At 39.3% G+C, this 72,089-nt stretch overlaps 1 protein-coding gene across 1 annotated transcript; it reads right to left on the bottom strand.

Moving 5' to 3' along the window:
* Positions 1–21,598: 21,598 nt before the first annotated feature.
* CDHR3 (cadherin related family member 3) lies at positions 21,599–68,937 on the bottom strand. The gene is given in 19 exon segments (XM_075205275.1): positions 21,599–22,034; positions 26,888–26,936; positions 29,303–29,334; positions 29,790–29,809; positions 33,634–33,809; positions 39,042–39,292; positions 41,011–41,182; positions 43,153–43,382; positions 44,316–44,414; positions 44,529–44,631; positions 47,546–47,717; positions 48,080–48,269; positions 48,716–48,864; positions 52,323–52,427; positions 52,517–52,611; positions 55,937–56,028; positions 56,910–57,078; positions 59,064–59,251; positions 68,889–68,937. Coding segments are annotated over 19 exon segments (2,700 nt in total). The 3' UTR covers positions 21,599–21,675.
* Between the last annotated feature and the right edge of the window lie 3,152 nt (positions 68,938–72,089).

Raw genomic sequence — 72,089 nt, 5'->3', positions numbered from 1 at the left:
CAGTGTGAATGCAAAACTTTTATTGCTGGTAAAAGAAATAGAAACGTACAACTTCTCCAGTACAATTTGAAAAGTGAAAAAAAAGTAGCATTACAGTGAAATGGTGGTACTGGTTTGTGGCACAACAGTTGCAAACAGCATATACATATCATCGAAAGTATTATCAAGGATTTTGATTTTTCTCTTAATGTTCGCAATATTGTCTTTCACTTTTTGCAAATGATCGTAGAGCTCGGCGACATTTTTTCCCTCTTCCGAACTTTCGTCTGATATGACGATGGTATCTATGAAGTAAGAAAATACAAAGGTTTTACCATTTCGCTTCTGTCTGTACTAAAGTTAATACAAGTTTTAATCCAAGACCTGACATGTGCTCACCGTGCACACTGCTCGAGATCACTTTGTGTTGTGGTCCCTCGGACACATTTATTTCTTTGCTTTTTATCACAGGTGTAATTACATCACTGGTATGTACAGTGGCCTTGTCAGCGTTAATTCTTGCTTCTGACAAAACAATAATCATACGTTTGCATTGGTTCTAGCGACAGTAGAATTCAAACAGGTACATTACACGACTACACGTGCTACTCACTTTTTTTATGTTTTTACGTATTCGCTCCAGTCTCCTAGCTTCTTTATTTTTAAGGTCCGACCACCTCTTCTGGACTTGGAATTTATTTCTTTTCTTTCCAAGTTTTTCCTTCAGTAATCGCAGTAGTTTTTGCATTATCAATTCCTTTCTATTATTCACTTTTCTGTACTTTCGCTTTTGACAGTTGTAGTCGTACTGGTCCAGTATTTTGATCATCATCTCCATCTCTCTAGGGCTCATTGACTTTGCTCTTATACCTGCAGTACATTCTTCTTGATCATCTCCATCCCCCTCTGTAACTTTTCTACATTTGTTGGCCCTTCTGGCACCATTGGGCCCTGCGTCTCCGTCTCCATTGCTTCCACCCCCACTAACACCTTCTCTTTATTCTCCATCTTCTCACGTTCCTCGGCGCCAGACAGGCTCCTCTATAATTTTATACACTCTGACATGGGCGTTTGTTTACAGAATGGAGCATTGTGGTTGCAGACTATTCGTGTATAAAAACCTCGTGTATCTTTTTTTTTTTAAATAACTGTAACCCATTCATGACCATTACATACGAAGGGATTTAACGATTCTTCGAAACTGTACATTCGTTCACATATACGGTAAGTTCTTTCTGATTGATACATACATGTGTACTTGCATTGTTGATATTTACAGCACCGATGGGACTTATGTTTCTTTTTATTATACCAAAACAGATCATCATAATGACATATGAAAGAAATGCTGACCTAATATAGTATTTCATTGAGACCTACAGGGCTCACCCATGTTTGTGGAAAGCCAAATCCAAGGAGTATTCTAACAGAATGATGCAAAACATAGTGATGCAAGAGCTTGTAAAAGCATGTCTGCCATATCACCCTGGAGCAACTGTTGAATGGGCAAAAAGCAAGATCCAGAACCTTAGGACTGTGTATAAAAAAGAATTAAATAGAGTTGAAGCATCCAAAAAATCAGGAACTGCAGCTAAAGTCGTGTATGTGCCAAAGCTATGGTATTTTGATATGTTACACTTTGTGAAGGACCAAGAAACACCACGTACGTCCATTAGCAACTTGCCCACAGACAGCAGTTCATCCCCAGAGGTAGAGCAAGCATATGATATACCTGCAAGCGGCACAGTAAGTACAGTACATCATTATGCTGTTATGTAACAGATTTATTAATGTTCAAACAATCAACAACACGATAACAATGCATAACATGTTTATAAATATTCATATACAATCATTTTGCCATGACACGGCACCATCTCCATTGAAATATGAAAGGTAGGCCTCCCGATTTAATTTTGCCACAGAACAACTGTTTTTAGAGTGGGCACACTCTAATGGTGTTAAGCCCACTACCTCCATGTTCTCACCATAACTTTCCACATTGGCCTGGGTGGTACGGCCACTAATGCTTTTACGCCGCAGAAAATTATGCAGAACACAACAGGCCATCACAACTTTGTCTATTTTGTCCAAACGCAAGTTGATTGTAGAGTGAAAAACTCTGAACCTGTTGCTTAAAATCCCAAAGGCATTTTCTACGACACGCCTAGCACGTGACAGTCTGTAATTAAATATACGCCTTTCATGGGTTATATTTCTTTGCGGGTATGGTTTTAATACATTCCCATGCAATGCAAAGGCGTCATCTGCCACAAAGACAAAATTTAATACGTATTTAGTGCTGCTCCGCAATGGAAGGTTTAGGGCCTTGTTTTTTAGTTTGTTATGGAAGGCGCTATGCTCCAATGCACTACCATCTGAGACTCTACCATTTTTCCCAATGTCTACAACTAGGAATTCATACTTCGCATCCACGATGGCCATTAAAATAATGCTGAAAAACCCTTTGTAGTTGTAGTAGAAAGATCCACTGTTTGATGGTGGCATAATTCGGACATGTTTGCCGTCAATAGCACCACCGCAATTTGGGAAATTCCACAGTCTCTCAAAGTCCTCCGCTATCACTTGCCAGTCAGCTTCACTCGATGGGAACTGAAACATAAAGATATGTACATAGTTAACATTTGAACATACATGCAATTGCATCCCCTCACTCGTTTACTCTTTTGCAGCCTGCACTACTGTCTGATGCTCTCCTGCTGGAAGTTGAAGACCCGGATGCTACAACTATTTATCCCACTCCACGTGAAAGCCAGCTAACTGCAGTCAGGCAAGATGCGACCCAAGGTGATACATCAGCAAAAATAAATCAGAAGCGAAAGAGACGCAGAATACATGAAATACCAGAAAGTGATGCACTAGCAGAAAGGATGCTTGATTGCGCTAACACTCTGCTAAAACCAAGAAAGGAACAGGACACATTTGATTTACTCGCAGCAACACTAGCTAGCAAAATGAGAAGTAGTAGCAAGCGCATACAAACTAAAATGGAGTGGCTGCTGTGGGACGTCATATGTAGGGCTTCCACTGAAGATTTGTGGCCAGACACATGCCTTTCCTCAACTAACCATAGACACCAGCAAGCATACACATTTCAGACCATGGGTGGACAAAGCGGCATGTCTCAACCTTGTATGACATCCACGCCATTACCATCAGTAAGGATGCCACATTACGTTAGGGACACACCTGGTGTGGACACAAGCGAAATTTTGCACTACCAACATTTATAAACTGTTGCGCTGGTCCTAACAATCGTTGATTTGAACATTCCAAGTTAAATGTATTTTTACTACGTTAAATATGTAAATTTGTAAAACAATATTTTTAAAATAAATAAATAAATACTGTTGCTTTGTACAAACCTTCATATACCGGTCACTGAGAACTTCATTGATAGCATCACAGGTGTCAGGAATTATCATGCCAAGAGCTTGAGGTGAAATAGCCGTACTGTATTTCAGATCTGCCAGTGTTCTCCTTGTTGCCAAAAAACGTAGGGTTGCCACCAGTCTTTGCTCTGGCTGTATGGGTCTCCTTAAATGGGTGTTCTCCCTCTGGATGAGAGGGGTTACAAGTTGGAGCAGTTCCTGAAAAGTTGAATCATTCATATGGAGAAAATTCTTGAAATCATCGGGGTTGTTGTCCCGTATCTCCTGTAGCAGGGGCATATGGCAGAACGTGTCTCTCCTCTTGAACCACTCTTTGCTCCAACAAGATCTATTCTTTCTCCTTCTTTCTCGTCGGTTCCGTACCATCATTCTTCTTGCCACAGTAAGCATGAGAAGTGCGGCTGCTTGTTCTTGTTCTGTAGCTATTGTACGTTTACAAATGGGAATGAATGAAGTGACAGTGTAGCCTTCTGTTTTTAAGCTGTTTCGGGAGTTAACTATCATGCAGGGTCCGCCCCTTTATGATAATGTCTCCGGTTTCTCGTACATTTCCCCGCAAATGTTGCTGCAGTGTGTACGAAATTAAAATCATTGCCCACGACAACATGGCTGTAAAAAGTCGCTAAAGGGATGTCCGCTCTTCCCTTTCTCATCCTAAACAAGGCTAGTGTGTATGCAGTCCATGGACCGAGCGATCGGACCATCGATCACATGTAAAATTGCTCGGCATAAAAAGTTGGTCGAAATTTCCGTAGTGTGTACCCGGCCGATTTTGACAGTGTGCCGGGTGCCGATTTTTAAAGTGTGCCTGAAGGGGAGGGTGGGGGCAGCATGGCACAGAGTGATGAAAGGGGAGCAGCATGGAACAAAGTGATGAAGGGGGGCCAGATGAAGGAAGGAAAAGCAGCATGGAGGGCGCAGTGTGATCATAAGGGGGCACAGCGTGGTTGTGATAAAGGGACACAGTAATGTGTGTGTGATGGCACAGGGGGCTTGTGGTAGTGTGTGTGTGTGTGTGTGTGTGTGTGTGTGTGTGAGATGGCACAGGGGGCTTGTGGTAGTGTGTGTGTGTGTGTCATGGCACAGGGGGCTTGTGGTAGTGTGTGTGTGTGATGGCACAGGGGGCTTGTGGTAGTGTGTGTGTATGTGTGTATGTGTGTGTGTGTGTGTGTGTGTGTGTGTGTGTGTGTGTGTGTGTGTGTGTGTGTGTGTGATGACACGGGGGCTTGTGGCAATGTAGTGTGTGTGATGTAGGTGGTGTCTAATTAATGGGTGCTATTTTGTTTGTGGGGTGACGGTTGGGCAATTTAATAGTGGGGACTATTAATTTAAGATGGGGTGGTATTGGGGCTATTGAATGTGGGAGTGAGTTTGATAGTTTTACAATAAACGCAATAAGAGAAGTGGCTGTGTGGTATACCCCCATATAAACCTCCACCTCGAGCACTGGGTATAAGCATATACCAAATAAAGATAAGTTAACCCTCCATTTAACATTTTCCAAGGGACAATGAAAAGTCGTGTAAAGTCTGGTAAAGTGAAGATAAAGTTTACATACTCCGAGTTTCTAGTAAAATAAGGGAAACTGCAAAAGGCAATATGTCCATAGTGTTAAACAGTTTCTTTCAGGTTGTTAAATGGCGACCCACTTTCATTACAATAAAACAAAACACATCTGCACAGTAAAATAGAGTTAACATTAGGTAAAGAATCAAATGTGTACTAATCTGAGTAAATATATCCAGTACTATTTTCAAGAATTACTAGTTAAGTTATCAGAACCTGTTGTAGATGAAAGCTTCACCTTTAGCAACTCCCTTTCCCATGGAACCAGATATGTTTGTCGTTACTTTGTTGTCCCCAGGACTTAATCTCGAGTTGAGGTGACTTAAATCAGGTAGATGGGCACCACAGAGGAATAGGTAGTGGGATGCTGAGCAGAGATTACTATGGCAACAGGGATGCAGGATGCATCTGTACCAGAATAATCAGATATACAGAATTGCAATAAGATGTAGCATCAACCTATAACAGGTTAGCAGTGTAGAGTTGAGGATGGGTGTAATACCACCAGCTGTGAACCTGACAGGGATTTAAAGCAGTGGTAGCCAATCAGAGCAGGTGTCAGATTGATCTGCAGGTGAGTGGAGTTCATGTGATCACACCCAGACTGACAACAACACTGCAGCAGAAAAGCATTAACTTCTGTACTTTGCACTTTCAGTAATACACAACATACTTCAGAACTGTCCTGATTTTGTTGGTGACAGAGGCAGAACTAGCGAGCCATGGACCCCAATGTAGGGAAGCGAGGAGGAACGAATCAGGGCCCAGAGCTCGCTAGTTCCTAATACAGCACCGCACCTGCTGCACCAGTGATAGTTCCGACACTGGTTGGGGACTATCCTGCATTCTGAATGAAGGCAAGTCATGTGGTATGTCCAATGAAATATATAGGGGAAGGAGAGGGGAATGAAGAAAAGCGTAAATCCTAAGAAAGTGTACAGTCAGGGGAAGGGATATGGGGGTCTTACTGCATTTAAATTGTTGTACAAGTACAATTCATTTACATGCACATAACAATCACGCACCTATCAGTAGATCAATAACGGATTATTAGGGGCTCTACATATAGGGTGTTATGTGCGTTTTATCGCTAACCAATAACGATTGTCGAACCTCGATTTGTGTTTCCAAAGCACAAAGATTTATTCGCAATAAGTGGAAAAATATGCTCAAGCGAAGTAATAGTAAATACAGCCGTTACTTATCGCAGGCGCTCTGGATCCAGTGCAGTCATTCAATCCTGAAGTCTGGGGACAAGATGTCTGCACTCTGGATCACAAGCTGCTGCTTATATACACAATCAAATACAGTAATACAATGAAGATGGTATAGCTTGCATCTATTGGTCCGGGTCTCAGGAATGTCCAAGGGGTCGTCAATCATTGGCTGGTTCATCCTAAGGAATCCAAAGGAGGGGGTCATCTCTGCAGGGGGTATGCTCTGCTCTTCCCGCCCGGATTCCTTAGTCTTAAGTAGTTCATAATTTCCTATCATTCATAACTTGCGTATGCACTCTGCGATTCCCTCGCAGAGTGAATCAAACAGTAGGATATGTAATAAGGTTCATTATGATACCACTCATGATGTTATTCCTTTAACCCATTCCGTGTATTTCACTAATATGCATGTAACTCTGATATATCATATAAATACTACTATATTTCGACATAACTGACTATGTGTTGCAACTACCATTAATGTGTACTATTTTATAAGTATGCGTGTTTGTGCGAATGTACGGTAAAAGACCGATTACTGTTGCTGCCACGTGTAGTGGATGCGTACGCCCTTTCACGCCGTAGCGTGCCCTTGTACGTCATAGGGTACCGTACGCATCTTTTCAGACAAAGACAACCAAGTTTGCTAGACTTTAATTGAAATGACTTTATCCAATTTGCTGACTTCGACAGTTCCACCCTTTGATAGTGTAATAAACTATCACCCAATCACCGTTTCAAGTCCAGGATTATACAATACTTTTTCACAGACCATGATCTCAGTATCTGGTACCACCCTTTCAGTCTCTTTCTCAGTGTTACTCCCATGAGACCGTTTTCCACACTTCAACACAGTAGGAACACATTTGACAACTAAACCAATTGCTAAGATGACACCCAGTATAAGGAGAAGGAGCTTACCTATACTCGCAATCATTTCCTGTACCCACTCCCCCAGACCGGAGAACCATTTTGCTGGGTTCAACCATGAGAACCAACCCGCCACCTTTTCCCCGACCTCATATAACGAAGAATTATGGCTCTTTCGAAATTCCCATTTCAGCTGCAAAATTTCATCCATCTTCCGGTCTATAACCTCTTTAGGGTCTTCAGTATTATTAGTAATGTACGTGCAACATTTGACACCGAACTGGGTGGCCAGTGTCACACAGTACCCACCAGTAATAGAGGTGAGATAATTTAGTACCAGTCTATGTTGCACCAACTCCTTTTTGTACGCTTGTAGCTCCCTTCCAGTATACCTGAAAGTGTCATCATACATCTCGGTGATATTATCTATTAATTTAGCTAGGTCTTGGATATATTTAAAGTTTAATGTTCCCCGAGCGGTCCTGGTGAGATCTAGAGCAACCATAACTTGGAAACCAGCAGTTTCACTAATCAATTTTGTAGCTATGGGTTCCTCACCAGGAATCATATTTCTCTTGCCACGGTGTTCATACTGTGTGTGTATGTATGGTGGTGATGTAGTCTTGTGAATATCTACCATTTCTTTATGAGTAATAGTCATGATTTCAGGAACCAGTTTAGCTAGGAAACACAAGCCCTTGGAACTCGGAGTCACCCAGGAATAAGCTTTCCTTCCACAAACAAAATACACATCATCAGGGAGAACATAAGGAACAGTATGCCCATGAATTATATCCCACAGAGTTTTGATAAAACTACCCATGCCTAGTGTCTCCATCTGCTCTAGACACGTGTCGGCATTAATGATATTTTCACATTTATCTGTAGAGACTTTACCAATAGATACCTTCTTATGTTTGGTTATACGCCCTAACTTGTGACTTCCATCAGCATTCCTGCCTAGTAGTGACCTTGTGAGTCTCTCTCTAAAATGAGTGTGGCGAGCCATTGTCTGATCTGATAGGTCAGCCTCCCAATTCTCCAGGCGCTTTGCATGAGATATGTTTAGGCACAGCAAAGATCTGCCTATGGAGTATTGTCGAAGCGTCAGACTAGGGGACCTAGTGTTATTGTACCTCCCTTCTATGGGCCTCCCACCACTTAATTCGAGTACTTCGGATATGTTTAAAGGGAATGGCACTAGTCCTATGTTATGCTGCCCTTGAGGCACGTGAGAGCACACCCAACACTCAGTTTGGTTTAGCACCTTACCCACCAGGGAGTGATAATCCTCCAAAGGATGCCCGCCTATATTCAGAGTACTGGGGGACTGGCATCGTTGGATGCATCTCTCGTCAACTAGGGAGTTGCAGAACTTGCAGATACAATACTCATCAGACAATAGCCCCTCACACTGCCTCCGAGTTCCTGAGCTAGCAGACCTTTTCATAACCCCTGGACCAAGTTTGATAATGGGCTGCTCAGGATATCCTATTAACTTTTCTTCGGCCTCCATTTCATCCGTATCACTCCCAGAACTCTCCTCCATCCTCCATTCTCCTTCACAAAAATAGAATGTCCTAGAAAAAGTAAAAACAAGGAAAATCCTGGAACAAAAGAAAAACAACAACCGCCACTCCATCGCTGGAAAGATAGTTCTGAGGCAACGTCTCTGGTTCAGGTGTCTCAACTGCAGGCTTTAGGTCTCCCGGAACAGGCTCACAAGGGACAGCTCTATGTCGTCGGTCTGAGTCTTGTCTTGCACTTTCTCCGGATTATGGACTCTCCTGCAATGGGTGGAATGGACCCAAGTGTCTCTCTCTGCAACCTTCAGTGATGTAGTACTGGTCAGCAGCACTTGGTACGGGCCTTCCCAACGGTCTGTTAAACAACCTGAACGTAAGAAATTGCGGATCATAACATAGTCTCCAGGTTCAACATCATGACAGTTCGTCTCTGGCATACCAGGTGACAGCATTTTTAGTTTTTGTTGTTGTTGTTTCAGCTGTCTACTCATTCTTATAAGATATTGTACAGTCACTTCATTATTACACTTTAAGTCGTCTTGTGGACTCACGATCAAATGAGGTTGTCGTCCGAACAGTATCTCAAAGGGGGACAGATTAAGAGGAGGTCTAGGAGTGGTTCGAATGCTGTGGAGGACCAACGGCAAAGCCTCAGGCCATGCCAACCCAGTTTCAGCCATTATCTTACCTAGTTTGTTTTTTATAGTACCGTTTACTCTCTCCACCTTACCACTGGCTTGTGGTCGGTAAGGGGTGTGAAGTCTGCTACTGATTCCCATGAGTTTACACATATTTTGGAAGACCTCACCAGTAAAATGGGTACCCCTATCACTTTCAATGATTCTAGGGATACCGAACCTACACACAAAGTCTTGTACAATTCTCTTTGCAGTGAACACAGCAGTATTAGTGGCTGCCAGATATGCTTCTACCCAACCGGAAAACACATCAATACACACTAACACATACTTTAGATTCCTGCACGGTGGTAATTGGATATAGTCAATTTGTATTACCTGAAAAGGTCCGTCTGTAGGAGGGATGTGGGATGGCTCAGTTGGAATAGTTTTCCCAACATTTTTCCTCAAACAAGTAAGACATGACATTGCTTTCTTACCAGCTTGAGAGGAAAATCCGGGAGCACACCAGTATGCTCTCACCAGTTTGCACATACCTTCTTTACCCAGGTGAGTCAGGCCGTGTGCTGCTTCAGCCAGGCTTGGATAGTATGTTCGGGGAGCTACAGGCTTACCTTGTCCATCCCTCCAGAGTCCTGAGGACTCTTGACCACATCCCTTCGCCTTCCAGACCGCCTTCTCCTGCAGGGAACACAAATCTTGCATTTCAATTAATTTCTGCGTGTCTAATGTCTGAAAAACCATCATAGTCTCGGTCGATACAGTCATAGGTTGCCCTGCTGCCCATTTAGCAGCTTCGTCTGCCCTGTTGTTGCCCAATGACACTGGGTCTTCTTCAAAGGTATGGGCTTTGCACTTTATGACGGCTACTGTTCTGGGTAACTGTATCGCTGTCAGAAGTCCTTTTATGTGTTGTGAGTGTGCCACTGGTGTACCTGCTGCTGTCGTAAAGTTTCTAAGACGCCAAAGGGCCCCAAAATCGTGCACTACCCCGAAGGCGTACCTAGAGTCAGTATATATATTGGCTGATTTACCCTCTGCCAGTTCACACGCTCTCTTTAGTGCTACTAGTTCCGCCACCTGGGCTGAGTGAGGTGGACCAAGGGGTTCAGCTTCTACCACATCCTGATCGTCTACAACAGCGTAACCAGTACATAGCTCTCCTGTCTCTGTCTGTCTATGGCAACTTCCGTCTGTATAAAACGTAAAATCTACATTTTCTAAGGGGGTGTCACGTATGTCGGGCCTTGCAGTAAAGGTCTGATTCAGGTGTTCCATACAGTCATGCGTGTCAGTATTCTTGCCTAACTCATCATCAACCAGGGTCTCCTCACCTCCCACCCTTTGTGTCTCTTGAGACACATACGGAAGGTATGTAGCTGGATTTAGGGTGCTACATCGTTTGATGGTGATGTTTGAGGGTGCCATCAGGGCTAGTTCCCACTTTGTGAATCTAGCTGAAGAAACATGTCTGGTTTGGGCTGAATTTAACAGAGCTGATACAGCATGGGGTGTATAGATGGTTGAATTATGTCCTAATACTACATCCTCGCTCTTACTTACTAGAAGGGCCGTTGCTGCTACACTTCTGAGACATGTTGGGAGTGATCTTGCCACATTGTCTAATTGTGCACTGTAGTATGCTACCGGTCTGCTAGCGTCACCATGTTTCTGTGCGAGGACACCTGCTGCACAGCCATCAGCTTCTGTACAATATAGCTCAAAAGGCCTTTCATAATCAGGTATTCCCAATGCAGGTGCTCTTGTCAGACTATCTTTAAGATTAAAGAACGCTTGCTCTGACTCTTCTGTGTGTACGACACGTTCTGGTTTTGAGGAAGAGACTAGCTTCTGCAATGGTAATGCCAGAATAGAAAAACCTGGGATCCATGACCTACAGTATCCACACATCCCCAAGAAAGTACGAATCTGCTTCTGGCTCTGTGGCAGGGTCATGTGTTGTATGGCCTCAATTCTGTCGGTTGTCAGGTGTCTTAGCCCCTTAGTGAGGCAGTGCCTTAAGTATTTGACCTTAGTCTGACATGGCTGTAATTGATCCTTTGCCACCTTGTGCCCTGTTTGTGAAAGATGAAGCAACAACAATTTAGTATCATGTAAACATGACATAAAAGAATCAGAGCACAACAACAAATCGTCCACATATTGAATTAGAACAGACCCATTGTGGGGTTGAAAGGATTGCAAACAGTCATGTAAGGCTTGGGAGAAAATACTGGGGCTGTCAATGAACCCCTGGGGTAGTCTGGTCCATGTGTATTGCACTCCCCTGTAGGAGAATGCAAAAAGGTATTGGCAGTCAGGGTGAAGAGGGACTGAGAAGAAAGCAGAACATAGATCAATGACAGTAAAATGACTGGCAGACGGTGGAATCTGCATGAGGATGACAGCTGGATTCGGCACTACGGGGAATTGGCTCTCAACAACTTTGTTAATTCCCCTTAAGTCCTGGACTAATCTATAGCCCCTCCCCCCACTCTTCTTCACAGGGAAAATGGGACTATTTGCTGTACTGGCTGTACGAATTAAAATCCCTTGTTGTAACAGCCTCTCAATAACAGGATATACCCCTAGTTCCACCTCCGGTTTTAATGGATACTGTGGGATTTTTGGAGCTATCCTACCACTTTTTAGATTGACCATGACAGGGGCTACGTTTGCCATCAGTCCAGTGTCCTGTCCATCTCTGGTCCATAGGGAACCTGGTATTTCCAGCAACATCCCCTTTACTTGAGATGGACTTTGTTCTATAACAGGAGAGTGTAACATTAACCTTTGAGGGGTGTCCAATATGTCCTGTACCTCATGTGCAACCTTCTCGGGTATATCTAGGAACACACCATCTGAAGTACAGTATATGACACATCCCATTTTACATAACAAGTCTCTCCCTAGCAAGTTAGTAGGAGCCGCTGCAGCCAAGAGAAACGAATGCTTAGTATGCAGAGGCCCGATAGTAACTTCGGCGGGTTTAGTTAGAGGATAATGTAACACTTTTCCCGTCACCCCCATAGCTGGAATAGTTTTGCTGGTCACCTGTAGGTTGAAAGGAGAGGTTATCACAGATCGGGCCGCCCCTGTATCTACAAGAAAAGTTTGTTTCCTACCAGCTATGTCAACTATCATTGTTGATTCTTCACTCTGACTCTCAGTTAACCTCACTGGCTGTAGACTACAGGTATGACCTGACCCCTACCGCTGACTATTGATTTCCCGCGCAGCATTTGCTGCCGTAATATGCGCGGGTAGATGTGAGTCTTCTAGTCTATGTGAATCCCTCCTTGGAGGATATCTATGTGACCCATCTCTCTGTGTATTGAGTCTTTCCTTTTTACACTCTCTAGCGTAATGTCCTTCCTCGTTACAGTTAAAACACCTGATCACTTTAGGTTTCCGGTTATATGGGTTGTATGCTGGTGGTCGTGTATGCACCTTTTCTAGAGCCTGTATACTTACCATCATTAACCTATCACTTTTCTCCTCCCTTTTTCTAAAAAGGTTTTTGTCATGCTCCACAGCAGACTCCCTAAGAGAGTCTACCGTGACGCCTCTCCAATTAGGTAATGTGGTTTGTACTCTCGTCTTTAAATTTTCTCTAAGGCCATCCATCAGTACTCCTACAGCTACCTCTCTGTGATGTGGGTCCTCACTTATGTTGGATATCCCAGTAAATCGTGCGATCGCTGTTATAGCTCTAGCAAAGTAATCTGAGGCAGTTTCACTATCCTTTTGTTTAATGGTGAAAATCTTACTCCAATTTACTACTACTGGAAAACAGATGGCTAAGTGTTTGACAATTTGTTCTATATTCCGTTGGTTAATCTCATCAGTCAAGGTTTCATCTTCCTCCAACAAACAATCTTCAATAAATTTTTGTATGTTAGTATTGGGAGGAAGACACGCCCTCAACACTACCCGCCAATCCTTACTGGTTGGTTCGTGAGCATTTCCTAAATCTTTAACAAATTTCTGACATTTAGCTAACTCTTTTCTAGGATCTGGGAATTCAGTCATAATGGAACGTAATTCTGATCTAGTCCAGGGACAATGCATTGTAACATTTCTTAAAGGAACTACACCATCCTTATCCGGTTTCCCATTGGGAACTGATATTGTGCGGACCGGGAACGCACCCTCTGGTACACTGACTTCAGGAGACACTACAGGATTTACTGGTCCTAGATTTAGAACGCTTTCACTCCTAGTGATCACGCTACTCTCACCTATCTCAGCCATTTTCTCATACTTGCGCTGAGCCTCTAGTACACTAACGGCATGGGCAATGGCCGAAATCACAGTGGGTTCATCTTCACTTTCAGATACACTTGATTTAAACTGGTTTAAAACAGGATACAACTTAGCAATTTTTCTATTTTCAGTTTTAACAACGGCTGTACTTACCCCTCCCGCCACATAAGGTGGCGGGGGCGCGCTTGCGCTGAGTTCGCCACGCTTCTCAACGGTTACATCTGCCTTGCGCGCGCTTTTCGCCACGCCTATTTCCGGTTTGCATTCGCTGCTCTGCCACGTGTTACCTTCCATTTGCCACAATTTTAAACAATCATTATGTCTATTTCTCTTTTTCGTTGACTTGATCAACCATATTTTATCTTTTACAGTATTCAGTACCTCTGCATTAAAACTCCCTATTGTTGGGAAAGGCCTATCACAGTCTTTGGTCATCCCGACCCACGTGTCACAATACACAGTTGCATATGCACCATATTTCTTACACATGAGAAACCTCGCTGAACCAATAGGGCCTTCCTTAGGCAGTACACTGACCATCTCTAGCGTATGCTTAGCACCCATGTTGAACAATATACCTTCTACCCGGAACACAGACACACCGCAATGCTCTGTTCCTTCCGGGCAAATGTGAAATACAGACACACCTCAATGCTCTGTTCTTTCCACCTAATAATTTCAACTCTGTTGCTATACTCACCGCTAGAGATCTATAATACTCGGTGAACGTATTTCCTTTAGCCGCGTTCACTCGCTTTTCTCGCCCCTGGCGAGGATCCCTAATACAGAAATATCACTGTGGGCCCCAAGGGCTATCAGCTCCTCGATACCCTGGCTCAACCACAAAAATCTGCTGAGTTTATTATCGCTGGGAGCGCAAGTTAATACAATCAACCTGCCTTTCCAGTATAATTCCTCCTAGCTGCTTCACCAATTCGCACTAACGGTGCGATCGGATCGCACTGCCTACCAATACTAATTATTAGCAAACCTTGCGATCTATTGGTAGCGCTTTGCGAAAACCCGGTTTTCGCATTCGGTATACCTGCCCTGTATACCGTCCTTCAGTTGGGCAATCCGCCTCGTCAGACAGCAACTGAGCACAATCCACAACAAAACAGTGTATCTACGTTACAACATCACACACTATACACCTTTTCTGCGCAGAAAATCAAAAGTTCCCAACAACAGTAATAATACCTCAGAGGCTTTCACAAGTAATTATACTATACACGTACAATAACTATCAAAACGATTGTTTAACCACGTGGCAAGTCTACCGGAAGTTCGCGTACGCACAGCAGGAAATACACATACGCTAAGCAATGCAATACAGTTAAAACGCACAATGACAGAAAAAAGAAACAGTTTTCTCTTTTGTCCCTAGGTTCTAGTTAGCGTGCCCTAGATAATGCAAAACGGACATTCGGTTTCACAACACAGAGTAAAATTCAGGTTTTGAACACAATGCGTTCTTACCCGTTTATGACGCGTCTCCACCCTTTGTTGAGGAACCGAAATCCGTTGGTCTTGCGTATCATCGGCAATGAAACCTCCAAAGCTCACGAGCCCCCAAATTGTTATGTGCGTTTTATCGCTAACCAATAACGATTGTCGAACCTCGATTTGTGTTTCCAAAGCACAAAGATTTATTCGCAATAAGTGGAAAAATATGCTCAAGCGAAGTAATAGTAAATACAGCCGTTACTTATCGCAGGCGCTCTGGATCCAGTGCAGTCATTCAATCCTGAAGTCTGGGGACAAGATGTCTGCACTCTGGATCACAAGCTGCTGCTTATATACACAATCAAATACAGTAATACAATGAAGATGGTATAGCTTGCATCTATTGGTCCGGGTCTCAGGAATGTCCAAGGGGTCGTCAATCATTGGCTGGTTCATCCTAAGGAATCCAAAGGAGGGGGTCATCTCTGCAGGGGGTATGCTCTGCTCTTCCCGCCCGGATTCCTTAGTCTTAAGTAGTTCATAATTTCCTATCATTTATAACTTGCGTATGCACTCTGCGATTCCCTCGTAGAGTGAATCAAACAGTAGGATATGTAATAAGGTTCATTATGATACCACTCATGATGTTATTCCTTTAACCCATTCCGTGTATTTCACTAATATGCATGTAACTCTGATATATCATATAAATACTACTATATTTCGACATAACTGACTATGTGTTGCAACTACCATTAATGTGTACTATTTTATAAGTATGCGTGTTTGTGCGAATGTACGGTAAAAGACCGATTACTGTTGCTGCCACGTGTAGTGGATGCGTACGCCCTTTCACGCCGTAGCGTGCCCTTGTACGTCATAGCGTACCGTACGCATCTTTTCAGACAAAGACAACCAAGTTTGCTAGACTTTAATTGAAATGACTTTATCCAATTTGCTGACTTCGACATAGGGCCTGATTCATTAAAGCAAAAAAAAAATGAGTAACTTTGCGCCTTCGCAAAACCATGTTGCATCGGAGTGGGGATGTAAATTTAAAATGTGATGGCAGATTTATAGTTGGTGTAACGCATGTCCTAGATCAGCTTTAAATTTCAGTGTACAAATAAGCTATCAAGTATTTGTGTGCTACATGAAAAAATAGACAGTATTTAACTTATGTGCAAAAATAAAAAACTAATTTGCATCCCTTGCATTGTAACATTTTTGTGTCCAGGAGAAAACTTGCTCATTTGCCTTACTCTCATTAATGTATCAGGCCCATAATATCATAGTTCCTGTTTTGGGACCCTCATCACCTTATAATGCAGCTAACAAAATAATTTGGAACGGTAACTAGTGAAATATGAAATATAAACATAAAAAGCTTGTTCAAACAAGCACACTTGAGCTTTCTCCAATCATTGATTTCTGTGCAAAAGTACAAGCTCTGTTTACACAAACCACCGGATAAGTAAGGGTCAAAGAGAAAATTCAGAATCGAGCATGCGCTGGTTACTCATTTTTTCCTCTGACCGGGATTTAGTGTTTGCATGAACAGCTCTTTCATTGTAGTGTAGGGATAAATTATCCAGGCCGTGAGCATTTTACCAGTGGTTTTCCCACTATACTATTTGCAATGTTGTCCTCGAAAATCCAGAGTTTGTAGTACCATGTGTGGATCCACATCAGGACCACTGCCACTCTTGGAAGCATGCCGGATGGTTCAAAATATACAGAAAGGTCTAACTTGTCCTTACAAATCACAATGCCACCCTAATTGTTGATTAATTTTAATTAATCACAGTGCACACCAACTAGCATTTTATTTCTATTCTGTACTATGAATTTATTGTACAATACATAATTTAACCTGCCCTCCCAAGTGTCACACCAGCTGAATATTCCTCGCTTATTATCAGTTTTGCATTTCAGTTGACTGGAAGATCTCCTTCTAGATCCTTCACGACATCATGTGTGCAAAAAAGGGTAATGTGAGAGAAAAAGATGGTGCAGGCCGTGCAAGATGCACTTGCACAGCCTGCAAGTCACTTTCCTCCCTACACGCTGTCTGCTCTAAAATGGTAGATGAGAACAGGGGGGAGGGAGATATATATATATATACTGTATATATATATATATATATATATATATATACACACACACACACACACACACACACACACACATTTTGGAATTTTACCCCCCGGAAACTTTGATCTCACAGTGGCTTAGTGGCTAGCAAATTTTGCCTCACAAAATTGGGATTGTTATGTCCTCTCCGTGTTGTATGGGTTTCCTCCAGGCGCTCTGGTTTCCTCCCACACTCCACAAACATACTAGTAGGTTAATTGGCTGCTATAAAAATTGACCCTAGTCTCTCTGTCTGTGTGTGTTACGGAATTTAGAATGTAAGCTCCAATGGGGCAGAGACTGATGTGAGTAAGTTCTCTGTACAGCGCTGCGGAATTAGTGGCGCTATATAAATAGCTGATGATTATGATTTCTCCAATTCTGAATTGCTAATCTCTGTTGGAAATATTTGGTCCTGAATGATCACTTCTACAAAAGAATCACTTAACTGCTTAGATTACTTATAATGTATCTATTGGCTCCTCTTCCATTTCAGTTTACAAAGAGCTTCCCATGGACAAACAACCATTTGCCTAATTTTCCTGATATATCTGGGAATTCAATTACCCAAAACTAGTGAAGTTAGCATTTAAAAAAAAACAAGGGTAAAATAAGAAAAGATTATATGTGACCTTTATCTTTTGTTTTCAATGTTTAGGCATACTTGCCTACTCTCCCGGAATGTCTGGGAGGCTCCCGAATTTCGGGGAATCCTCTCAGACTTCCGGAAGAGTAGACAGCCCTCCCAAATCCTAAAAAATGCCAAAATTCACGGCATTAAATATCTGGGACGGGGCTTAATTGTGTCATTAAGCCCCGCCCCTGCCCTTCAATACAGTGACTTTAGGCATTTTCTAATGGGGGCATAGCTATGATGATGCAACTACGTCACCGCGCCCCCTCCTACCCATGTCCTCCCAGAGGACAGGACAGAGTCACAAAGTCGGCAACTATGTGTTTAGGCCTTGCCTCTGACTTCCTCTGCTCATTTATTCACATGTCACAGGAACAATAAAATTAGTGCTAAATCTCCAGTGTATCAAATATACCTGCCTGTCTTTAAAGCCTAGGAGAGAAAAAACTGTATATGCCTGTCCTTGGTGGTAACCTGATCGTATTATTACTAGTTGTCTCCTCTCTTGTAGAAAGCTTGCATCACTCCAATTTGATTGACATCCTTTATTTAATTAATCCTTTCAAGTAGCAAGGAACAAGCTTACAACATGCCAAGATTATATACTTAAGATTATAATAGAATAAATTAAAGGTCAGTAAACAGATACTATTATTTACTAGTGACGCACAAGTCATTTTAAAAGCTACTCTATATCCTAATTATTAAATCATTATGAAGACATGCCATTAAAGTATATACACAAACAAATACTGTGGCAAAATAACTATCAATAACCTTGTAACTTTATTCAAATATCAACAAAGAAGGGATTTAGGGTGGAAGCCTGAAAATTTATGTTAGATATATGAAATTAGCAATCTCCAACACTGACACCTAATAAAGCAGTATAGACTATAGACCTTATGTCTTATATAAAAACGACTTTACATTTTTTATTATATATAGAGACATGTTTTAACTTCAAACTATCTATATGATGCGTTTGTAATCTTTTAAATTAGGTTACTTTTTTCACTCTGATAATTCAAAACACAAACCTGGTTTTGCAGAAGTCAAAAAGTGTGAATCAGCCATTCCTAGTACATTTAAACATGGAGTATTCTTTAGTTTTTTAATGAATGTTTACTAAAATATAGCATGTGTTTTTATATATTAACACGAGGGTGGGACAGTGGCAGGCTCCCAGTGTGGGCTACCTTGGGCTGGGACACTTGGCCACCTGCATTTTTTTTTCCCTTTAAAATTTTCCTAATAGGCTGCTGAGTCTGGTCTTGCCCTCTGAGCTAAAACTTGGGGGGGGGGGGGGGGGGAAGTGTTGCCTTATTATTGAGTCCAAAGCCAAAAAGGAAACTAAATGACCATATAAATCATTAACTTCATTCTTCAGATTTTGTAAGAAAATGTCTGTATTTCCACATTTCCCTATATTATTCTGAAATATTCTTCTTGCCTAATCCAAAAAAACTATTCTTTGTTTTGGCACACCGTTTTGAGAAACACTTCCTTCATGTTTCACCTCACATTCCACAATGAAATGTCGATAAAATCACCAGAGTATAATTCCGCACCGTTAATGATTCAGTACATTCAACCAATTGCACATAGAGGCTGGTCCTGATTTCCATCTGGTAATCTGATTTATTATACATTATCTCATTTACAACATTTGATCTTTAACGGCACTTGTGTACACACTCCCTAATGGAAATCTTGGCACAAGGTTTTGACAGTCTCATAGTAGAGGTATTTGGTCTTTGCTGGTTCTCTTTCACATTCTCCTGTGAAATACTTTCCAACCAAAGCATGTCATCAAACTGCACGTTGGAGAGTAGATTAGTGGATTATATTCAGACAGTAAAGGAAAATAATAAAGAATATTACACATATTTATCTTTTTTAAGAACTGGTTCTCAAACACATAAAACATGGACTTTACGCATTGGGCCACCAGAAACAAGACACATATATCACAGAGCAATACCATTTGATATACATCCCTGTATTTACACCTTTGCTACTTTTCCACACTGTTTCATGGTTCAAACCACCAACTAATCCAATCTGTAAGAAAGTAATTACATTTTGATGTGCAACAGAGGGCCAACCCTGCCACCCTATGCACAACTCCACGCCCTTTAATATGCCATTTTTAAATGACATCCTTGTAATGCATGTAAAACCTTATACAATCTCAGAGGCTCAGCAATTCCTTCCAAATAATTTTTTTTGATTTCTTTAATTTAGTGGCACAGAGAAGCAATAAAAGTTTCAGGAGCAGCAGGCTATAGAATAGTAATACTAAAACCCTTCATAGGATTATGCATCTACGTATTGCTGTGCTGATAAAATGAAACATATGGGCGGATTCAATTCAGCAGGAGGTCCCGTAGGTGCTTTACACAATAACATTCCACATTGTAGTTTGGAATTAAATCTCCCCTCATTTTTGGGGTGCGATTAAAAATTAGCAGAGCTTTCTCTACCTTAATAATGGGGAGTGTGCAGAGCCTCACCTCATGCCAGGCTCCTATGGGACTTTGTGCTGAATTGAATCCCCAGAGTAGAGTTTTGGGAAATTAACCTGATAATAAGGCAGAATTAGGGAAAAAAAGGGACCAATCATATTAATACAAGCTATAAAAGTAGTGCATGTGAGTCGTGTGACTGTATATACAGCAGCTTCACTAGTGATCTGATACCCAAGTAAGAAGAGCTATAACAGGAAGCCTGACTTAAGGTGACTATGCACAGACAGATCCCAGTGTTTGGCACTTGGGTTGAGTGGAAGAATCCTGTGGCAAATCCATGTGTACATACTGACATCTGATATACCCTGATTAGATGTAGGTCAGGATTGGTGGTTGCCTTGAATCATGGCATCTATGGGCAGCTTTCACCTGAGCAGCTCCTGGGTAGAGGGACTGTCCTGAGCAGAGCCTGATTTTATGAAAATCCACATGGCTATATGGACCAAATGGTGGCGCCAGCAGGGTACTATAGTTTTCCCTTAATGATGGCATGAGGTGAGCCGCTCTGGACGTGCCTTGCTGAGTACGGATTAGGTTACAAGGACCTGATTATTCAAGAGTAAACCATACTTTTTAATGGGATGTATTTTGCATCTTCCAGTTATATTTTGCCTAGAAATGTGCTCTTCTGCCACATTTAAAACCCCAAAAAGTGACACATGTAAAATAGACAGTCCTAGTTTCCTCTCATTCTAATAATTAATTTAAGACACAAATGGTTCTAAACCATGCAATATATTATATGAAAATTATAAAGTAGAAGGAACGCAAATGAGGATGCATTCACTGTTATGATGGTTTTTCCACAGACTGGGAAATGGACATGCATCAAATATTGGGTGCATTTGCACAATAAAAGAAATGGTAACTAACAAATGGCAAACAAGGTTGATTGTTGTTTGTTAGTTAGTAGATACAAAATCTCCCCTGAGCTATGAGCGTAATGTAAATCCCACAATCTTACCCAGGTTGTGCCGAGACATATTGTATATTAAATAAGCCTTTTATATTGTGTTTTACATATCTAGAAAAGTCATGTCCTTTGTGATGTGTGATTGGTTGGATGAGAAAAGTAAATTCAGCTACTGGACAAATTGCTCATTTCTTGTACTGCTTTATTATTTCATTATCTTGATACCACAAACAAAATTAACACAAAATTAATGCCATTCATATTAATTATAATATATTCAGAAATATGTATATGTAAATATATAAAAATTGTACTGTGACACATTAGAGTGCTGGACAGAGATTAAATAATTCATATACAGGCGGGTAGCAGAAAACTGGCATGTACGACCTACAGTACTCCAGTTGTTGATGACATACGTCTCATTCATTGCTCAGTCGGCTAACTAAGTTTAGCAGCAGCTGGAGTGCTAACGGATGTCAATGACAGCATTCACAATGCAGATTAATGCATTGAGGTATATTGCTTCATGCCATGATCATTTCACTCAATTGGAGTTCTTGGCATTTTAGGAGATACCTTTGGAGTGAGTCTTGGTAAAAGGGGAGATCTGCTGGGAGGATTTTTATTTTCAGGCTCTATCTTGACTGTTTGTTCAGGTGTTTGAAGTTTGTTTGGGGTTACAGGCTTTGTAGGATTTATCACTTCTTCTGCTTTGACTGCACTATTGGGAATTTTGTCCTTCTTGCTTGGGGTACCACTTGATGTTATTGGAGGGGATGGTTGTTCAGTTAGATTCACAGCCATTTTCTGTGATGTATGTTCTGGGTTTATTGGGTTCTTTGTGTCCTTCCATCTTCTTGCCCCAGACTTTGAATTATATTCATAGATACTACCTGTAACTATAAAAAAAAAATCATATATTTTAGTTATAGTACACAGTAAAGTGGAAGTGGCTGTAGATGCTTTGCATAGTGTGGCTGTGGCTGTTTTTCATCATCTACAAGATGACTGACTTAGAATCATTATACATACATGCCAACTTTTAAGATTTCTTCCCCGGAAGATCCGGGGGAGAAGTCACTATAGCCCCGCCCCCACTATAAAAAGCCGACATTCACGGCATTGAGTGGAGGGGGTGGAGCTTAATGACATGGTTAAGCCCCGCCCCCTCCATTCACTGCCGTGAATTTTTGCAAATGCGGGAGCTTTGCCTACTCTTCCGGGAGTCCGTGAGGACTCCCCGAAATTCGGGAGCCTCCCATGAATGCCGGGAGAGTAGGCAAGTATGTCATTATATGATGTATTTAATAAGTCTTGGCGTAGGTAGACAGTCTATGACAATTAAATCCCACATACAATGAAACAGGATGTGATCATAGTAATTCTGTAGTCTGGTATTGTTGCTATTTTAGCACAAATGACTCCTATCTCTGCCATAACAATCTGTCTTGTTATATGGACTCATACCCACTGACTTTATTTTTTAACTGTTTATTTTAAAATGACGATAAACACATGAAAAACAAAGGAACACAGTGTTCTTTAATGCAACATAAACACAACAGGAAATGAAAATAACACAGAGTAGAACAACACATTGGCAGCATGTCATTGCAAATATTTTGCATAAAGGCAAATTGAAAACAAGAAAGAGACTAGAAAGAGAGCAGAGCGCCTGTTAGGAGGTAGTCAAAAGCATGAAAAGAGCAAATATAAAGTAGAAAACAGCAACAGACAAATAGGTAGTGGGTAGAAACATATCAACCGTAGTGTATTGTATAGGGCCAGACAGATCAGGACCATGGAATTGTTACTGAGTAGGAGTAAGAGGAGAAGAGATAGAATGAAACCACAAGCTTTTTTTTTAATGCATTTGACATTAATTAATTATTTAGACCAATTATTCATGACATTATAAAGGATGAGGTCATAAGCAGTGCCTTTATATAAACACCATGAAATTATCTTAATTAGCTAGGTTAGGTGAATGAAGTGGAAAAAACATGGGAAACTCAGTTTTGACTTCTCCTTCTGTCCAGTAATAGTTAAGAAAAAGCCTGATCACATGAGTAAATATGTTGAAATAGGTTGTGTGTTATTACAAAAGTTGTTTTCAATGTTATGTTGTAACAAATTTATTTTAGGAACAAAGTGCACAGTGGGGGGAGGAGGAACACTGGGAATATGGATGGAGATGGTTCCTGTTAATAAAAGTTGTTTTGTTTTTTTTGTAAAGATTATTGTTGTATTAATCAAAATGGAGCACATTTAAGGAAACTGATACTCGAGAATGGTAACTTTCAAATTAAATTGAGTTGTGCCAAATAATCATCAAAAGGTGAGGTGAACAGCATGACAAAAATGTAAGTTCTTCTGTTAATCACAGTGACATAGACCTTATTTCTTAATTCTAGGAAAATAGGTTTTTATTGTGATTACCATTGTGATTTCCATTATTCTGGTACAAATTCAGCAGGAAAAGTGGGATTAGAGACTTTTTACATTTTTATTTGTCAAGTTGCATTTTATCATGTTAACAATTTATAACTAACACGCTAGTTTTAGGAGTGATTTATCAGACCTGAGAGTACTTGAAGATTACTGCGATGGATGACCCCAGGTCATATTTGCTAGCAAAGTAAAGCAGGTAAAAAGAATACTCATCAACTAGGATCTGGTGTATTGACATTATGTTATGACAATTAATGCCAGACACATTAAAGAAACCCTAGGTGGGGGCATGGCCTGGCATCAGATGATGGAAGATGAGTCTTCTGCTCGCTTCTGAATCGAGGTGTTTAAATCTTACTTCATCGGGTAATCCCATTTGTCAGAAGAACTTCAACTTTTAAAACAGTTGGTTTACATCTGGATGTGCTCTTTAAAATTACTATTGGAGGGCCCAATGTTATTTAACATGGACTCCACAGCTTGATGTGGGTTGACAGCTAATGCCCGCCAAAAGACCTGTAAGCCATATTGCTATTTCCACACCACCTAACATTTTTTTTTAACAGTAGTAAGCACACCCAAGACAGCTTGTTTATATGGGAAGCAGTGGCACCTGGTAACCATCACTTGTCCTGTTTGTGAAATACTGTGTTTCTGGACTCTTAATCCTGACTACCATACTTGATGCAAAACATGTCCCCTCTAGCCTGAACTACATACCAGGCTCCTACTCCTTAGATGATGACTCCAACCAGAAATTACCTGCTTATCTCCAGGGAGGAGGCCCAAATCCTTCAGTGTGTGCCACATGGCTTCCCTCTCCAGCCACTCCATCAGGCATTGGGTCTCCTTCGGTGCAGGCCTTTTCACCTCTCCAGTGCACCACAATGTCTGTCTACTCTTCCCAATCAGACCTGGACTCCCAAATAGCTCTACCCATCAACCACCACAGTGGTCTTCTTCAGCCACCACTGCACCTGGACTAGCTGCGCCTTTAGAGGACTTCTCAGCACCTACTAGCAACACCAGCAGCTCTTCAGCATCTACCGCCCTGCACCAGCTTCACTCCCTGACTTTCACAATCACCTGCTGATCCTCTCCTCAGCTGACTTCCAGAAACAAAAAAACTCACCAGCTTGACTCCTTTGCCTTTTCACAAACTGATGCCTCACTAGCCTTTGAATATAACCTCCTACCCTCTCTAAGTGTGGGTACCTTTTATTCTTTCTGTGTTCATTGAGTACCGGCCACACCATGTACCCCACCAGTCCTCTCTAGATTCCAATGGCTAACTTCACTCCTAAAATACGCCTACGGTAGGAGTCCTACCAGTTGTTGCATTGTGTTTACTTGGTTTATCAATGTATTAACATTTTGGCACTTTGTTCCACAAGTGCCTTATGTATTGGACCCTTAAGATCCTCCCTTTCTAGTGTCCCCTACTTCTCTTTGCCCCCAGGACCCCTGTTTTTGCCAGGACCCCTGTCTCCATTCCTGAATCTAACACTTACCTATATGGACATTCTCCTATGTATCATTCTCAGTCTTTTAACTTATATGATCCACCATAAGCATCAAAGTTCTTTTTCTCAATGTTAATAAATGCCCTTGGAAGAGAACACTGGTGCTGCAAGCCCTGAGAAGGGGAAGTGCACATACAGATCTTTCCCAAGAGATTCACTTCCACACACCAGATCCTTCCCCCCAGGGCAAGCAGTACATGCAAACCTTTCATGTCACAGTTAGTAGCAATCCCAGGGATTATTTCCAATCCTGATGTACAATTCTCATAGTTTTTGCTGTATATATGCACCAGACTTTCAGCCTTGCATCAATTTATTCTCCAAATACATACCAGGACTTGCTTTTTTTGACTGCCTTGGAACAGTTAAGGAAGCAGTGTGATCCTGAGGGGTGACTTCAGTATCACTTTAGATCTACGTTAGACAAATCTGTGCAAAGTTTTCTGACTAAAGGATTTCAAGGATTCCAAAAAACCTGCAGAACTTCTTAGGGTTCAAGACTTGCATGATTTGTGGAGGATTATGCACGGCTCTTCTAAGCCATTTACCCACTAATCAAGCCTACATGCTCTATAATCATCGATATTCTTTATCTATACAGACTATTATTTGACTAGGAAACTTTCTGATTCAGGGACCACCTCCATTTCCTGAATCTCACTGAATTTGTGACTCTGTCAATGATCTAGGAAGCCAATAAGGCATTGATTGGGGGCAGGTTGATTAGTATCACCATAAACAAAAATAAAATGGCTACGTAGAGAATAGCAGACCTAAATCCCAGATTAATACTATTACTATGAAATATTAATGACATTCAAACAAGAAATTAGCACATCGCTTAGCCTCCCTTTGAAGTAACTAAATGCCATACTCTCAGAAAATGCGGGCAATTCTCTAAAATGGCTCCATCAGCAGTTCTACAATAACGGCAACAAAGCTGACTCCATCATCACATCCAAACTACATACTGAGTGCGTTCATAACAGAATTACCATGATAAAGAACTGTCAAGGCCAACCCTTTTAAGATCCATGAACAATGGTGGAAGAATTCTGCTTCTTCTCCTCTCATCTACACAACTTAGATGTGGTGCACCCAGACCCGCGTAAGGCTACAGCTGCCATTGATCAATATCTAAACTTATGTCACTTACCATGCTTATTTCATAGCCAACAAACTGTTCTAAATGCTAACATCCTGCCTAAGGAGGTCTCTCAAGCCATCAAATCTTTGAAGGCCACCTTGACCCCTGTTCCAGATGAACTTACAGCACATTATTAAAAAAGATGTATCAATATTCTGGCTCTGATTTTAACACAAAGATGTATTGAGAAAGGGTATTCAGAAAGATAGTTCATTATGCTTCACTAGATCTAAATAAAAAGGACCTCTGCAACAACATCCAAATCTACCTGTTTTCCTCTGACCTCTCCCATTCTGAACTATCTTGTGGTTCCAACTATCTCTCTGCTATCTTCACATTGATGTCTCATCACTACCTAAAGCTCAGTATCTCCAAAACAGCCCTTATTATCTTCCCTCTTCCCAGAGTCAGCAACTCCTCTCAAATTTACCTCACTGTCAACAATACCACAGTTTTCTCAGTCTCCCAAGCATGCCGCCATGTTGTCACATTTGACTCCACCCTTTGCTTTATTCCTCACTTCCAGCTTCTCTTCCAGTCCAGTCATTCCCACCTTTGAAATATTGCTAGAATACATGCATTTTCACCCAGGATGCATATATATATAATTTAGTATATAATAAAATCTTACTTGGGTCTAGTGCTTCTCCATCAAAAACAGTGTTAACCTTGGTCATTTCCTGTGGAGTAAGCAAAATATCTGCTGTGATAATTCTATTATATAGTTAGAAAACCATTGAAGCATATTTCTAGAATTTACACAAACAGATTAGTGTGATGTTAAATACCTTCATGTCAAAAAAGACAAAAGTATTATAGGAGTGATACCTTTATTGGCTAACCAAAAAAAATATTATTATATTTGCTAGCTTTCAGAGCACAGAGGTCTGAAAGCTAGCAAATATAATAATATTTTTTTTGGCTAGCCAATAAAGGTATCACTCCTATAATACTTTTGTCTTTTTAAACAAGAAAGTATTTAACATCACATAGAATTTTTTTGCTACACAAACAGATTAGGACATGTAATGGACATACAGTATGTAGGACACCTGTAAAAGTGAAGGAATGTCACCAATTACCAAAATCTATTTTGAATTACTGTGTACTACTGTGTCATATTGCCCTTCTTTTATTAATAACAAATGCTATGTCTCCAATACTAGGAAGTATTAGTATTATTAAGCATTATGCATAAAGTGCCAACATATTACACAGCTCTTTAGAGAGGATGTGTAATCATTCACATCAGTGCCGGTCCCAGTGGCACTTACATTCTAAATTATCTACCACACAAATATTAAACTACCAGTATCTGTAGTGTGGAAGGAAACCCACACAATCAGCGAGAAGCTAAAATTCCACACAGATAGTGCTCTGATTGTAATAGAGATCGTCGCCCAATGCTAACTAATTGTATGGTTATAATAATATAGTTTGAACTGCAAAATGGAGTTTGCATCTGATAATAATGTGCTGGATTTAAAGCCCCAATAGTAGTAGGTTAATAAGCCATAGTGGTCCCTAAGGTTAAATACATTATTTAGGTCACTGACCAACAGAAACTATTTTTAGCTATAAAATAAATAGTCCTGTCTACTGTACACTTCTTGTTGAAATAGTGCTCCCATTTTTTTTTAAATATACAAAAATTTATGATTAAATTTACTCAGTCCAATTCTTCTCTTTTATGCAAAATACAGCAAAACAATTATAACAACCAAGAATACAAATGCTATTTCCCCTTTCCATAAAAATACAATATTCAGTCTACACCAGTGGTTCCCAAACTTTTGCAGTTTGCGGCACCCTTAGAGTCTCCAAATTTTTTCAAGGCACCCCTCCAAAATAATTATTGAGCAGTCCTGTTTTAGAAGTAGTTGGGTCAAAAAATTGTAATAAGTATTTAGGTCAGGACAGAAATACTTATTTAGTTGTATGCAAAAATGCCCCCTCTGCATCCAGACACTCTGCCCTCAGGCACTCTGTCCCCTCTGCATCCAGACACACTGCCCTCAGGCACTCTGTCCCCTCTGCATCCAGACACACTGCCCCCTCTGCATCCAGACACACTGCCCCTCTGCATCCAGACACACTGCCCTCAGGCACTCTGTCCCCTCTGCATCCAGACACTCTGCACTCAGGCACTCTGTCCCCTCTGCATCCAGACACACTGCCCTCTCTCACACAGCTCCCTCTGCCCTCTGTCACGCTGTCCCCCCTCCACTGCCCCTCTCACGCTGTGTCCCCCTCCACTGCCCCCTCACTCTGTGTCCCCCTCCACTGCCCCTCTCACGCTGTGTCCCCCTCCACTGCCCCTCTCCTGCTGTGTCCCCCTCCACTGCCCCTCTCACGCTGTGTCCCCCTCCACTGCCCCTCTCACTCTGTGTCCCCCTCCACTGCCCCTCTGACGCTGTCACTCTCACTCTGCCCCTGCTGTCACTCTCACTCTGCCCCTGCTGTCACTCTCACTCTGCCCCTGCTGTCACACTCACTCTGCCCCGCTGTCACACTCACTCTGCCCCTACTGTCACACTCACTCTGCTCCTGTCACACTCACTCTGCCCCTGCTGTCACACTCACTCTGCCCCTGCTGTCACACTCACTCTGCCCCGCTGTCACCCTCCGCTGCCACGATCCCTGTCACTCCTGTGCCGCGGGCCAGACATGGAAAAAAAAAAAAAAGAACACATAAACTTACCAATCCGCGGGGCGCTAGGACCCAGCAGCCTCCTCTCTCCGCAGCAGCTGTCACTGAATATCGACGTCAGTAACAAGCTGCGGGGAGAGGAGGCTGCTGGGTCCCGGCGCCCGGCGGATTGGTAAGTTTATGTGTTCTTTTTTTTTTTCTATGTCTGGCCCATGGCACCCCAGTGACATTGACACGGCACCCCTGGGAGCCGCGGCGCACACTTTGGGAACCGCCGGTCTACACTGAATCCTTAAACTTAATGTTGCACTGTCATGGAGGACTCCCACTTCATACTATGATAATGAAGCATTTCAGTTCACTGACAATGTTATGTACAATAAGGACAAATCTTACCCAGAAAATATCTTTTTTAACCTTTTTCTTTTCTGCAAAAAAATATATATATTAAAAATACCTTTATATATGCATGTTTATTTTAAGATAAATATCAATTAAAAACATAGGCACTATTTATAAAATTTGCAAAGAAATCTCACAAACATTTAGCTGTACATGGACAAATAACTCTCACTTCCTAACTAAACCTACATCTTCCCCCATGTCCCGGTTTTCTTCCCTATTACCTATTATATTACCTATTTTTCCTTATTACCACACTGGTTTTTGGCATCACCATATCATGCCTTTGTTCTGTTGGGAGAAAGCATTTGTGTAATAAGCTGGCTATTTGTTTTGCTGAAAGACAAATACACATAGTTGTGTTTACAGAAAGACAAATACGCATAGTTTTGTTTACATTAGTCTTAAAGGGAGTGTTCAACCAAAATGACACAACGAACTGGCCATTGTTGCACCCTGGTTTGCAAATTCCTATCACTACAGTCTGGATATGGTTTTATTCTGTAATTCAGTGCCACATAGAGAAATGGGTTCATCAACATTTATAGGCTCATCTAGAACAGGGAAAAGTTTTTCGGTTTAGAGTTTTTTTTATGGTAATTGCTAAGTGGCATAAAATATACCATAATTAGACTCACCCATTAATGAAAACAGCTCTCCTCTTAAAACTCAATGGGGGGTATTCAATTGTTAGTGTTAACGGAAAAAAACGAGTGCTCAAAAAATCTTAGCGTTATTCCGCGAGTAAACTACCATATTATCGCTTTTCTCGCGCAATATTACCATATAAACGGTAATATTTTTTGAGTGCTGGTTTTTTTCCGTTAACGCTAACAATTGAATACCCCCCAATGGGTCTGATTTATTAAGGAAAGTAAAGGGGAAAAAAAATTAACCTTGGCAAAACCATGTTGAATTGGAGGGGGATGTAAATTTAAAATGTGAGTACAGATTTATAAATGAGGTAGAGTATGTCCTTGATCAACATTTAATGTCAGTGTAAAATTAAAGCTATCAAGTATTTGCGTCCTACAATGAAAAACAGCCAGTATTTTCCTTATGGGCAAAATAATAAACTAATATGCACCCCTTGCATTGTAACATGGTTTTGCCCAAGTTCAAAGTTACTAATCTTTTTGCTCTACTTTCCTTAATGAATCGGACCCAATGTGTTATACAATTTTGATTATAACTTGATATCCAGTTTAAATGTTCCCCATCTGTGTAATTTTAATAGAATATAAATATCCCCAGGTCAAAAATTTCAATTTCAAATTATTACTACAATATGCATGAACAAAATCTGGTTTACAAAAGCTATTTTGTACATACCTGCAGGATTTATTCTGAAAAAAAAAGTTACATGTGTTAATGAAAAATGTATTACATCAAATAATGTTTCAATCTTATAAACACTGATCAAAACATTTCATATAGAAATACACTGTCATGTAACAATTTATAGCTTTAGGTTTAATAAAAGTTTATCTCTCCAAATGACCGGGCGTAGAACTAAATATTGACACCACATAATAGCTATACATACCATAAAAACACTGCATCCATCTTTAAACATTATTGTGGGCTGTGGTGAGTTTGAAAAATAACAAATCAGACACATGAAATGTCCTTGTAACCATTGTTTCTACACTATATATATATATATTATCAGTCTCTCAGTATTATATCCAGTGCTTGTAGTAAGGTTCATCCTGGCTGATGGCCTAGCTATTATAGTGTGTTAGATACACTGTCTAGCCGATCATTTTTAATTACTACATTATTTTACAGTTCTTCCTCTGTTTCCTCTTAACAGTGTAATCAATCTGCATACAGCCTTACCCAGTGGTCGAAGTGGAAATTAGAAGTGACCGGAAGTGACGTCCCGGTCGTCATGATGACGGCCAGGACGCTGGGCCAGAGAAGAGAGCGAGTCGCGGTGGTGCCCGGATCCGCTACGGCTTGTGACCCTACAGTGTGCTTAATAGTATGATCAGACGCATTTTGCATAATTATGTAATTTTAATATACTGTAACTTTAAGTTACAAACTGCAAATATGTTTTAGAAGTTGATATATGTAACAGCATGGTGTCAACTAAGCTTTCTGAGGTACAAAGGTCATCACTGCATCTTCCCCTATTGCTGATATCTTAGGATAAATTCCAAATCATTGGATCACCCCAAATTATTCTCCCTTCTCCCTTTTACAAATTGATGCTAGAAAATGACTGATGTATTAAACATCCGTGAAATTAAAAGTGATGAGCTTTACTTTGATAAATGAAGAAATACATAAGAGTTACTCTTTTGCAAATGGTTCTGCGAGGCAGAAAGTGCCATGTATAGGTAGTCCTGGAAACGTAAAAAAGGAATTGCACCCTCACGTTCCAAGCCATGCACAAGCTTGTATTTGATGTTTTATTCCAGGGTTACGGCAACGCCCAGCTCCCGTGGCACCCACATGGCACATTGTGCAGTTTTACCAGGCACGCCGGAGCTGCTTGCTCTTAAGATGGACTAAATGGATCTGCTGCGCATGCAGATCCTCCTAGGTTCTGTTGCGGAACTGAAGACACGTGTGCTGACAAGAGGTGAGTCACACATACGGCTGCCTGCATGTATATGAAAGCGAACTAGGGCAATAGTATGTTCCATAATGTGAACTGGGACAATAGTATGTGGCATAATGTGAACTGGGACAATAGTATGTGGCATAATATGAATTGGGGATACAACTATGTGGCATACTATGAACTGGTGGCACTACTGTGTGGCATAATATGAACCAAGGGCAATACATTGATACATTTCAAACCACACAACTATGAATGTTGTAGGTACTAATTACATAAGTTGAGAATATGCATTACATTGGTCCCATTACTAATAACATTAGAATGTTATTAGCATGATAAAATAAATAATTATACATACACATATTATATATATATATATATATATATATATATATATATATATATATATATATATATATATATATATATATATAATCTATATGTACCAATGGAACACCTGATTGGATTTTAGCCTGCACACTGATAGAGAAAGGCATTTTTCTGCCATTTGGATGTGTATGTAACAGCCAGGGGAAATTAATATTACCAAGATCTCTGTTAAGTTAAGATGATAGTGACCATGTAATGCTACATCAAAAAGTGCCAAGGATTCCTTTTAGAAAAACAGGTTTTGGTTACCAACACCCAATGTGATGATGCAGCAAATGGTTTAGTTTCTACTACAGTCCATTTGTGTGTGAGGCTTGTTGAACCCTCGTCACTTATTTGTGTAAATACAGTAATTGCTACAGTGTGTGTTGTTATATATCCCGTGACAGACATCTTGTGTACACATATCCTGAGCAGTAGCCAGCCTACATCCTGTCGGCACCAGCATCATACTGCGCAGGTGCTCAGCACGCAGACTTTGCCATGCACCAGCCTGGAGTTATTGTATAGAACCTTCTCCCATGATGACATCATTGCAGGGGGAGGAAATGGAACTTGTGAGAATGGCCCTGCTATAGTATTGTACTGAACAGATAGGTCATGGGTAGTAAATTTAAGAACACTACCTTGATGAAAAAACAATTATTGCAATTAGGTATTTGTGACAACAAAACTGTTACCTATACAGCTAGATAAATCATACTTGCCAACTCTCCCGCATTGTCCGGGAGACTCCCGCATTTTGCGAGAGTCTCCCGGACGAGTGTGGCAATCTCCCTGATAGGAAGGGGGAAAAATTTAGTTTAAACGCCGCGATTCACCCGGAATCGCGGCGTTTAGCCCCGCCCCCACTGTAAAATGACGCGATTTGCGTCATTCCGTCACGGGGGCGGGGCCAAAATGACGCGATTTCGCAGCCCCGCCCCCTGCACGCCCACGTCCCAGCCGGCATCTCCCGGAAGAAAAAAAAAAAATGTTGGCAAGTATGAGATAAATTAATGCCATCCTAGAATACAGATAAAGTTTTATAATAAGCATATTACTGGAGGGTAATTTCTAAATATCTCTAAATATGGGAAATAGGGTTAGAGTGCCTTTAAAAATTCTGGTATTAATACAAAGAAATTTAGAGTGACAAAGAAAGTAGAGAAGTTTTTTATTGTAAGAAAAATATAAACTATATCATTCAGAATTAAATTTCAGAACATGCCTGCCATGTCTATGCATACTGTCTAGATGTCTAGAATTTCACAGATTGATACATGTGATTTCTAATTCTGCTGAACTGTTAAAACAAGCCTGCTGTTAGACACATAAAACTGCTGAGAAATGTATGTAGACGATCTAGTATACTCACAATGGTTCAGTGTTTGGCTTGGGGCTGCCTCTACATGGGAAGTATTTTGCAAGAAGGTAACTTAATAATCCAAGGAAGCCAAGTAGAAGCAAACAGCCAATTGTGACTACGAAGGGCACGTACCATGCAGTCGGTGAATACACATTTTCGCTTTTAACAACATATATAACACTTGGCTGTGAACATATAAACAAAAAAAATATTTTAAATACAAATATAAAGAAACTTGGATCTTAGGGAACTTGATGTTATCTAAATAACACCTGCTTTCACCTAGTATTTACGCTTTCAAAGAGGTGGAAAAGGACACAGTTTTACCCCCTAGAAACTGCACCTATGCACAAAGCCACAGCATCATCTTATGTAACAATTTAGCATTATCCAAGTCTGGAAATAGTCACCAATTAATAATACATGTATACTGCCAAGCCTCTAAGTTTGTAAGCCTTAAAGGTCTACGCTCTCTTCACTTATTGGTCAAATATATAGCTATGGAATATATATAACTATTTATGAAGAAAGATGATATTAAATTTGCACTGCCACTTATAAACATATTTTACTCCCAATATGTTATGGTGGTAGTTAAAAGACTTTTTATAAAACAGACTATTTACTAAGAGGGTGGTGAAATTTGCCACATAGATTATTTGTCCTCCTAATGTAAATGTAAATTTAGATCCTTTTCTTATGCTCCAAGATCTAATTAGAAATATATGGCTTTATCCAAGTTTAACTTTAGTTTACAAAAAGTCACAAAGGATTAATTAAATTTAAAAAGAAATTCATTCAGGAACATCATGCATATATAAATGGGTTCCTCAACCATCTCATAATAGAGGCGCTGAGTGCTTTTGGAATTGTTAATATTATAATGTTTATATAGACTGGGGTTTTGCTTGTGAAGGGGATGCCCTGTCTCACTCTGTCTAGTCTTATTGAAAACATGAAAGGAAAGAGATATGACTTTGCTTATTCTAATTTTAGCCAGAGGGTCTTTGTACAAGAAGTCTACACATATAAAACACACATTTAGGTTGCATCCAAGTTACAAAATTTTAAATAAATAGCAGCATCACTTATGTTAAAGACATCCCATGTGTCTAATAATACCATGACTCCAGAACCCATATTGGTAATTCTGAATTAAAGATTCATAAAGTGATGCCAAAGCTTTATGTTTGTTACCTTAAGGGTAACGCCACTGTTTTGCCTCATTACAATCATTATGCTGGGTTCTAGAGCTACTGGAATAACTTCTTATACATGAAATAAGGCTTCTGCCTAAAAATGCCTGTTGACAACTAACAAAATGTACTGTTACTATTTTCTACTATTTTCTACCGTCAGTACAGTTCCACAGTTACAATTATAACAATGACAGCAATATTGTATTTTTCAGTTATAAACAGGTGATTTCAGTCAAAAGTACTATTTAAGTATCAGGGATCATTACAGTAAGTTATAGTAACCCTTTAATAAAATATTATTCTAGAAACACATAAACAACATTACAAAAATGTTACAAAGTGCAAATAAATAAGGAAATTATAAATGAAGAAAACAATAGAATTATGACAAATGATTCACAAGTTAAGTGAATTAAGTTATGAGAAAAAGTAAATATTTGTAATACTATATCATTTGTAGGAATAAATTGTAAAATATTGCTGTCATGGGCCTGATGTCCAGGATTAACATAAGGCACCACTAGAAAAAAGTGACTTAAACTAACCTAATCTTTTAAGAAATCCACTATCTACCTAGACACAGTATGTTCCTTACTTCCCTAAGTGAGCAGCATCATATTGATAATCAAATTGTGAGGTGCAAAATTATTCATTAGCCACCCAGTGCTCAGGGCATCCAAATATCATGCATACTCACTCACTTTTTATTAATAAGAGAGCAGTAACATTCTGCAGTGAGACACATGAGATCTCAATGCAGAATAGGAAAGCAATTTAGATAAGGAGTTTATGTATCTGCCCGAAAAGTTAAAATCTGCAACACAAATATTCTTTATGTTTTGTTATGGATTGGTAGGTCAAGAAGTTGGCGTTTGCAGTGGTGCACAAGTTTAGCCAGATCAGCTGCCTTCCTCGCATTGGCAAGAAAATTAAAATGAGATAAAGAGGTGGAGGAAGTACATTGACGGGAGCATACTCTGATTTGCAGAAGTTTCCACAACATTTTTCTCCCCCAAAAGGTTTTTTTTGTCCACCTTTGATGATCAAGTCTCACCCATGTATTGTTATATATTTTTATTGTTTTATTTTTTTCATATTTTCTACCTTATAAATGCATTTCTGCAGAAAAGCACATTTCAAGGCATATTTCAATGAATGTAATAAAAAGCTTTAAATATACAAAGTAGCACATGTAATAAACACAATCCTGATGTATCCTCACTCCCATAATTATTTTAAGACATACATGAGAACAGACCAAGCAGTAATTTAGGAGAAAAACAGAAAACTAAATTATTTTAGAGGGTGCTCCAAAAGTGGAACTGGACTTTGCAGTAAGATTTTGACTGTTTCCATTTGGTGCATTTCAGGTGTACCGCAAACTTATGCACAGGTTGGTTTTCTTGATCATTTCCAAGGATATTGAAGGAGGTGTACATTTGAAATGCACCAGGTAGACTAGGGAAACTTGTGTCATAATGAAGCATTTGTGGGTCCACACATTTGTGGTTCATCAATTATCCTTAATAATTATCCTACTTTTAGAGCAGTTCAATCCCCCCCTCCCTTCAAACACCACCAAAAACCCATAGGCTTTGCTATTTAGTACCTCTTGATTATGCTTTGTGCCTACATGATTAACTGATTTGCTTTGGATGGATAGCTCTCTGTTTGCTGTGGTAATAATTTTATGGAGATCAATAACGGGAATATGCTTAATACTATAAGCTTGTAAACAAGCATCTTTCAGGTTTTTCGTTAATGCCCAGTCTTGTTTTATTTTTGTGTTTGTTTCAAATTGTAAAGGGCTGCAGAGTATTTTGGCACTATGTAAATACATGTTATTAATAATAATAATAATAATAATAATAATAATAATATGAGGGCTTAGACCAGTGATGGCTAACCTGTGACACTCCAGGTGTTGTGAAACTACAAGTCCCAGCATGCTTTGCTAGTAGATAACTAGTTGATAGCTGGCAAAGCATGCTGGGGCTTGTATTTTCACAACACTTGGAGTGTGACAGGTTAGCCATCACTGGCTTAGACGATGATTTTATTTGCTGGAAATCATTTTTGATGGACATGGGGTGAAAGGACATAGACATGGAAAACATATTTGCATAGCTGCCTTTTTAGTTTTGGAGTCTCTGAACTCTTATATATGGTTTACAAGTTGGACAATTTTCAGACAGACAATAAAGCTCATTTAAGGAAAACATCTTATTATTGCTTGGATGCTGTGGTTCAGTGTTAAGTGTTGTACCGAAGTACAATGTTAGTCAATTTGACCTAGTAGGAAACCACAATATTTCTATGGTTGTTGTGCTAACAATTCTTTCCACCTTTATGCATAATTGCATCTTAGATTGTAAGCTCATTTGGCCAGGGTCATCTTTACCGTCTGTTTTATGTCATTGTATGTAATTTGTAGCATATCATGATCCCCTCATGTACAGTACTGCGTAATAAATCAGTGTTTTATAACTAAAAAAATAATTATTATTTAACAGTCGTTATACCTTTGGTGTAGATTATATCCAAAATAAGCAAATGGTTAGAAACCTGCATTATACAATAATATGTATACAATAGGTATACATACAGGTATACAATAATTGTGGCTCATGTGTCTAATGTCTGGCCTCAGTATTGCCCTAGTGCCAAGCTGTGGTGTGTGGAAAAAGCATAATTATCTTTGTCACCTAGAGAGCTCAGTAACAAATACACTATATCAAGTTTCAATAAACGCCAGTAAATACACATCCTAAAGCCTTAATTCAACCTCAGACAAAATGTGATTGTGCGATGCTGTGAATGTTAATCTTCAAGTGATAAAGGAATTGACTTTGTTCTATTAGTGAAAGGAAATATAAACAGACAGTTTAAAGGCTGCCATTAAAAACACCCAGAGGTAACAGTGTGGAAAATTTAAGTCCATTCAGTCAATTATTTACAGTTATGGTGCAAATAAAAAAGGGTTTGGACTGTGCCTCATTGTTTTCTTTTTATGCAAACACAGTTTAAATGACATTAAATAAATAATAATTTGTACAGACAGTACATTGAGTGTAATAATGCACAACTGTGTAGCACATTACTGTGTGTTCTACTGCTACGTAAAGTGTTGGGTAAATAAATGTCTACTGTACAGAATTTATTGTGAGGTAACGTCTCAAATGGTCTACAGGCTCAGATTCATGGAAACTCCACACCGACCAGAACCTAGGCAGCAGAACTGCAGAGGAGGCAGGTTACCCCTTTTAAGTAGAACCCCAACTTTCAAGTAAACATTTAACATTGGCTTAGAACTTAAAACAATCCTGAGATTTACTTACCAGGAGTAGGCTGTGCACTGGATCTGCCACAGTCATCAATGTCTTGAACTGTTCCAAACCACTTTGCTCCATATTCCTAATACTCTGCTTCTTTCAAAGGCTCCTCTCCTCTTTACTTCCCATTCATTTTTCTAACATTATTATTGGAATATTTTATTTAGTTTTAAAGTTTTTTTTACCCCTCTCAGCTACTGTAGATCTTAACTAGGGGTGGCACTACTCTGATGAACCAAGCTTAGTGCCAAAGTCTTTCATACATTTTCAGACAATGGACAGTTTTTGAATGTTTTGGAGAAGGTCCACTACTGCAAGGAGCACACACAGTAGGCGCTAAGCATTTTTCTGCTCTTAGGTTGGGCACTGTGCTCTGTCCAGCCTGAGCTGCATTTAGCTATACGCTGAATGCAGCATAAAAATAATCTGAAATATGGATCAATCGTTTGTGGAAAGTAGTACACATTGCATTCAAAGTGAATGCTGGATAAACCATTACTGCTATTTGCTGTATATTCTTAAAGTGATGGTTTATCCAGCGTTTAGTATTAACACCATGTATACCTTTCAACAGGGGTCAATGAACACTATTTCCGATCATGCTTATGCTGCAATCAGCATGAGACTGAACACAGCTCAGGCTGAATGGATCATGGGCGCAAGTGCAGTATAAGAGGTTGGATGAAGAGTAGTGAGATCCTAACAGTAAAAATTGTGTGTATTCACAGAAATCTAGTAGCATAATCATTGCTCAAAGGCTAAGTTGTTTAAGCTCTATCAACCTCCTACATTCTGACATCGTAGACCATTGACTCATTGACAATTTTCTTAACATGGATCTGAAAAAATATATAGCTTGTGTCATCCCAGTTCATTATATACTTACTGTAGTAGTTGTCGTAGTGGTGGTCAGTCCAGGAACATAAACATGAATAAATAAAGACACAGTTCCAGTCTGAACAATTCCTGTTGATCTTGCACCACCCGATATTAAATTGCCATCTGTGATGTAAACTCTCAGGTTATAATCCCAAACAGTGTCCCGACCTCTAGAGTAATCAAATGGGAGAGCAAGGACCAGGCTGGTAATGTTGGTGCCAGCAGAAGGTGAGAAAGCAAAATGGTTGTTTATATTGCCTGCAAATCACATGAACAAAGATACAATGTTACATACAGTTACAGTATTCACATGCATAGTTTACTAAGGTAACTATAGATTGACATTGAAGTGTTCAGTTATTGTAAAGAAACATACAAGTACAAATATGTATATGAATGGCCAATAACTCAACATCATAAAGGGAAACTCAGCAGAAAGTACATTTTTTTTTATAGATTATTAATTAATATTTAGCAAATGTGTTTTATCACAATTTCTGAATGCATTTATTAACTTGATTCAAGAAAATCTGAGTCCCTTGTAAAAATGGATCAATGTGCGGGTTATAAATGTAGTGTTATCCTTGCCCATCTCTTTTATTTTTTAATTCTTGATGATATACAAATTTGTGCCTTGTTTATCCATTATGACTTGATCCACCATGATTGCTGTCTCTGACCATAATTCTGTTATGTTCATATATCTCTTACTTGCATTTTATTATTATTATTCTCTTTGCAGATGATACCCAAATCTATCTTTCCTCTCCAGAACGCTCACTGTCTGTGTTGACCCACGTTACTGACTGCCTTTCTGTTATTTCCTCCTGGATTTCCTCTCGCCAACTGAAACTCAAACTTGCAAAAACAGAGCTAATAATATTCCCACCCAGCAACAGAAGTTACCTACTTGACATATCTATTTCTGTTGACAACATGACAATAAACCTTACCCCCCCAAGCTTGCTACCTAGGTGTTATCTTTGAGCCAGAACTATCCTTTGTTCCCCACAATCTGTATTTAAATCCTGTTACATACATATAAGAAACATTTTTAAAATACGCACATATCTCACGCAAGACACTGCACAACCTTTAATTCATGCACTCATCATCTCCCGCCTTGACTAATGCTAGTCTGCCCAGACTCTCACCCTTACAATCTATTTACATCAAACAGCTAGACTGATTTTCCTTGCAAAATTTTCTTGCTCTGCTTACTCTCTTCCTCCCCTCTGTTCTGCGCAAGATCTGCGTCTCTCTTTCAAACTCATTACTTGCTCTCATTCCTGGATACTGGACTTTTTACAAGATACATCCACACTGTGGGATGCCCTCTCTCGCACAATAAGACTTTTCTCTAGTCTCCATACCTTCAAGCGTTCTCTGAAAACCCACCTCTTCATGCAAGCTTATCAAATTCCTCAACCACCCTCTTAACCTCCCTATGCTACTCTACCCCATTACCACCCCTCTACACAGTTCACACAAGACTTACATGAGTTCTTCTTATATGCAAACACCCTCTAACCCTCTGACTAACATGGGACCGGATTATATAGCCCACTAAGCACTTTTTACCCATTACTTATCCTCATGTATCAAACTCCTATTTACTATAGATGATAAGGTTGTGAGTAGGGCACTCTGATCTCTCTGTCTGTCTGCAATACCCATTTTATTACTGTGTAAAGTGCTACGGAATATGCTGGCACTATATAAATAAATGTTAACAATAATAATAATAATGATTAAAAAGTTGCCACTGGCAGGGATTTTAACTAATAATGTGCTGTGTGCCTCTTTATATTCACATTTCTGAGATAGTATATATCTGAAATATGGCTGGTGAAATACCAATATATCATCATCATCATTTATTTATACAGCGCCAACATATTCCGTAGCGCTTGTAAAAATATATTTTACATCCTGTAGAAATGAAAGGCAGACGGAGATAACACAGAATGTAATACCTGAATTAAAAGAGTAGCTGAATGAGCTGGGCCCAGAATCACGATCTGTACAAGTCAGCTTGAAATTCTGAATGTTTATTCCTGTTGCTTGATCCACAGGTACATATAATGTGTATGACTTTGGTGAACAAATGGGTTTTTCATCATTAGCTTCATATACATTTACTGTCACCTAAATAAGAAAGAAAGAAAATCAATTACTGCTTCAGGTGTGGAGGGAGAGCTATGTAAACGTTGTTTATAAATTACACATATTACCATAAAGATTTCAAAGGGGTAAATTGGGGGCATTAGATACCATGGGCTAGATTTACTAAGCTGCGGGTTTGAAAAGGTGGGGATGTTGCCTATAGCAACCAATCAGATTCTAGCTGTCATTTTGTAGAAAGTACTAAATAAATGAAAGCTAGAATCTGATTGGTTGCTATAGGCAACATCCCCACTTTTTCAAACCCGCAGCTTAGTAAATCTAGCCCTATGTGTTGGTCTTGAAGACATGAAATGTGACATAATGAACAACTTTGTCTGAATGGGTTTACAGGCTCCATGTGCCACATTATATGGGACCATGTCACACAGTCCTCCAGTGAGGAAGCTCACTGCATGGCGAGCACCCTCACCTCTGAAACTGCACACTTCCAGGGTGCAAGAAGTATATTGTCTGAAAACAGAGGAGCAGCTGAGTTGTTTTACTAGTTTTCCATCTTCAGATGACTCATTTATCAGATTTATAATCCATACTGCAACTTCAACTAATTACATGGATTTAATTTCCAATTTTACTCTGTTCTTTCAACCATATATTTGTATCATCAGGCCTAATCTCTAGAAAAAATTGGTGCTGTGCCCACAACCCAGGGATACAAAAATATAATACTTGGCAATAAGCACAGAAGGAAACCAAACGGATAAAGGAATTGTGAAGTTGTGGACAGGCATGTACAAAAAAATGAATTAGAGTACACTGAAGAGTGCTGGAGACCCCGATCTGAAATCAGTGTGTACTCCTAGTGCCCATGTAGATGCCAGTTTGTCTCCATAAGTCTTTTGACAACAAGCACTAGATTGTAAGTTGGCTAAAAATTATGTATATGGTGCTTGTAGCTGGTTAACATCAAGTCATCAGTCAAAGTCTTTATTGTGAGGATCCACAGCACAACATAGCAACATATGTGAACAGCAAACCAGAGCTATGCACATAGTTCAGGGTATATAGGTTCTTTCAGTGGAGAGGTGTAAGTCTTCCACCTGCCCCACACACCAGCCAAGACTAAACTGTATTTTTAATTCTTTAATATGCCCAAATCCCTCCCCTATGGGTGGGACTTCCTCCTGACTCCCAGGAGGTTATTCCTTTACTCAGAGGTGGCAGTTTCTCGCTCTGCCGCAGTTCTTCATAAATATGTTTGCGCTATAAACAAATAAAAATGGTAAGGCCAGGATAAAAACAATAGCCGCTGACTAAATTAGGGGGAAAAATAACTAACTCTTTCTAATTTCACGTAAGCATTTGGAATTGCCTTATGCCCTACTGGAACAGAGAGAAAAATAGGGAAGAATATATACACTGTTAAGAAAGCAGATTGAAATAGTCAAACAGCTTTACTTATATAAAACCTTTCTACAGTGATGACCTTTAACAAAAGTGAAGTAAAAATAAAATAAATGTGAAAAGGTGCAGACTACAGGTGAGTCTATATCATGCCCGGATTTACATTTTTTGCTCCCATAAGTGAAGTTTGTTGTTCTGCTCAACATATCAGCTGTCACATTGCCGCTGAGCGTTATGGTTCAACGCCACTGCTTCCCACGTCCCACTGAACATGTGACTAAAACAAGAATATGTATTCTGCCAATAATTTAAATAGTTGTTAGACATTATACTGGTGATAAATTGTAAGATGAGCCAATATAGTACTGCCACATTGGGCCTATGCCTATGTGGCCTTTCCCAAATCGGGGTCTGGCTACTTTGCCTTAGTAACAAACTAAATAGCAATTATAAAGTATATGATTCTAAAGCAAAAAGCAAAATTGTATGCAGTTGATGAAAATGGAACATCAATTACAATAAACTGCTATCAGACCCAAATATATGTCCCAGTTTTGAATGTCATATATTTAAATGGTAAATATTCTTACTGAAACTGTAGAAGACTTGGATCCAGAGTCGGTAGCTTGTATTGTTAATAAATATTGTGGTGAATATTCGTAATCGGCATAATCGGCAAGCATCAAAATCCCTGTACTTGGATTAATCCAGAAAATGTTAAAAGCACCCAAAGAGCTGCCACCACTGACAATCATGTATGTGATCCCAATAAAGGGGTAGTCTTTGTCTGTAGCATAGATGTAACCAATTATTGATTGAGCTGTAATGACAAAACCATGCAAGCATACACAGCATTACTATAATGAATACCTTACAGTAAGAGTAATTATGAAAATATTTAATTAAATTAATTATTTCTAAAATATATGAGCTGCACAACCTAGAGTCCTTTTCATGTGTGCAGCTGTATTCTGTTATTTATTATTGATTATTCTTGTGATCAAATTATGTTAAAACCAGTGGTTGAAGTGGTCCATAATATATACAGCGGTATACTGCTTTGATTGTAAAGCTATAAAAATAAATTCCATACCACCACTTCTAAACTTCCACTTCGGCCACTAGTTAGAATATTATGGACCTGAGTCATTAAGGAAAGAAGGCAAAAAAAGGAGTAAATTTGATCCAGGAAAAACCATTTTATAAGGCAAGAGGTGCAAATTAGTTTATTATTTTGCACATAAGTTAAATACTGGCTGTTTTTTCATGTAGCGCACAAATACTTAATAGCTTTATTTTTACACTGAAATTTAAAGTTGATCTAGGACATCTCCTAGCCCAACTATTAACATGTCCCCACATTTTAAATTTCCCTCCCCCTCTAATTCAAAATGGTTTTGCCAAGGTGCAAATATACTCCCTTTTTTGTTTTGCTCTATATAATGACTCAGGCCCTATGTGTGTAATGTTCTCTTAATATGTGCAATTTACTTACACTCTATTTGTTTATTTTAATGTTTATGTAGAAGAGATATCCATTTATGAAATACACATTACGCATTAATTAAAAACAAGTTTGTTTTCATGCATGTGATTGCACTGGGGCCTATAACTACAAGTTTCAAAGCGATTTAAGATCATTGCTATATTCCAAGCCCCAAGTTACCATTTGATTTGTTATCTTAGGAGTTCTGAACCTAAGCAAAGTCTTTATGGTAACAATCCAATTCTGGTGCTATCTATAATTACTTACGTGGAGTGAGTTCAGAAATATTGAACACATAAGCAGAGCTGTTGAATACTGGGGGATATTCATTGACCGGTATTGTTTTCACATAAACAAAGATATTCTCTGCAAACAGAGAAGCAAAGTAATTAGTGTATTACAGTTACACATAATACAAGAATTAGTGACAAAAAATATTTATTATAGTGCAACAAATGCTACAGAAAATAAGTTACTTACGCTTGTAATATGGAGAGGCCATGTCCTGTACTACAATTGTTAAACTATATTCATTGCCAACAGCTATGTTATTTGGGTCCTCAAAGTCTAGGTTACCTGTCAACTGGAGCAAAAAATATATAATTATGAAAGGGATGGATTATATGGGACAAACTTAAATCAGCAGCACATGAGAATGATTAGTAAATAATAATAATACCATTATTTCAGATATTACTACTATTTCCCTTTCAGAATTTAGCAGGTTTAAAATAGTGGTTAACAAAATCAATCTAATGTTAAAAAGATAACAACTATGGTTGCCTAATTAAGAATGGTCACGTACAAGGTACTAGCATCCCCATCGTTTGGAGGGAAGTATCAACACTAGATTTCTTCATAGTGATATGGGTGGATATTTCTGATAGGGCGAAAAGCCCTATTGCTGACAAAAATGTGAGTTTTCACCAGAGATAGCGCTTATATTTGCTCTTACAAATACATAAAAAGTGTTACTGCTGGTGCTAACAATGTCATAATATTGGATAAAAATGTCAATACTAAGTTTATCATTACAAGGGGAATCCAAGTAAATAAGTATTGAGACAAGTACAGGTACTGCCACAGTACGGCCATCGAGGGACAAAACCATTAAAAAAAATTCTTATTCTTTAGCTGAGTGCACACTATAGACAATTACTGCGGATGTGATTTCTGCAACGATTTTACCAAGAACCAATAAGCATGCAGATATACGTGTACACACCTATATGGTTTACCTTAAGAGCCAATAACTGCATCTCTCTTAACCATCTGCTGAAAAGATCGTGACTCTGTACACACTCTATACAGATCTGTCTACACTACTGGTTATGAGTGCATTTTAGGCACTTCCAAATTTGCCTGACATAGTTGATCATGATTTTTAGGAAGTTCATAAAACCAAATCAAATGATACAATGTGCTTTGGTATGATAAATTATGATAGTGGGAGCGTACACACTAATGCGATATATGACCAAATGATCATTTATTGTGTCATCCCCCTAATAATTTTATAAAATTACTGTAGTATGTACCCAGCATTTGGAATAAAGCATTTTAATGCATGCATACATTAAAATATATATATATATATTATTTTTAAAATAAATTAGATTTTTTTTCAAGCCGGCAAGCCAGCACACAGACAAAAACACTAATAGTGCTAGAAACAGGGCATCTAAGAAGAAAAGGGTATCTACAGGAAAAAAAAGAATTATATTTAGTCTCAGCAGTTAATCATATAGAAACACATACCTCTCAACTTTCACTATTTAGGCAGGAAGTCCTGATTTCAGGACAACTTTGTCCTAAGTCGGCCACTGGTGCACACAGCATTCAACGGGTGTGCATAAGGAAGTGGATGGGAGCAGTTCAGCAAGTTGGAAGCATGGAATATGCCCCCAGGTTCAGTGGCCATACCCCATAACCATGCCCCCTTCTCAGCGGCAGTGCGCTTAAGTCAAAAAGTTGGAAAGTACGGGAGGTATGGAGATATCTTGCATCATGCGTAAAATAAACTAAATATAGCGTTCAAGTTAAATATAATCTAATGACCTATATCAGTTATCAATAAACAATAAATACAGGCCACAAATGTAAAGAAAATATAAAATAAACCCATATAAACAAAAATAAAAAAACATATATAAATTATAATAAATTTGATAGTAATAAATGATGGTTACATTACAGATCTAAATGTCGATATCATGAACTCTCTGATGAAAAAAAATCCATCAAAAATATCTATTTCAAACATCATAAATCATACATCAAATGCCAAAAACTAACTTATAATTAATATTATAGGCAAAAATCTACAATTTGATATAAATAAAACAATGATAATGCTCACACTTCATTCAATAAATATACCCCTAATGCAGAAATTCAATATATGAGTGGACAACTGCTTAGTCTTAGAATGTATAATAATTGTATGTGCAATAATACTGAGAGAAATACTGTATAACCAATTAGGGATACTGGAGTATGCATCACCACCAAATAGAGAGAGACCAGTCCTATAATGAGTCCCAGCAATCAGTAAACAATCTGCTCTGATAGATATATACCATCAATAAATGAAAAACGCTTCTTTAATATAAAAAAATAGCAGCAACATTAATCATATTACATTTTGAATAGGCCTCTATACAACAGTGTGTTCAATGGGAGAGGTCTTAATGTGAACCCTGAAGCAAGGAGATCATACATTAGGACTATATGTAGCATATGAATTCTTAATACTATCATTGTTTTATTTATCCATTTGGTGAAGATTTTAATCTATGATAATAAATGTACTGTATGTTTCTGGCATTTAAAATATAGACCTGGATGTTTGAAATAGATAATTTTGATGGCAGGTTTTTATTAGTGACTCCGTGAAATCTAATTTACTATTATTTATACACCTTTTACTTTTTTGTTTACATTTCTGGCTTGGTTTATATCTATGGTCTGTATGTAACATTTATTCATAACTCTTTAAGGTCATTAGGTTATAGTTATTTAAGCTCTACTATATAAGTTTATGCATTCAGCACAACTGGAGAGACTGGCTGGGCAAATTGTTAAGTTAACCCTTACCTCTCCTGCGATAATGTCAGTGATTGGGAACATTTTGATAAATTGTCCTAACAGAGGTACATTTGAAGTCAAAGTTGCTGGACAATGAATTGTAATACACAAACATGGAAGGTGACAACATTATATATACTATCACATCTAGATACCATAATAGTGCTCATCATCACATACATACATTTACATAAGTAGATGCGGTCACCTGACAGCTCCCAAGTTGCAATATTGTGAGGCTGCCAACTGGGGTCCTTCCCATTCACATAGTCATGAACTGTGTCCTTGTGAGAGTCCCAGCTTAGCATGCATACCTTCTTATTACATTGTCACAAAGAAGACGTAACACTCATTTACCTACCAACATAAAACTACCCACAGATAACAGAAAATGAGAAAGAAGAACACACCACTATTTTTCCAGATCCAGGTGGGATTAGTTGAAATCGTTGGTTGCTTCCTAGTCCAGAAAGTCCAGTAAAGTTGAACATGTTGTTTTGGGGATCAAAATCAATATCGTTGCACTGATTACTAAGATCCATTATAAGGGTGCCATTTGGTTCAGTTTCAGGCACTGCGGTGCTATAAAAAAAACAAAACAACTATGTAAATAATAGATAGAGCAAAGACTGTACAATAGGACCATCTGTTCACAATGCAGATGAATCATATGGAACATGTGGACAGTTTGTGTAATTGTATAACAAGGCCATAAAACAATTTTATTTGAAAGCACTGAATAATGTGAGAATATTCAATGTTTGACATGAACAGACCTCTTTACATTCATAAAATAAATACGTCTAATGTTCCTATAGCTTGACAATTTTAAAGGCAGGCATAAATGTATTGGTGAGTCCATCCATGAGCCAAGATAAGTTAATTAACTCATTAAACATTTCTGGATCATCCTTACTTTGGTATTAATAATGAATGATTGATACCTGTATGCATACTCTTTGCACATCGGAGGATTGTCATTTATATCTTGAATGTTGATGGTTATAGTTGTGTAGTTCGAGTGGCCAGTACTTGGAAGGTCAGTTACTTTGATGTCTAAATTTACAGTGCCTCGAAGCCGGAATGGGCCAACATCACGGTCTATTCTCTTTGCGATTTGAATCAGACCAGTCACTAAAGTACACAGTGGGAAAACTAGAGGTGCATGAAATGCAATGATTGCAAAACTATTTATATTTATCTGTAAAAGATTCATAGCAAAGTCCTGCTATTGGTGAAACATCATAACAGCCCAAAGAACCAAAAATGTAATACATAAAATAAATCCCAGCAGTCTACATTAGCATTCACACTTTTTTTTTTCTTTTACATAATTGCAATACAAATAGTGAATGAGACTGAAGTGATCATTCTGCTTGCCTACAGATACAAGTTGGGTTAACTTAGTCAATGCAAAGTAGAGTTGTAGCATGGGAATAATTGTTTTGCCATCAGGATTATGTGCCTATGGATAAAAATACAATTCTGTGTTAAATAAAAAGTATGTGGAATCATGATATGGGCACAAACGCACGTGGCAGCTTATGAACAAAGTATGACACATTCAAAGCTGGTCTTACACTGATTTATTGTGAAGTACTGGTTTGGTGTATTGATGCTATAGTAGAGTGTGCTAACGAAACCAACATCATCTGGATCCACAGCAGTTATAGTGGTGACAATGGTTCCTGGATTCTCCTCCTCATTAATGTAAAATGTTGTATTTGTCCTAAAATAAATTTACATAACACAGTTAAACCAATACTCAAAATACATATATTAAATGTTAGAATGTCATAATAAAACACTAAATCTCTCCCCTTGCATTAATATGGCTTAAGCGAGGCATATTAAGAGTGCCTGTATTTTTAAAACAATATTTGTGTATTATCTATATTTAAATATAAATGTATATTTTACTACCTTACATATCAGTTGTTCCCCACACCACTTACATGGTAAGTTAATTTGTGCAGGACAATCTTTACTTTCTGTTTCCTGTCATTGTAACTTGTTTATTTGTATCACGATCCCCTCAATATACAGCGCTGTGTAATATGTTGGTGCTTTATAAAGGATAATAATAACACACATAGAATTAAGTTGGGATGTATTTGTTATCTACAGTCAGTGGATACATAAAAATGGAAACACCTAGTAGTAAATGAGTTACACCAAACATTCTGAAAGCAAGGACTTCCACATGTGTTAAGCAAATAACATCCCAACATGGTCAGAGGCATGTATAAAAATGGTGGACTGCCGAAATTCGCAGAAAACTGCAGTGCTAAACTGTTACCCCATGGAGGTGGAGAAATCTGGCCTGGAAATACTTTCCAATTCAAATGGAAACTGAGATATTTGGGTGTATTTATCATTAAGCAATATCATCAGGCCAATCTCCCCACCCCCTTTTGGTGCAAATAAAATCAGACTGGATTATTTGGGGATCACGCTCCAAGAGAACTTTTTTTTTCCCCGAAGAAACTTGAAATATTTTTTTGGGAGGGGTTTCCATAACTCAATTTGGATTAAAAGCTTACAAGACTGAGAACCATTAGCAGCAAAAATCCGATCTAACGGGGCGATACACGGAGTTAAAACAGGGAAATCCGAACATAAAATATCATTATATGCTGACGATGTTCTTTTGACTCTCTCGGATCCCGCTGTTTCTCTTCATCCCCTTCTCGCAGACATCAAAACCTACAGTTACATCTCTGGATACAAAATCAATCCTCAAAAAACAGAAACTCTGGATTTCTATCTCACAGATAGCATGAAATCTTCTCTCACTCAACAATTCCCCTTCAAATGGCACCAAAAAAAGATAAAATATTTAGGCGTCTACATAACTAAACAATATAGTCAGCTTTTCCAAGCTAACTATCCTAAACTACTATCCCAAATTAAATCTGATTTAGAAACCTGGAGTAAAAACCTCATATCTTGGATAGGGCGAATCAACTCAGTCAAAATGAACATTTTGCCCAGGTTATTATATCTTTTTCAAGCCCTTCCCATACGCATCCCCCCTTATGTATTCAAATTTTTGCAACATTATACTTCACAATTCATATGGGGTAGAAAACGTCCAAGAGTTAGGCTCCTTGTCCTACAAAGGTCGACGCGGGAGGGCGGTTTGGGAGTCCCCAATTTTAAAAACTATTTCTTGGCAGCGCAACTTGCCCAATGTATTTTATGGAACTCCCCAGGCTCCTCCAGAGTTTGGGTCTCGATCGAAACCGAAAGCTTAGGTATTTCCTCCGCCTCCTCTCTCCTGTGGCTCCCTCGCACTAAACGTCCTCGGTCCGCTCTTTATCACCCAATTGTATCGCATTCGTTCTCTCTCTGGGACCGAGCAAACTCAAAGTTTAATCTCGCCCCGGCTCCTAGTCCAATTGTTCCTCTTTTTGATAACCCAGATTTTCCACCGGGTCGTATAGTTTCGTCCTTTGAATTTTGGAAAAGGAACGATGTTTACTATTTTAATAATATCACTACAGATGCTTCATTTCCCTCATTCGAAGACATAAAAACCAAATTCAATATTCCCAACACTTTTTTTTTTCAATACCTGCAACTAAGAAATTTTCATTCCACCACTAAATCATCTTTAAGAATCAGGCCGTTGACCTCATTCGAGTCACTTTTCCTCCAGCGATCTTCTACCAATGGCCTTATATCTCGGCTATATGGAGAGCTGAGAGTCCCTGACTCAGACACCCAAGATTCCCATGAGCGAGCCTGGGAGGAGGATCTGGGGGGTCCCTTGGATGGGGAAGATTGGGATGAAATAAAAGCCAACACGGCCTCTAGTTCAATCTGTGTGAAGCTGAAAGAAAATGCCTATAAGCTTCTTTATCGATGGTACTTGGTCCTGACCAGATTACAAAAAATCTTTCCGGACTCATCTAGCTCATGTTGGAGAGGATGTTCGTCGGAAGGGTCCTTCCTCCATATTTGGTGGCAATGCCCCAAGCTTGCCCCATTCTGGTTGGAACTACGGAACTTTGCGTCTCAGATTCTACAGATTGACATCCCAATTTCTCCCAGGTTTTTCCTTCTCCCACTTGGGATTCCATCCGCAACTAAACATCAAACAAAAATGTTCCGCCACATAGTTTCTGCAGCACTGTGTCAAATTGCCACTAATTGGAAACAACCCTTCGCGCCTACTATGCAGACAATTATTAATAGAGTTTGGCACTCATACAAAATGGAGTTTATGACATGCATACTGCGCAATACCTCTAAATCATTCAACAAAGTCTGGGAGCCGTGGATGTCATTTTTTCAAATCCAAATTCCTTTTGCTCTATGACTCCTCTAAAACATTCCACTTGATATCCCCCCTCAACCTGCTACCATCCCCCGCCCCCCCCCCTGCCTCCCCCTCCCCCACTTCTCTTCTACCTCTTGCTTTGCTTTCTTTTTCTTTTCTTCTTTTGGCGGCCTGCCACACCGCCTCCTAATCTATCTTGCCCACTTTTCTCTGACTATCCTCTCTTTTCTGTCTCTTCTTTCTTCTATTCTTATAGTTAAAACTTGGTCAATATCAAAACTCTTTTTATTATGATATACAGTGATTGTATTAGTCCCTGAACATGCATAACCTGATTGTAACAGATTTTGTTTTGGACTGATGCTCATTATTGACCTTCTCAAAAATAAAACTTAAAAAAAAAAAAAAGCTTACAAGACTGGATCATTAAGAAGAAAGAAGAACAGAGTTGCTAAGTATTAATGTTTTCTTTTACTCTTTTAATAAAATGTAAAGGTTTCATCGAGGATTGTCTTTTATTTTACATTTTACATTGGTGCACTACAGGACACAGCGGGCCATGGGTGTTCAGGGCATACGGGCACTTGTCGTTCCCCAAGTGCCAGAATGCCTTGGCAGTCATGAGTATGCTGGTGCTTGTACTATTACAAGCACTAGCATGCCCAGGCTGTTCATGGTAGCCGGGGCCTGTAATTCACTAATGTAAAATAGTGTTTCATAAATTTTTTCTTATTTTTGTTTAACCCTTTATTACCCAACAATCAGCGCCCACTGGCTGGTTGGCATCATGGCCGGGGAACCCCCTGCTGCTGGCTGGAGGAAAATCAGGGGGACCCCTAGGCTGGCAGCACTATGTTTTTTTTAATTTTTACAACTACAGTGGATTTTACTGTCATACATACATGGTGAAGTATGGGGTTTCATCATTGATGTTTATTATTGAGACTACCAAACTTCCATTTACAGATAATCCTCCCGTGTCCGTCACTTCCACAGTCAATGAGTAACTATTGAAAAGAAACATTATGTTTAGTTTTCAATTTCCCTAAGGTTTTCCATGTTTATTTCCAATGGAAATTTAAATCTGACATTTTACCTGTGTGGGTCGCTCTCATAATCAAATACTTTTGTAGATTGTATTAATCCAGGTGATGTTACCGTAAATGGAGCTGAAGAAGGAATCAGTGAGAACTGCAAAATATATGCAGAATAGCAGCTATTATTATCACTGACACTCATACATGTTAGATCTGTACTGAACTTTAAAATCAATTTAACAAATCAATAACATGAATTGCTTAAAATTGTCTCTGCATATTTCCTCGTGCTTACCATGGTTTTATAATTACATATTGTATATGAATTATGCTATGTATGAATGCAATACAATTTGAATAAAACACAACATAAGCAGTGGGGCATTGTGGGCTGAACGTTCATTTACATGCACCTTTACATTTACTTTACTCATTTCCTGAAAGCTAATCCATACAAGCCACCATAATCAGTCCAGGGGGTAAATGTATGAAAGTCCGTTTTTTTCAACTCGACGGAAATCGGCAAGTTTACAGCTAAAATTTAAAGCGGCGCTGGCTTGTAAAGATAAACTTGCCTTTACAAGCCAGCGCCGATTTAAACTCGCCGATTTCCGTTGAGTTGAAAAAAACGGACTTTCATACATTTAGCCCCAGGTGTACTGATAATCTGACTTTAGTGGAAAGTAGCATTTAACATTAAAATGGATCTGTTATCTTTGCCTTAACCATATTGCTGGCTTTCAAACATAAGGCTAACTTACAGCAAACAAATATATTTTCACATATAGCATTTATTTAAAATTCAAATAGTTACATACTTGCCAACCTGACTCTTTCTTTCACAGTGACATAATACTCTATTTATGCTGTCCACACTTGTTTTCCAACTACAACCACCTAGACTGAGTTAATTATCTGATATTAAAGACAAATATAACATAATTTGAAAGATTCAGCCAATGTTGTTGCAATTGGAAAATAAGTGTGAAAAGTAGAAACATAGAATCTAATTTACAACATGGCGCAGATTTACTAAAACTTTTAAAAAGGAAAAGTAGAGGTGTTGCCCATAGCGATCAATCAGATTCTATTCTAATGTATCTACTACATATGCGGTGATTCTATAATGTATCTACTACATAAGCGGTGATTCTATGATGTATCTACTACATAAGCGGTGATTCTATGATGTATCTACAACATATGCAGTGATTCTATAATGTATCTACTACATAAGCAGTGATTCTATAATGTATCTACAACATATGCAGTGATTCTATAATGTATCTACAACATATGCTGTGATTCTATAATGTATCTACTACATAAGCAGTGATTCTATAATGTATCTACAACATATGCTGTGATTCTATAATGTATCTACTACATAAGCAGTGATTCTATAATGTATCTACTACATATGCAGTAATTCTATAATGTATCTACAACATATGCAGTGATTCTATAATGTATCTACTACATAAGCAGTGATTCTATAATGTATCTACAACATATGCTGTGATTCTATAATGTATCTACTACATAAGCAGTGATTCTATAATGTATCTACTACATATGCGGTGATTCTATAATGTATCTACAACATATGCTGCGATTCTATAATGTATCTACTACAAAAGCAGTGATTCTATAATGTATCTACAACATATGCTGTGATTCTATAATGTATCTACTGCATAAGCGGTGATTCTATAATGTATCTACTACATAAGTAGTGATTCTATAATGTATCTACAACATATGCTGTGATTCTATAATGTATCTACTACATATGCGGTGATTCTATAATGTATCTACAACATATGCTGCGATTCTATAATGTATCTACTACAAAAGCAGTGATTCTATAATGTATCTACAACATATGCTGTGATTCTATAATGTATCTACTACATAAGCAGTGATTCTATAATGTATCTACTACATATGCGGTGATTCTATAATGTATCTACAACATATGCTGCGATTCTATAATGTATCTACTACAAAAGCAGTGATTCTATAATGTATCTACAACATATGCTGTGATTCTATAATGTATCTACTGCATAAGCGGTGATTCTATAATGTATCTACTACATAAGTAGTGATTCTATAATGTATCTACAACATATGCTGTGATTCTATAATGTATCTACTACATATGCAGTGATTCTATAATGTATCTACTACATATGTGGTGATTCTATACTGTATCTACTACATATGCAGTGATTCTATAATGTATCTACTACATATGCAGTGATTATATAATGTATCTACTACATATGCAGTGATTCTATAATGTATCTACTACATATGCGGTGATTCTATAATGTATCTACTACATAAGCAGTGATTTTATACTGTATCTACTACATATGTGGTGATTCTATAATGTATCTACTACATATGTGGTGATTCTATTATGTATCTACTACATATGTGGTGATTCTATAATGTTTCTACGACATATGCGGTGATTCTATAATGTATCTACTACATATGTGGTGATTCTATTATGTATCTACTACATATGTGGTGATTCTATAATGTTTCTACGACATATGCGGTGATTCTATAATGTGTCTACTACATATGCGGTGAGCAACTGATGGCCCACCGAGCCTTCACTGTGCCCCCCCCCCCCATCTTCTCAGAATGGGGGCAGACAATTTCCGCGTCACATGACCTTCTCTGCACAGCAGGAGGTCACGCAGCATGCACTGTGCTCTCCTTCCTGCCTCCGTGCAGTCCCTTTGAAGGTTGGAGTTTTGCAGATGCATACTACATTCTACAAAATGATATCTAGAATCGGATTTGTTGCTATGGGCAACACCTCCACTTTTCCTTTTTAGAAGATTTAGGGAAGAATTCAATTGGCCCCATTACTGCCGAAAGTAAATTAACAGTAACGGTAATAGTGTGCAGGCCGCGTTACTTTACCCTCTTAGTTAATCAACCCTCATATGCACTCAATTAACAGAGAAAAAATCCTTCCACAAACAGATGTGTGCCTAGAAAAGTGGAAAAATTACATAGGCCCAATGTGCCAAAGTGTAAACATCACATCAAAAGTCCAGTCCAGTATAAGTGGAATCCCACCTCAAGAGCAGACTAACTAGTTTTCATTTATAGTGCTCAGTAATCATTTGTGAATTTTTATTTTCAGTTTAATTTCTCCATTTCCCATTTTTAGTGCAACAATGTTATTTTTATTTTCTATTCTCAGATATCACCCCACAAAATAGCAATATAATGAACTTCCCTACTTGTAATGTTTTAATACATATTGCAGGGCATTTATAAAAAAAACTGGTACACAGGAAAAAGATGGTATTGCCCATAGCAACCAAACATTACTTCTCATTTCTAAACTGCACTGGAAACATTATAGAAATATTATAATAGGTGCAACACCTCATCTTTGTGCTCCACTTCTCCTTAATACCCACTGTAATGCTTAGAAATAAATGTACCTTTAGTGCACTTGTTGCATCTTCGGGATCAGATACCTGAATTTTATAAATATTTACTCTTGGTTGTCCTTCCGTGATATAAAGCATTACAACTACAAAATAAAAGAATACTTATAAAAACAAACATTATTCAGACAACAACAGGGATGATTATTACAGACCCAAAGTGCCATTTGTGCTATTCTCTCTATGTTAATATAGAAAATATGGAAATATATGTACATTATGGGTGTGGTGGGCAACAGGTGACTTGACTTTCTACCTGCTTTTTTGTCAGATTTGTTAATTATAGATTGTGACACTTGTGTATTGTATATTCAGTGGTCGGAGTGGCATTTTAGAAGTGGCGGTATGGAAAATATAATGGGAATGGAAATAGATGAAATTTGATAGTTTTAAAATTAAAGCAGTGAGAGAAGTTGGGGTGCGGCATATCACCGTATACCCTCATCCCACTTTGAACACTGCTTATGGACTGTGAATGTTTTTCATAGATGCTCTATAGGTGCAGGACCCTCCTGTGTGTATGTTCTGTATGCATATATATTTACAGCAGTTTAGTCTTTGGGAGTTTTTTGCATAGATGTTCTGTATACCAAGTGTGGATGTGCTTTGTCCCTTGAATGGACAGATGGGTATAAGTAAGTATGGCTGTATAGGAAGTGCACAGCAGTGACATTTAAATATTTGGCATTGATATGGTTTGGCGCTACCTGGCATGCAGAGATATCAACCTCATTTATTTCATCCAGGATACATTTGTCTGCTCCCATTTTTAGCACTGCTTTTTAAAAATAATAACTCATACTTAACCAATTAATTGATGTATGGTTTGTTTTATGTTAATTGATTAATTGAGCCCACCTTAATTCATTGAAAGATGTATGGCAGTACGGGAGCAGATAAATGTCTGCTGAATGAAATGGGTGAGGATGACAGATCTAGGCATAGCGTGGTTATGGCTAATACGCACCTTGATTTGCTAGGTTGTCCTGAAACACAGGGGGTTCATTAACATTAGTGAGCTGCACAGTCAAGGTTTGCAGATTGGTGGCATTTTTTGCATCTGTCATATAAATCTGTATATCAAAGCTGCTGGGCGTTGTTTCAAAATCGAGCAGAGAATTTACTGTGGTAACAGTCTGTAAGAAGATGCACATATACCATTAACATATACAATTATTTAGAAACTAAAATTCTATTTATTGAGAGTATAACTACCACTGTTTGAGGAAAGACAAATGATATAGATATAGATATATTACCTGCTCCTGTTCCCAGTTACAAGACTTTTTTCAGGGTTGCACCCACTTTGTGGTAATCCCTCCTTCACACAATAAGACTTTCCTCAAGTCTCTAAACCTTCAAGTGTTCTCTGAAAACCCACCTCTTCAAGAGAACTTATAATCATTGTCATCATCACCATTTATTTATATAGCGCCACCTCCAAACCTCCCTAGGTTACCATATTACCACCCTGTACACAGTTCACACATAGGACAATCTTTTGACCAACATTGCTGTGTGACTGGATCATATAGTCTATTAAGCATTTTTTACCTTTGCAATCTGGCTGGACCCATATGCAATATTTAGTACTTAACCTTATCATCATCCTCATCATTTATATAGCGCTTCTGATTCTGCAGCGATGTACAGAGAACTCATTCACATCAGTCCCTGCCCCTTTGGAGCTTACAGTGTAAATTCCCTAACATACACACACAGACAGACAGAAAGAGAGAGAGAGACTAGGGTCAATTTTGATAACAGCCAATTAACCTACCAGTATGTTTTTGGAGTGTGAGAGGAAACCGGAGCACCCAGAGGAAACCCACGCAAACACGGGGAGAACATACTAACTCCACACAGATAATGCTGTGGTCAGGAACTGAACTCATGACCCCAGCGCTATGAGGCAGAAGTGCTAACTACTCAGCCACCGTGCTGCTCTTAAGGTGCTAACCTTATGTATTAAACTCCCATTGTCCTATAGATTGTAAGCTTGTGAGCAAGTCACCCTTATCTCTCTGTCTGTCTATATATCCCAGTATTGTTTTATTACTGTGTTTGTTCTCAATTGCAAAGCACTGTGTAATTTGCTGGCTCTATATATAAATGATGTTGATGATGATGATTAAATAATTTCTGTCCTTGTAGGGTACTTTGATCTGCCGAGTCCCAGAAGCCTCTAACAGTCACACACTGCTTTTTTTTTTTTTATATCAGTTCTATTTGCTGAACAATAAGAATGCCAGTGTGTATTGTAACACTCGAAACAATGGTCTTTCATTAACATGTATTTTAAAAATCTTCAAAATGCTTGCAAAATCCATTTAAAAATGCCAAAGCGTATCAAGCTTTACAGAGTCTCACTCATCTTTCCACCATCCCCATGACATCTCTAATTTGACGGAAGGCTGCAGGTAGAGAACAATAGGGCCATATGCCATGAATTGGGGAAACCGGGAGACACTAGTGCGTATATATGTTGTTCACAAGCTTGCAAAATTCCAGTATATATCTGGAATACAGTAAGAACTGTGACATTATAAGTGTCTCTCTTGGCCATTTTATGTTTATTATTATTATCATAAATTTTTATTTATAGGCCGCCACTAGGTGTCCGTGGCGCCGTACAGGGACAAACAAAATTACAATACAAGGTGAGACAGCACAGTACAGTAAACAATAATCACAGTAACTCAGTGAGCTCAACACTAGGGTAGGGGGAGGGGAGAGTCCGCATACGACGGAGCCCAGGAGGGAGGGCACGGGTGACAGGAACACCCGTGTTGGTAAGTTTGGCATGTATTTATATCTGGAGGGGGCTCACGAATCAGTATTCTTTAAGGAGAATCACACTTTAGCTGTAGGATTCTATGGAAAATAATATATATGCTTAGCACATGGATATTGAAAACATATTAGATGGTGTGACATGGATAGAACAGGAATAGGCATTGTTTGTGCTGGATACTGAGAAGTGTGTAGTGTATGATAATCCTATTATTACACATTCATTCATTCTAAATAGAGGACTTGCTCAGTGCATATTTTGGATGTGCCATTAATAAGAATTTCAGAATGCAATCGTGATTACTTAAAAATATATAATGATACTTACGTAAGATGTTGGAGGCTTGGGATCTATTCTGAAGGCTTTGGTAAGGGGATTACTATTAATTATTTGAGGCGTTAAAGATAAAGTGTATGTGGAATTCACAGAGAATGTGTACACCACGGTTCCGGCTGGTTGGTTTTCCGGTAACGTGACTGTATTAGGTAGTCCAATAAACAGCAATGTGCCCTCACCTTTAAAGAGAACATTAGCACAAGAATTTATTAGTATGATTGGACATCGCTAACTAAAATCAAATTTGAATATTACTGTATAATTGCTAGCAAATGGCCAATCAATTATAAATTGTCTTCCTTTACCAAAACACACCATACAAACTCATATTAAAGTTAAGACTAACGCAAGTAAGATTGATGTAGTCCTGGCTCCTAATGTACCATTTTCTGTGGCTCAACGCCCATAATTAGAGTCACATTTACCCTACAGAGGAAACCCTGGTAAGATAAGATAAGAAGCATTCACCTAAACTGTTATAATGGGGTTATTGGATGAGTAACACTATTGTTGCAACCAGTGTCAATGTCAAACGAGGTCAGTCTCTATATGTCACTAGCCCAAGATAACTGTTATAAACTAATGGTGAAGCTATGGACCCTCTGTGCTGCTACAGATTATTGCTGTGTCACCTAAGGCACATAGTCTAATGGGTTTACTAATCCTCATCAGGAACACCTACAAAGAGGTTAGGGACTCCACAGTGAGACACCCACAGATTGTATGGAGGATGCTAATGACTGAGCACAGGACAAATTCATGGTTGGAGACAGAAGTAGATGTCAGGACTGACAGCACTAGTCAGATCAAGTCATGGGCATACAGGCATGGTCAAAGACAAGCTGAGTTCATAACGGAGTGACAAGTTCATAATTGCACAATAGACACAGAGAAAATCAAAGACAAAGTCAGGTCTGTATTAAGTAGTACATAGAGTACAGCAGAAAAGTATGCAGTTGCAAATGCCTGTTGCTCAGATACTGGAGTGTGCACTGAGCTCTCTATTTAAGCTCTGCACCTGCTGATGTCAGCTGCAACATGTAGCTGCATGCGGATAAAGAGATGGAACCACAGTAGAGTAGGGGGTAGCCTCTGCTTCAAAAAGCTAGATCTTATACCAAATTAAACTGTAAGAAGCAATTAGGTGGCCAAGTTCCTTGGAACCACTGAGACAAAATATCACTTCTCGCTATCTGAAAGTTGATGACCTCTTTTTCAAATTGGACTCCCACATGGGCAATTGCAAGATTTCAAGATGGGGGGGTCCAAATGCTTGATTTCTGAACAAAGTAAAGGTATTTGAGGGGGCAATGGAACCCCAAGTGCAAATTTGCACTCTACTGTTTAAAACACCAATTAGCCGCAATGTAAAGTAGTGCTGAAAAACTCTATAGTACAACATAGCCCCACTTACACTTTGCAGCATGACACATAGCACCTTTTAAACTCTGCAGCACATTACACTTCTGCAGCACAACACAATCTGCAGTTTATCATACAGTCCACACATTGTGCAGCACAGTCTCTTCAAAAGCACTGCACAATCCCTTCCCATACACTGCCGCACTTTACGCAGTCCCACATAGAGGCTGCAGTTCATCTCATTGTCCCACACACTCAATTATTACACAGATTATCAATATTCTCTGCAGCACAGCACCCAATACACTCTGCAGCACATCACACTGTGCCATGCGCACTATGCAGAACTTCACACAACTTAACCATACAATCTGCAACACATCACACAGCTTACAATACACTGCAGCACATTAACCAACCTCTAAATACTTTCTGCTACACCTTACACATCCACACACGAACTAACTACACTTAAACCTTTCTTTACATTTCTTCATTTTATCCAGGCATATGTTCTGGTTTTATGGCTTCTACACTGTCCTGGGGGGTTAATGCCAGGCTGTCGATTGATGAGTCCTTATGAGTGCAAAATTCTGTCCATATTAAACTGTTTGGTAGCACATGCACTTAGAGCAATATGTGTAGAGTAAGAGATCCAAGTGCATGAGGGGGGGAAGGGGTTCTAGGCACTTGGAAACCCTCCCTAACTGTGCGCCTGTCCCACCAGGTACAATAGGTAGAAGAACAACTTAACAAAACAGTAACATAATCAAGAACTAACAGTGGCTACCATAACATTTTTTCCTTTTTTATTGAAGTTGTTCAAACATATATATATATATGTATATATATATATATATATATATATATATATATATATATACATATATATATATATATATATATATATATATATATATATAGTTTTATATGTATGTATATATATATATATATATATATATATATAGTTATATATATAGTGAAATATCATCATCAGCATTTATTATTATATCAATCTTTATTTAAGAATAATTTTGTTTTTTTGAGTCGGGGCGTGAAGAGAAGAGAGTGAAAAACAGAGAAAAGTGTACAAGAGTATATATATCAGTTACAATAGTTAATCTAGATTATTTTAAATAGTCAATTCTTTAAATACCATAAATTATTAAATAATACAAAATATTGATTGTTTTGCTGAAGATATCTCTTAATAAAGCCCTTCTGAAGCACAGCCATTTTATTGTTGTGTTCTTCTCTAAGTAATAGACTTTGCTTTTCTGAACACTTGGGGGAAATCGGTTTTCTTTGGATTGATGTACATATCACATACATGGGGCACAGAGAGATCAGGGTAAGGAGGGATCACTATCACCCTCTGTAAAGCCTCAGGCCTATGAAGAATATCCCTGTCAATAGCCTTTGCCAGGGGCCTCCGTCAAAGCTTCCACATGAAAAGCACGGACAGCGGACTGCAAAATATCAATTTATCTTCTGAGGCCCTGCTATAAACAAGGGAATTTCTAAAATGCCCACTTAGATGTCACACTTGAAATATGGTATATCTGGATATTTGGTGTCAGTACTATAGGATTATTTCAGCAAAAAAAAGTTGCAAGTACAAAAGAGTATATTGTACTACCTTGACTTCTCCAGTTTGTGGCATTTGTTACTCATACAGCACAAACAATAGACCACAAACAAATACATCATGTCGATTGTGTATACTTCCTTTAGAACAATCACCCTCTTAATATCAATGACATTTTCACCTACAAACAACTTTAATTAAGTGGTCTCTACATGCAACTCTCACCAACATTATCTACATATCTTTAGCTTTACTGTATCCTTCTTTGTTTTTCACCAAAACTTTTATACCATATTAATTTTTGTTACACTAGTATGTTACACAACTCAGTAATATCACTGCATTCACTCAATAGTTTTGTGTTAAGTACACAGGAAAGAAGAGGGAAACTTAGCCAAAAAGTTATTAAGTCCATGGAGTTGGAAAGAGTAGAGTATTTTGTAAAACTTGCAGGAAAGTGTGTACAAAAAGATACATTAAAATTATTTGAAGGTGGACATCCATCTAATCCATGATCAGTAAAAGCGAGCAGAATCTCTGTGTTTGCTGTATAATCCTTACCAATGAGACATAGCCCAATATGTTAATTAAAAGTATAGACACACTTGTTAATGAAGATAAAAAGCCTAATGTTATTGTCACGTATAACTGGAATGAGATGGCAGGCACCTACCAGCAGTTGGCGATACTGAGCTAGGAGGCACTGAGTCTAAACACGCTCCTGGTTTTCACCAAGGACTCCCGCAATGGAGTGTGGGCTCAGCTGCAAGGAGTATACAAGTTGTGGCCCTCCAAATCAGTTGCTGGTTAGGTGGACGGTGAAGAGAGTAGTGAACAAGCCGGGTCAGTAAAAGGTATCAATCAGGATTCAAATCAGCAGGCATGGATAGTGAACAAGCCGGATTGGTAACAAAAGCAGGAAACCAAGGAATAGTCAAGCCAAGCAGGAGTCAGGAACCAGGAGACAGGTCAGTATACAGGTGCTGGAGCAGGTTATGACCTAATACTCTGGCAGCTACATGCTGCCAGAGTGAACCTTAAATAGAGGCTAAAGGGGGCAGTTAGTGATGTCACTGACCATCGAAATGTTGGGCAGAAGCGTGTCCCGTTGCCTAGGAACAGGCACACATGCTCACAGGAGCCAACTGGCCGGTGAAAGGGGAACCCTACGGTAGCGTCTCGTTGCCTGGCAATGAGACACGATCATGCAGGACAGAGAAGGGCGTCCGTCCCCGCTGAGAGGTAGGAAAGCGGGGACGCCGCCTGACACTTATGTTCAAATGGAATACAGTTGGCACACTGTGGTGTTATGGTGCTACGCATATGTGGTTTACATTGGAAGGAATGAAAAATGCAACACAAAAATACTAGTAAATGGTGTCTGTGCTATTTTCTAACATCTTAAATGTGTTTGACAAGAGGCACTGGATCTATTATATTTATACTTCAAAGCTGTGTACACATGAATGGGCAGAAGATAAAGTGGGTAAAGCTAGAACAAACTGTGCTCATAGTAACATTCTAATGCTTTGATTGGCTACAGAGTATTTCAGCCATGTCAACTCCTATGTGTTTGTGTGTAAGTAAAAGTGGCATGGGATAGGCCAACAAGTAGCAATCCAAGTACAAAATAGTGACATTAGTAGTAACATTAATCAATTTAATAAACAATTTGTATTCTGTTAGAAAGGTACTAATGTCCGTGGGATGAAATGGGCCATAACGACATCTTAACAAGGCATTTATCTGAAACATGTGCACATGGCATTGGGGGCATGACAAAGCTGAATATCCACAAGTCAATACTAAACACAGAAATGTAAGGAATTGAGTCTGACATGTCAAATACTTTTCTCCAAGTAATACATCAAATGATAACACTTACTTGCTTCATACAAATATAATGCATTATGTTCCACACACTGTGTACACAAGCAAGATAAATAACTGCACCCATCTCAATCTTTGCAAATTGCTAGAATTTTCTGTTACATTTATTATTTATTCAAAGACTGTCAGAGGGAACATAATGTGTGACATCAGGTCTTGGTCTCGCATTGTCATTATTTCCATAATGCGTGTTCTACATTCACAGCTATTGACACAGATTTTGCCAGTCCAAACAGTAATGAATGAAGAATCATAATACACATGCTGAGGTATTCTGTAATAGTGGAGGAACCCAAAAAAGTTGAAAAAAATGTGTCTTTATTTTAGATGTAAAATGTCATTTTTAATCTGTTTTACTGATTAAAAAGCTTTTCTCTGTGTTTTCTTGGAAAAATAAACACTTTGAGTTGCTTTCTACTTTCTTTGGAAAAGATTATTGTGAGGTGCTGATTCAGTCAGAAAAACAAACATATGGGACTATATAACATGTATTGTATAAAAGGGACTTTTTATTGAAGTATTAACTAAACCGCAATCACGTTTTACTCATTTGCATAAGAAGAGTAGGGAGTGGCGGAAAAAAACGGTAATATAACTTTATAGAATATGGCGTACAAACAAAGACAATCCTAAAGGCAAGTTACGACAAGATTTCCATTCCAACTAGAATATCCCATATTAAATATTTACAGGTGTTTCCTTAAAAGGTTGACAGAAGTGCTAAAGAGTTGATTTTGCTGCAGTGTCATAATACTTATAGCAAATAGCCCAGATGTAAAGTGCATAAGTCCGTTTCGAACAGAAGGTGCTACATATAAAATGTATCATTGCTATAACTCCCCCAACATATGTAGGAAAAATCATTCCATCAAAGTAGGTTTCTGAAATCCAAGCAATAAAGGTATACGGGAAGTTCCTTACTTCTCTAGAGGTTTAGGACACATTATAACATCAATGAAGTATCCACATGAACAAAACCAATCCAATGTATAAATGAACAGAACAGTTATAGAGACAGGAAGAAAAATGCACAGCTGCAATTGAATTACTAAACAACACAAAGTTCAGGGCGAAGTGTTCCATACAATGGGTCCCACCAGAGCCGGATTTAGACCTCATAGGGCCCTAGGCAGGATACTGTTTTTGGGCCCCCTCCCTGAAACAATCCATAGCACTATATTTTTGCAGCCTACCATATACCCCTATAGTTACGTAGAAGTGTAAGCATGTGCCGCCGCATGCCTACCATATACCCCTATAGTTAAGTAGATATGAAAGCAGGTGAGGGCGTGGCTTGCATCTTTGGGGGCGTACCTAACATGTGAAAAGAGCAAGGCCACCCTGCTGCAGAAAAAGGCACCCCTAAATAATTACCAAGCAGTCCCGTTTTTTTAAGTAGTTGGGTCAAAACAACATAATAAATATTGAAGTCAGGGCAGAAATACTTGCTCTTGTCACTTTTGTCCCTCTATCATCACACTGTGCCCCTTCATTGTCACTTTTGCCCCTTCACAATATCACATGTGCCCTTTCCCCATCACCTCTGTGCCCATCACCATCACCACCTCTGTGCCAATCACCATCACCACCAATGTGCCAATCACCATCACCACCTCTGTGCCCATTACCACCTCTGTGCCCTTCACCATCACCACTTCTGTGCCAATCACCATCACCACCTCTGTGCCTCTTCACCATCACCACCTCTGTGCCCTTCACCATCACCACTTCTGTGCCAATCACCATCACCACCTCTGTGCCTCTTCACCATCACCACCTCTGTGCCCTTCACCATCACCACCTCTGTGCCCTTCACCATCACCACCTCTGTGCCCTTCACCATCACCACCTCTGTGCCAATCACCATCACCACCTCTGTGCCAATCACCATCACCAATTCTGTGCCCCTTCACCATCACCACCTCTGTGCCCTTCACCATCACCACCTCTGTGCCCATCACCACTTCTGTGCCAATCACCATCACCACTTCTGTGCCAATCACCATCTCTGTGCCCTTCACCATCACCACCTCTGTGCCCTTCACCATCACCACTTCTGTGCCAATCACCATCACCACTTCTGTGCCAATCACCATCTCTGTGCCCTTCACCACCTCTGTGCCCCTTCACCATCACCACTTCTGTGCCCCTTCACCATCACCACTTATGTCCCTTGTTTTACTTACCTTTCTATTGCGCGCTGCTCCTCCTCCGTCAGTCCAAATGTAAAAAAAAAAAAACAAAAGAAAGAGTCACGTGATCGCTCGTCGGGTCCCGGCAGCCTCTCCTCCTCTCTCTATCACTGAGACACTGAGAGGAGAAGAGGCTGCCGGGACCCGATTCGCGGCACCCGACCCACCCTCCCCCGATTCGCGGCACCCGACCCCCCCTCCCCCGATTCGCGGCACCCCCCCTCCCCCGACTGCCGCGAGTCGGGGGAGGGGCCGAATTTTTTTTTTTCTTCATTTTTTAAAAAATTACTCCTGTCCCCCCCAGCTGTGCCCCCCGAGAGCCGCTAGGCCCTAGGCAGGTGCCTAGGTTGCCTAGCGGTAAATCCGGCCCTGGGTCCCACATTAAAATGTGTCACTACAATTTCTCTTTAAGGGGCTCTAAGTGAGTAAGGTTATTAAAGCATACTTTTCTCGTAGATTTGCTACTCGGATTATTGATTTTACTGTTATAAAGTGGAGTTCATTTTTAGCAGCCCCAGCCATACAAGTCCTGGGGCTGCTAAAAATAACCGCAAATCCGTGCTTGACTGTTTCAAAAGGTTCCTTTGGTGATACTGTTTGCTTGGTATTCACCAAACATGGCGGTATTGTGAATTATGACCAAACTCCACTTTGGTCTCATCTGTCAAGAGAATGTTGCTCCAGATGTAATGTGTTTTGTTCAAAAGCACTTTGCAAACCTAAGGTTTACTGCAATGTGGTTTTATTGGAGATAATGATCTTTCTTCTGGTTACCCTTCCATGGCCATATCAATTTACTATTTTTCTAACGTTAGACTTGTAAACTTTAACATTTACCTTGCTGATAGATCTATGTAGTTTGAATTTACTGGGATGCCCACTACTGTGAAGTTTGGCATATGTCTGTCAATGTTCTTGATTTATAAATATTTTTCAATGTAAAATTATAGACTTCAAAGGTTCAGAGGTATTGCTTTTATATAGAGGTGGTAGCAATTCCTGATAATCAAATAATAGAGTGCACTTGAGTAGCAGCACGTGGCTATATACCCTGCTCCATTTCTTGAAAAGATTAGATTGCACCAAAGAGAAGACTATGGGGTATATTTACTAAACTGCGGGTTTGAAAAAGTGGAGATGTTGCCTATAGCAACCAATCAGATTCTAGTTATCATTTATTTAGTACATTCTACAAAATGACAGCTAGAATCTGATTGGTTGCTATAGGCAACATCTCCACTTTTTCAAACCCGCAGTTTATTAAATATACCCCAATATGTCAGTATGTTAGGCAACATTCTATAAGCAGTGAACCTCTACTGGTTTGGGAGAGCTTGTAGACCAATAACTTTAACAGAACTGACAAATCAGCAGCTTTTTTAATAGTAGCCTTTCCATACAAAACCTAAGATTATCTTAATTTCCTATTTAGATTCACACTACTTTAAATACTAAATGTAACATGGGAACTGGTGCTTCATTCAGTGGTGAACAGAATTGAGGAAGGGGAAGACTAATAGCAGGTATACCTGGAGTCAATCATTACAAAGAGGCAGGTCCTATGGGCAAGAGCAATCCCACTTATAGTACTGATATGTTGAGCTCCCACTATTTATAGTAGTCCTTGAATAGAGACTTTACACATGACTTAATACTGGTCTTGTGACAGATCATACAACATGACCAGGCTTATAATAAAAGGGTATCAAAGTTATTTTTTTCAGAATTCAGTAAAACAATACATGTTGAGTTTTAATGATAAAGTGGTACTGCACAGTTAATCATTATGGCAATGTTTCATAGATTCATATTTAAAAACTGGGATCTAATATGTTAATTCATAATGGATTAATGTTGTTGACCAGAAAATACCAACTCTGTAATAATTTATCAACTTTAGTATTAAAATAGTTACAATGATAAGTATTAAGGTATACCTAGAAAAGAGATCATAGCCACACGCGGCCCGCACCAGGTATTAACGTAGCAATACATCCTATATAAGTTCATCTATATGAGTCCTATATTCCAATAAACTATGTTTATTTGGTAATTTACTACTTGACTATTTGCAATTTTTTAGAGAACTCCATTCCTGACAATAATCTCTCACACAGCTCTTCTCCTACCCGTTCCATATTACTGTCTCTGTTGACTATAGTATGTAGTTGTACAACAATATGGAATACATTACAAAGCAAAATACAAACACGATAAAATTGTTTTTACTTCAAGCTTATTTAGCCATTCACAAAAGATATAAGCAATTGTAATGCATAAGATACAGTCATAATATTTAAACATTCAATATTTAAAAATTCATACTAATTAAACAAACATTTTTGTTAACATTTATCAAACAATGAAAAACATGTTAAAATTCCTTATTAATCTTATGTGGTCTAGTTACCACATTGACATTCAGGCTCCACAGGATAACACCTCTTAATAAGTTTGTATCCTAGACAATGTGTGGCAAACCTTTCTGTTACTGAGTTATTAAGAAATCCACTTATGTTGTATTTGAAAATACACAATTGCAAAAACCAAAACAGTGGTAGAAAACTTTATTCTAAGGAGCAACAAAAGTTTCCATATTGCATTTTAGAAGATTAGTTTCAATATCCAATCAATATACAACATGTAGTCCTTAACATAACTCATTATAAAAACCAGCTTTGGATGGCATATTACTTTTTTGTTCTCTAAAATCTTTTCAAGGATCATTCTAACCTGTCTAGATATAATAGGTTAAATCCATTAAAATATAAAAAGTGAACTTACCAGGGCCTAAGACACTGAGCAGAATGAATAAAAGTCTGAGTTTCTCCATCTTCAGCTGAGAGGCTGTATTGTGTGTGTACAGTATCCGAGCTAACTAGTGGAATGTCTTGCTTTACCTGCTAGCTGTTCACTAATCTCCTTCTGAGAACAAGCTGTCAAGTAAAGAATCAAACAGATAAAAGCGTATCTAAGGGAGTACTGTTACACCACTAGTTTGTTTACTTCAGATTTCCACTTTAACTTTCCCTACAGCATTCAGTAGTTATCCAAATACTATTCAGGGCAGAAACTGGTCTAGGGGCTTACCCTATCAGTCTGCTATGAAAAGGAGAGTAGAATTAGCAAGCACAACATCCTGATAAGAGATGTCCTCCAGCTATAACAGTGGATGCGGTATCTCCTACTGAAAAGTACAGAGTAGGTCCTCTGAAGTGAATGCAAAATGTCTTATTTAACCATCACCAATCTAAAATGTTTCAACCATGGATTGGGTCTCTGCCAAGTATCCCTAAATTGAAAGATAAGTCAACTAATTTATACACAAAATGGCTACAAAGGCTAAACAAAAGACATTACAAGTCAGAGGTGTGGTCAGGGCTGCCAAGAGGAATTCAGGACCCCAGTACAACAACTTCATGGGGCCCCCCTTAAAGCTGAGAATGAAAAAAATTTTGCAAACATTTGCGGCACCAACATATTTTGGTGCGGCTAAAAAAAAAAAAAAAAAAAAACGAATTTTTTTTGGGCGCCACTAAAAATTTGTATGGCCACAACCACAATTGTACGACCACACACACATGTGGGCGTGGTCATACAATTGGGGGCATGGCTATGAATCACTTGGCGTGCCCAGGAAACCCTCTTACAGAAAAAAAACTTGCATTGCTGTGTTACCAAAAATTGGGATTGTCCCACTAGAATCACAATATTTCTCACACTCTCCTGCTCTGTCCTACCTGTTCTTCTCACTTTCACCAACTGTGGCTGCAGGTTTCCTTAGCTGCGGCTTGGCAGGAACATGGAATGTTGGGGGTCCTATTTGGAAAAAAAATGGGTACTTTTAGAAAATTACAGCCAGCACCAGCGTTAAATCAATAGCACCCACGATTAACAATTAGGCCTTCCTCCAGCCCCAATATTAAAATAATAGGTTTATTTATTAAATGTGAATACTATTTCCCTCCCTACAAACAGCCCCAGCAATAAATTAATAGTATTTACATTTCAGAAATATACCTATTTCCCGCAACCATCACTGCCATTAAATAATTCATAGGCACATTTAATAGAGACCTCAATGTCCCCCACATTCAGTAGCCCCCAAACCACCCCATCTTAAACTCTTTCATCACTGTGCCATGCTGCCCCTGTTGTCCATCACTGTGCCCTCCTACCCCCCCACTCCATCACTGTTCCATCCTGCCTCCCCACTCCATCACTGTGCCATCCTGCCCCCCCACTCCATCACTGTGCCATGCTGCCCCTGCTCTCCATCACTGTGCCATCTTGTTCCCCCTCTCCATCACTCTGTGCCTTTCTGCTGCCCCCTTTTTTCCCTCATACTGTGCCTCTCTCTCCCCCTTTTTCCTCATGCTGTGCCTCTCTGTACCCCTCTTTTTCTTAATACTGCGCCTCTCTCTACCCCCTTTTTCTTAATACTGCGCCTCTCTCTACCCCATTTTTCTTAATACTGCGCCTCTCTCTACCCCCTTTTTCTTAATGCTGCGCCTCTCTCTACCCCCTTTTTCTTAATACTGTGGCTCTCTCTCCCCTTTTTCTTAATACTGTGCCTCTCTCTGTTACGAACCGCGGCTCTCCGACGGGCCGCCGCGGCTCGCTTCCGGTCTCCTCGGACGCCCCGGCCGTCCCCATGACGACCGGGGTGTCACTTCCGCCTCTGACGTCCCGGTTGCCTAGGCAACAACCGGGACGCTGTAATCCAGAGGCCACAGCGCCCGGCCAGCAGGCTGACACCCGGGCACATACCAGCAGGGAAAGGTAGGACTATTTATGTTCAGGATGTAGACTCTGGTGATAGTCTTCTGATGTTATTTGGTGCTGTCTTGTGATTGCCAGTATTTTTCCTCGGGGCAGTGATTATGCAGTGGGAGGGGTTTTATTACCATGACTCCTATTGGATCTCCTTGCTATTTAAGGCAGTGAGGACTGAGCCTCATTGCCAGTTATAGCTTCCTGTTTAGCTAGGCTCCTGTTCCTGTTTCCCTGCTCCTGTGCTTATTCTATTATTGGATTTCCCGTGTATGACCCCTGGCTTGTTTTTGGACTTCGTTGTATTGCCTGTGACCCCTGACTTCGGCTCGTTTTCTGATATTCCTGTCTGCTGCCGGCCTTTTGACCTTTTGCCTGGATCTCACACCGCTGTGTTCTACTACGCTGCCTCAGGGTTCTCCCCAGTCAGTGCACACTACACGACCCTCCGTTCGTCTGCAGCCAAGTCTGTCCCCACCACTAGGGGCTCCAGTGAACACCAGACATCGGAGCAGATTCCGGGTTCTGTCGTGCTGACTGAAGGAGTTCCTAACACTCTCTCCCCTTTTTCTTAATACTGTGCCTCTCTGTACCCCTCTTTTTCTTAATACTGTGCCTCTCTGTACCCCTCTTTTTCTTAATACTGTGCCTCTCTGTACCCCTCTTTTTCTCAATACGTGTGCCTCTCTGTACCCCTCTTTTTCTTAATACTGTGCCTCTCTGTACCCCTCTTTTTCTCAATATGTGTGCCTCTCTGTACCCCTCTTTTTCTCCATACTGTGCCTCTCTGTACCCCTCTTTTTCTCAATACTGTGCCTCTCTGTACCCCTCTTTCTCAATACTGTGCCTCTCTGTACCCCTTTTTCTCAATACTGTGCCTCTGTGTACCCCTCTTTTTATCAATACTGTGCCTCTCTGTACCCCTCTTTTACTCAATACTGTGCCTCTCTGTACCCCTCTTTTTATCAATACTGTGCCTCTCTGTACCCCTCTTTTTCTTAATACTGTGCCTCTCTGTACCCCTCTTTTTCTTATTACTGTGCCTCTCTCTCGCCCCACCGTTGTTCCTCACACTGTGCCTTTTTTTTTTTTTACTTACATTAGTATTAGCTGTTTTCTTCTCTTCTCTTCTGTCTTCTGTCTTCTGTCTTCTGTCTTCGTTCTTCTGTCTTGGTCCTGTCTGCCCTGCTCCTCACTGACTGCCGGGCGTGA

The sequence above is a fragment of the Mixophyes fleayi genome, chromosome 4 (genome assembly GCF_038048845.1).
Source record: "Mixophyes fleayi isolate aMixFle1 chromosome 4, aMixFle1.hap1, whole genome shotgun sequence".
NCBI lineage: Eukaryota > Metazoa > Chordata > Amphibia > Anura > Limnodynastidae > Mixophyes > Mixophyes fleayi.
The sequence above is the reverse complement of the archived record's forward strand: the minus strand, read 5'-3'. Positions and strand labels throughout refer to the sequence as shown.